Consider the following 68,712-nt stretch of genomic DNA (forward strand, 5'->3'; position numbering starts at 1 on the left):
CTGGTAAAATAAATCGTAAATTACATATTAAATATTTTATCTGCTTTTACACGTGCAGGTGCAGAAATATGTGCATTAGTCTTGTTGGTGATTGTGAAGTGAATAACCACTGATGAAAAGATACAAATTTAATTGTCTACCAGCTCATTTCTCCCCCTCCCATTATATTCCAAGTTCATATTCTCTGCTTGCTCTCAAGCCTGCATACCTTTTTGAAACTCTTCTGGCAAATATTGGTCTATATAACACTTAGGCTAACCCACACTCCCCAAAATGGTAATTGGAATGCTGTGGGCCTTTTTGCACGCCTTCAAAATAGCACAATGGTTGCTAATAGAAAACGCTACTGATTTGCAATAACGCACGACGTCGTTGACAATCTGCAACACTCCTGAAACCGACCCGCAAAAAGCGCTTCGTTGTAGCGCTTTTAGGGAAATCCCAAAAAGTGGATTCACCCTCCGGAAAGCGCTACACTCTTGCAACCAATCTGCAACACTAGCGATAAAGACCTGTGCGTTAACATTGTTGCGGTTTCTTCAAAGTCCCTCCTCCTGAGCCTGTCCTCCAAACTTCCGGCGAACTGTTTGCCATTTTTTTTTCTTGGACCGAGCACAGATCAACGAAGCAACGAGACAGCGCCTGGCTTTCCAGCACGATCACTTTCGGAAATTGTGCCCGAACAGCACAATACTATTTCAAAAGCACAGTAGCACACACTGTCATGGTCCCAAAATATGCCCAAAGCTTAAAACCCCGTCTACCATCGGCCAGACCTTGCGGAGTCAACGTACAGGGAGCATTTTAAAAAACTTTCCTCTGAGCGTGGCAACGAACGTTCGCGGACCGCAGTCTCCTGTTTAGCTTTGAGGGGTTCAATAGATATGATGCGATGTGATATCATGAGGGGCAGTTTATGTGTAGTGGGTCTTTGTGTGGTTCCGGGTGCGTGGTTGTGCTTGGGTGCGGACAACCCCTTCCATCGGCGGCTAGACCTCCGGCTAGCGAAGTCGCCGTCCCCCGTTCATTTTAAAAAACTTTCCTCTGAGCGTGGCAACGAACATTCGCCAGTAACATGTCATGTTTGGTTGATTTAAGCTTTGGCTGGCGAATATTATTGGGGAACTGTCGAGTACTGTTGAACTTGCTCTGGGTGGACACCGGCATGTGTTTGTGTAATGGCGGACATTTCAGTAAAATGGCTCCTGCTGCATGTCCATACTGCTCTTCTCGCGTGTAAACGAATCAGCGCATGCGAGAAGTCAAACAATAAGAGCGCCAATCTGGCCATTAGGGGCAGATCCTGTTCCCGCGCGAGGAGTTTTGAACGTGACATGTGACCTCGTGTGGCCAATGTACGTGTCCCCTACTGCCCACCACCAATCAGGAGCCGGCTAGTCCTTTTGTCTTTGTGTGCGGGAAGGTATATGATCCGTTGCACCCTGCACCTCGCACCTCCATTTTGCTTAGCCACTTGCGAAGGCAGTATGGACTCCGGTTCACAGTCGTCGTCCGTCCAGGCAACCGGCAGGGGGCCAACATGGAGGGACGCCGAGATACGGGACCTGATGGCGATTTTCGCCGAGGAGAAAATACAGGACGCCTTCCAATCCTCACATCGGAACCGGGAGGTGTTCGAACAGGTGGCGATTCGGATGCGTGCCCTGGGCCACCACAGGACCGGCCTTGAATGCCGGTCCAAAACAAAAACTATGCGGGCAGAATATATGCGGGCCGTGAACCACAATAAGGGTTCCGGCAACGCTAAAGTAACCTGCCCGTATTTCGAGGAGCAGCGGGCACTGTACGGCGAGGGGGACGGAGACGGCCGGCCAAAGCGCGTCGGGAGGAGCCTCAAGGTCATCCGTAGGCCGGCTGCTCCAGTGGAGGAACCACCCGCTGCGGAGGATCCCGGAGAGGGCACCTCGTCGACCGTCCAGCCTCCACCCCAGGTCCAGCAACACGGTGCGGACCTCATAACGCTGGACCTACTTGCCCTCGTTCCTGGGGAGCCAGAAGACATTTCGCAGCAGACGCCCCTTGCCTCCGGTAAGCACTTTTAATTTTGTACAAATGTGTGTTCTGACGTTTAGGAATCGTTTTCTCGTGTATTCGTTGCAACGCATAATGTGCTAGGCTGTTTGTAGACTGCTTGCTATGGTGGCTATTTGAAACGGTTATGTTTAACCAACAACCCCAAAAGATTTGCAGCATGCCTCAGCTATAGGCCATCTGCAGTACTTTGGTGCACTACTTTGGGATCATGCTGTGTGGTTCAGGTTGTATGCTTGCTCCTTTTTCACTATTGTCTGCTCTTGTCCACAGAGACACAGATGCCAGGGACGGAGCCCCTCGAGTCTCCAGCAGCAGTGGACGTGGATAGCGATTCGGGGGCATCAACAAACCTTGGTAAGTATTTGTGGCAATAATGGGGGGGGGGGTGCTGTGTAAACTGCTTTGTGCTTTTCTGTTTGTGCAGGGGACATTGTGAATTGCTGCTACACTTGTTTCTTTTAGCAGAAGTTTGATGTGCCTGAATTTTTCAACTTCTCCAGTTTTCTACACTGCAAAGAAATCCAATCTGATGAATTTGGCTTCCTCCATCTGATAATCACTGAACAAAACCTGTCCTTATATTTTGCTTCACTAAAATGTATTCACCCTTATCCTGTACAAAGCTGGAATGAAGTGAAAGTAACTTTGCTGTAGTTCATTTTGTTGGCCACTGAAATTGATAAAAAATCATGTCTTTTGTGTAAGCCTTGTTTAAATCCACTTTGCATTTTTCATTAGGAAACATTTCAACTGCTGCCGCCAACTGTATTATATTTTCCAAAGGGGGGAAATGTGAAAACTGAACCGAGAATTGTCAGTATTAGAACAGTCAAGCTAATCACGAATGTATTCCTTTTTGGTTAAATGGATATATTTATGATGTGGGAAATAACAAGTAATAGTAGAGTTTTCAGCTAAGTCAGCATGTACATCATTCTAACTTCACATGTGCAGATTTTAATTTCTTATCACCGGTCCAGAGACGAATGAACACAGTTCAAACATCAAAATAGTGGGAATATGTCACTAGTCATCTAACTTCACTGTCCCAAATCTGACACAAACTTTAAGAACAATAGTTTTAGAAAATACTGCATGCTTTAATTGTCTTGAATAAGGTGGATTATAAAGATCTGGGACTGTACAGGGGAAGGAGCTATCTGTTGCATATGACCATAATCTGGATAATTTAGTATGTACATTGTAATCTGTACCCTACCGCTTGGAATTGTAAGTAAGATGATCTGTCAAAAGTACGTATGTCTAAATAGCTTGCTTACTGTGACTTTACCACGTGCTGCTTACTGTAAGCTGCTCTATCTTCATTAAATATTCACATTTAGTACCTCTTGAAAAAAAAAGAACACACTAGTAGTCATAGAGTAAGCTAACCTGCAGCAAGAAACAGGGGACCTGCTGAAATGACATCACAAAGCACTCGCCTAAGTTGAACTGGGGAGAAGGGGATTCCTGCTATGGGCTGGGGCTATGTCAGAACAAACTTGTAGTCATAGAGTAAGCTGACCTGCAGCCATCAACTGTGGTCCTGCTGAAATGACATCACAAAGCGCTCGCCTACGTTGCCCCAGAGAGAAGGGGATGCCTGCTATTTACTGGGTGTATATCAGAACACACTAGTAGTCATAGAGTAAACTAACCTGCAGCAAGAAACAGGGGACCTGCTGAAATGACATCACAAAGCGCTCGCCTACGTTGCCCTGGAGAGAAGGGGATGCCTACAGAACCTGAGCACTTAACAGAACCTCTGGTAGCCTGTTTCCACCATAGTAATTCATACAGGTTTATGCCATGGAGTCATCTGTAGGCAAACAGGACCTGCTGTTCTTGAATCCTGCACAACAAAGAATCAAAGACACATTAATAGCTTTGAATTTTGAGTCTTATTAATAGTCTAAATTGATGTTCTGACCCTGTACTCAGACAATAATAGTACAACGCTTTCCACAGTCATATAACAAGGCATCTGTGAGGATTTCAAAGTCAAAGGAGACAGTATCAAGGTATCCCCTACTAGAAATTCAATGTGATGAGTGTAAGAGTATGATCTTAGAGATCCTGCTTCAAATCCCCATTCTGCCATGGAAATTTGCAGAGTGACTCTTTCTCAACTTATCCTACCTCACAGGGTCACTGTGAGGAGAAAGTGGAAGATCACTATATCAGAGCCCTCAGGAGAGTCAAGGGAATAGTGAGTTTCAACCGAAGGTGTTTCTTAAAGATTCTACTTTTTTTGTTTTTGTTTTTTCCCCTCACTCACCCCCCCCCCCAGGGGGTGGAAATCTGTTTTCCAGAGGGATAGCCTCAGTAGTCCTTTCAATGGAAAAACATTGTGGAATAGATCCAGAAATGCCACATTTCAATGGGGAATGAGCACAGATGATGCAGACCCACAACCTGGACAGCATGCTCAAGGCTCACTGAAGACTGGATTCAAAATACAAAAGGGAACCTGCCTGACCATCCAGTCACTGAAATAGGGATACACATAGCAACTATATAGCCTGATGTGAGCCACTATAGTTGCAATTTAAGTTGTGAATAACCAAGTTGCAGACACTAGACCAAAAAGCAACACATTATAAACATAATAAAAAGCATTATGTAGAAATGCAGGAATGGATGTAAGAAGCCAGTGCCCTTAAGAGTGATTATGGCAGACCATAAGCTTCTTGACAAATGAGGGAGACTCTTGCTCATGACATATGAACTCCTCAATCTCTCTGTACTTAGTATGTCACCCAATATACAGGATAGGTGTTTCACCTACACTCTTTAGGACTATTATATACATAAGGGTAAAGGTATCCCCTGTGCAAGCACTGAGTCATGTCTGACCCTTGGGGTGACGCCCTGCAGCGTTCTCCTGGCAGACAATACAGGGTGCTTTGCCATTCCCCTCCCAAGTCACCACTGTTTTACCGCACAGGAAGCTCGGTGCTCATTTTACCAACTTCGGAAGGATGGATACACACATAGATATATATCAGCATCTATATCTATTTACATTTACACAGATACACAGGTATACAGCAACACTGTCTCTAAGGATGGCTGCCACTTCATCGATCAGGAATGGTGGAGGCCAAACGGAGGCTACACCAAGTGCTCTGCATCATAAATATACAAATACAAAAACAAGATTATTATTATCATCACTGTTTCCCAAACATGGCAACAATAGGATAAGTTTCCAGAAAATATACAAAGGACCCCCAATGCTGGGGCTGCAGATTCCCTGGGGATTAAGTAGAATTTCCATTCGTAGCATCCCCTTACCCTCTATTTTGAGGGGTGCACAGCTGCCTTTGAGTGGGCGGGATTGGTTGGTAGATCTGATTAGGATAAAAGAAGATCCTGACTATGCGGAACCTGCATGCTTACCGTTGCCAATATTTTGGCTGTCAATATGAATTTCTTTATGTGCCCAAGCATCTCATATGTCTGAGCACTAAATGTTTACCATCAAAAGGAAACCCCCCCCCCCCCCCAGGTTTAGACCTGATTCAGGGAACCACGGGGAATGATTAGCCAAGAATGATGTTACATTACAATATATGTAGTCATAGAGTAAGCTAACCTGCAGCAAAAAACAGGGGACCTGTGAAATGACATCACAAAGCGCTCGCCTAAGTTGCCATGTAGAGAAGTCGATGCCTGCTATTGGCTGGGGGTATATCAGAACACAGTAGTATTCATGGAGTAAGCTAACTTCCACCTAGAAATTTGGAACCAGCTGAAATGATATCATAAAGCGCTCACCTACGTTGCCCTGGAGAGAAGGGGATGCCTGCTATGGGCTGGGGGGATATCAGAACAACCTAGTAGTCAGAGAATATGCTAACCTCCAGCTTGAAACTGGAGACCTATGAAATGACATCACAAAGCGCTCGCCTAAGTTGCCCCAGAGAGAAGGGGATGCCTGCTATTGGCTGGGGGATATCAGAACAACCTAGTAGTCAGAGAGTAAGCTAACTGCCAGCTATCAACTGTGGACCTGCTTAAATGGCATCAAAAAGCGCTTACCTACGTTGCCCTGGGGAGGAGCGGATGCCTGCTATTGGCTGGGGGGATATTAGAACACATTACTAGTCAGAAAGTAAGCTGACCTCCAGCTAACAATTGGAGACCTGCTGAAATGACATCACAAAGCGCTCGCCTAAGTTGCCCTGGAGAGAAGGGGATGCCTGCTATGGGCGGGGGGGATATCAGAACACACTAGTAGTCAGAGAATATGCTAATCTCCAGCTAGAAACTGGAGACCTATGGAATTACATCACAAAGCGCTTTCCTAAGTTGCCCTGGAGAGAAAGGGATGCCTGCTATTGGCTGGGGGGATATTTTTATATTTTTATTTTATTTAGATTCATATTGTATTTATATACCGCCCACCCCGAGGGTTCAGGGCGGTTTACATGAAACACCAAAATAGTACAGGTAACATCATTCATATCAAAACACACTAGTAGTCAGTGTAAGAAATACCCAAACAAGAAACTGGAGACCTATGAAATGGTATTAAAAAGCGCTCGCCTAAGTTGCCCCGGAGAGAAGGGGATGCCTGCTATGGGCTGGGGGTATGTCGGAACAAACTAGTTGTCATAGAGTAAGCTAACCTGCAACTATCAACTGTGGATCTGCTGAAATGACATCACAAAGTGCTCGTCTACGTTTCCCTGGAGAGAAGCAGATGCCTGCTATTGGCTGGGGGTATATCAGAACACACTAGTAGTCAGAGAATATGGTAACTTCCAGCTATTTGGCATTTGCCTTTTTTACCGCTGCATCACACTGCCTGCTCATGTTTAGTTTACAATCCACAAGTACCCCAATTTAAAATCACCTTTTCTTCCTCTCCCGATAACAGAGACCTATAAGAGAAGTGAGGCTGAGAGGTCTGAGAGAACTGGAATGACCCACAGTCCCCCAGCAGGCATCAGTTGTCTCTAACCAATTTAAATCGTATTTACTTCCTTTCCCCATAACAGAGATCCTATGAGAGAAGTGGGGCTGAGAGGTCTGAGAGAACTGGAATGCCCCACAAACTCCCAGCAGGCCTCAGTTGTCCATAATCAGTTTAAAAGAGCCTTTTCTCCCTCTCCCCATAACAGACACCCTATAAGAGAAGTGGGGCTGAGAGGTCTGAGAGAACTGGAATGCCCCACAGTCTCCCAGCAGGCTTCAAGGTATAAGCAGTTTAAAATCACCTTTTCTTCTTCTCCGCATAACAGACACGCTATAAGAGAAGTGGGGCTTCGCTCGACTACGTTGCCCTGGAGAGAAGGGAATGCCTGCTATTGGCTGGGCGGATATCAGAACACACTCGGAGTCAGTTTAAAACCACTGACATGCCGGGATATAATCCTGTAACCTCTTTGGTACAATGTCACTTTTGGAATTTGTAAATCAGAATAGAGAACAGCCCCGCTAAGTCTCTGCGGATTGACTTTCCTTCACTATTGAGTAGCCAGTATTCTGTGCTTAAAATATTATTATGTACTAGGGACCAAGCCCGTTGTACTTGTAAATACAACAGGCGCTAGGTGTGCTTTTGGGGCGGGGGGAAGGCTTCCTTCGCCCCCCTCCTCTGCCGGGCCCAGAAGCACACCCGCGGCCTCCTCGAAGGCTGGACTCTGAGGCATTGTATGATTTTGAAGTCCCACCTCCAAAACCTGAGGAATATTTCCAACCGAGGGTAGCCAACCTCCAGGTGGGGTCTAGAGAGTTCCTAGGATTACAGCTCACCTGCAGAGTATAAAGATCAGCCCCCCAGCAAGAAAGGGCTACTTTGGACAGGGGTGTGTTAGAGAAGAAACATTTAAGGCCTCCCACACAGGTTGTTGTTGAATTGAAAGACTTGAGGCCTACTGCGCAGAGTTGTTGTGCAGATGAAACAGGAGACAAAAGAACCTCTGCAACAGCATCCAGTTTCGTCTGCAGAATAACGCTGTGCAGTGGTCTCAAATCTACACAGAGTTGCAAAGAAGAAAGACACATGGCTTGGCTGTGTCTAACCCCCGGCCAGAGCAGTATTTTAAGTGAGAAGGGGCTTTTCTATGGCCTTCCTGTCAGCCTTTTGGCAAAAGGAGAAATTCCCCCCCCCCGTCAAAAGTAATGCCCATGCCCATGCCCTGAGGCTCCCCTGCATTGCTCTTGGAAACGCCTCCCTCCCCTCAGTCAGGGCCTGTCAGAGGCTCCTTTGCAGCAGGCCTGAAGGGAGGGGGAGGGGGAGGGGGACGGGGACGGGGAGCATTCAGCAGCCTCCTGCCAGCTCTGTCAGGGCTCTGAGGCAAAGTGACAGTTGGATATGACAGTTAGGATAGCCTTGGGGTGAAAAGGGCTGGCGCAGGCTGTGCAAGCCTCTGTTCTCATCCCCCTTGGCAGCCCTGCTGACCTCCTCTCTCTGCAGTGGTCAGGACCAGACTCGCAGCCATGTCCCCAGATGGCCCCTGGCTGGGCTGGGTGGGCGGTTCAGGAGGCGCAAAGCACCTCCCAACTGGATAGAACTCTGGTCTGTCCTGGTGAGGGGCCAATTGGAAGGCGCTTCGTGCCTTCCGATTGACCCCTCACCTGACTGGCTGGAATTCTTGTCAGTCTGGGGCCAAGGGTCCAATCGTTGGCCCCTGTTTCCTATTCTGGATTCAGCCCACCCCCCTTAGCCTCATGACTTTTTATACAGCTCCCTGAGTGGTTTACAGATATTCCATGTTTCGGCACTCTTCCAGATCCTTTAATATCTTATTGGCTGGGGGGATATCAGAACACACTAGTAGTCACAGTATAAGAAAACCTCCAGCTATAAACTGGGGAGCTGTTGAAATGACATCACGAAGCGCTCGCCTACGTTGTCCCGGAGAGAAGGGGATGTCTGCTATTGGCTGGGGGTATATCAGAACACACTAGAAGTCAGAGAATATGGTAACTTCCAGCTAGAAACTGGAGTCCTTTGAAATGACATCACAAAGAGAAAGTCATAGAGAAAGGTAACCTCCAGCTAGAAACTGTGGACCTGCTGAAATGACATCACAAAGCGCTCACCTACATTGCCCTGGAGAGGGGGGATGCCTGCTATTGGCTGGGGGGATATTAGAAAACACTAGTAGTCAGAGAGTAAGCTAACCGCCAGCTATCAACTGTGGACGTGTTGAAATGACATCACAAAGCACTCACCTAAGTTGCCCCGGAGAGAAGGGGATTCCTGCCATGGGCTGGGGATATATAAGAACAAACTACTAGTCATAGAGTAAGCCAACCTGCAGCTATCAACTGTGGACCTGCTGAAATGACATCACTAAATTCTCGTCTACGTTTCCCTGGAGAGAAGTGGATGCCAGCCATTGGCTGGGGAATATTAGAACACATTAGTAGTCAGAGAGTAAGCTAACCTCCGACTAGAATCTGGGAACATGATGACATCACAAAGCGCTCGCCTAAGTTGCCCCGGAGAGAAGGGGATGCCTGCTATGGGCAATGGGGCATATAAGAACACACTAGTAGACAGAGTGTAAGAAATCCTCCAGCTAGAAACTGGAAACCTATGAAATGACATCACAAAGCGCTCACCTACGTTGCCCTGGAGAGAAGGGGATGCCTGGTATTGGCTGGGGCGATATCAGAAAATACTAATAGTAAGAGAGTAATCTAACCGCCAGCTATCAACTGTGGACGTGCTGAAATGACATCACAAAGTGCTCGCCTACGTTGCCCTGGAGAGAAGCGGATGCCTGCTATTGGCTGGGGGGAAAGCAAATCACACTAGTACTCAGAGTGTAAGAAATCCTCCATCTAGAAATTGACCTGCTGAAATGACATCACAAAGCGCTTGCCTAAGTTGGAAAGATTTCAAAAACAGCATGGGAGTTGGTTTTTAAAAGACTGGCCCAGGGCAAAGTGTACCTGACGTTTAAATTGACTGAGTTCTATTGGATTGCAAATGCTGGGTTTACGGGGCCCTGGTGGAAACACGATACGGGGCCCGCATTACAGGGTGGGAGCCCATGGCCAAACCATTCTATGAATTTGGGATAATTTGGGGGTTGTATGTCGAAACTTTGAATGATTTATGTAGTTATAATAAAGGGTATCTTTTTATGATTTATAATTTGGAACTGAAAAACTAAGAAAAGAGGAATTAATGGAATCAACTTGACAATAAAAAGTTGAGAAGACACTTTCTGTTTGACTGCGGATTCCATGGAAGAGCAGGGTTAGTCAACCTTCGGTCTCTGAGGTCACAGTCTCACCTTCGACTATGCAGGCATACTGGGTTTTTTGGGGGGGGGGATGAAATGATGGGAAATACGGGGCAGCCCCTCGGTACTGTTCACAGCCATCTCTGGCTTAAAACTGGGAATGGGCCCAGGAGGTGTAACTGGGTCTCCATCCATACCCTGAGCCCACTGCACCTTTGCAAAATCCCCCACCCCCATTCCTTGGGTGCGCTGGCAAAGTGCTGTCCTTCTCCTGCGTACCTTCCCTTCCAAAGTACTGCAATGTGCTCTGTGTGGGGCTGCCGCTGAAGACTGTTCAGAAACTACCACTTGCTCACAATGCAGGAGCTATGCAGGTGGCTGGCACAAGCTCTTGGGGGTGTATCTGGCTGCGCCTGCCAGCTTTCATTGGCTGAGGGTTTGCTGACGACCTCAAACGAGCCGGGCATTCCAGTCGCCTTCTCCCCTCCAGTCCTTCCAGATCCTTGCGGTCCTTTTCCAAGGCCTCTGAGACCCTGGATGCTTCAGGAACCCACCAAAGGAAAGCAAAGAGCTCGGAATGTTCCGGGGGGGGGGGAAAGAGACGTAGCCCCCCACGAAGTGCTCAAAATATCTTGCTCTCCACACGGACGCCGGGGAGGCCTTTCTGCGGATGAGCCCAATGCTGGTGGTGGCGCAGGTGTCTTCAGTTCTGCTCTCCGGAAGTGCAGAAGGCGCCATCAGGAAGACCCCTGAGAGCTCATCGGGAGTGAATAATGCAACTCAATAGGAGTAATGCAAGGGGTGCCTGGGTTGGACCCCACATCTTCAACCAGCTGCCAGTGGCGAAGGGGGCTCCCTGTTGCGGGGGCGAGGGTGGGGAAGCACCCTGGACACCTGAGCCTGGTTAGCGAAGGGAGCCCTTGAAGGTGGGACGGCGCCAGTCTCTCATCTCCACATCGCTTACTTGAATGATGTTCCTGATATCCTCATCTTCCCACTCCCTCATGCAGCTTCCTTGCGTCCGACGGGGTCTCCCCTGGAACGTGCACAGAAAGAAAGCCTGAGCTCCTCCTGAACCCCGGTTGGGGTCGCTAGGACAGCTCAGTGGGGCTGGTGGAAGGGAAGGGAAATAACTTGGAAGGGGGTGATCTGCAAACTTCTGGAGGACCAGTGGTTGCCCTGGGGAAGTCAGCCCAGATTGGCCTCCAGCTGGGCCTTGCCAGACCAACATGGTTTCCTTCTTGGACCGAGTGATGGGCTTCTCAGATCGTGTTTTCTCCAGCCCTCTGCATCTGTAGGACAGCTATAGTATTTGGGGTGGGGTTGGGGGGAGTAACTTGAATGAGGGTTGCCAGGGACCAGGTTGCCAGTGCCCAACTCCAGACAGCAAAGATCTTCTCCCCTGGAGAAAGGGGCTGCTTTGGAGAGGGGTTCTCGATAGCTCTCCTGCCCTCCGTAAGCCCTTCTCCTAATAACGCTCTCTGCTGGTCTCCTGGGCTTTGTGAGCCTACACCTGGTGCTCTCTAAGTGTAGGGATCTCCCTTGACTCGTTTGCACATCCATCCGTCCTTTTCAAGGGAGCAAACAGGAGCTACAACAGCAACACAAGAGGGCTGCGCTGGCAGGATGTGACAAGTTGTTGGAAACTTCTTTCCATACTGGGGAAGGAGATTCAGGGCTGCAAGCACACCTGTCCCCAAGCATAGAAGGAGTTTCCCAGATCCTTGCCCTCGAGCCTAAGAAAAATGAGGGACACAAGTCTTCCCAGAAGGCTCTGGCGAGGAAACAGGATCTTGCTCAGCACCACAAGTCCCCCTTCCCGACAGCCCACTCAGGCATGTCCCACCCCACTGCCGGGACTGCATGGAGCCGCCTCGGGAACAAGACAGGTTCGGAAGAGCTCTCTGACCTTTACAACAGGCAGCGAAGGTGTAGAGATGTAGGAGGCCTTCTGCTGCGTGCTGGGCGACCAGCTCACTGCTGTCAAAGTGGCGCAGGAGGAAAGTGCCCACCAACTGGCCCAGCACTGGAAATTCGGATGTTTTCTAGAGGAAGTGATGAGAAGCCATGTCCTTTTTTCTTTTGCTGTGGAGGTTTATAAATATTAGCAATTAGAAATTTGCCCAAACCCCAACAAACCAGAATGGCCATGGCCAGATGTTGGAGGGAGGGAGGGGAAAGCCAGGCCATTAACTCTTCGTTTGGTGGATATCAAAATGCCCAGTCTATGCCCTCTCCACCCCCCCCCACCCTGGGGATGCCTCCAGTTCATATGAAAAATAACCATCCAGCCCCAAATCAGCTGCCATCCAAGCCTCTTGCAATGGAATGGTGCCAAAAGTCTGTTGTAAGAAGGGGGTCTCCTGTTATTGTCATTGTTATTGTTCCCCACCACTTCCGAATCGGCTCGTAGAGGGTTACAGAGTCTTCTGTTGGGATTTCCCAAGCTTAAAATTTCCACCACGAGTTCACGGGAGCCAGCCATGCTGCTGCCAGAGAAGGAGAGCAAGAGGAAAGCCAGGGAGGAAGGGGAGATGGGGAGGCCCAACCCTACAGCTGCTGCTCTGCAGGGGCTGCCAAGGAGATACACCACCATCTTACGGTGATGGGAAAATGTCATGAGGTCTCAGCCCTGATCAGACCCATAGAGCAGCAAATGCCAGCATGGCTCAGGTAGGTGGGGTTGAGAGAACTCTAGGAGAACTGTGATTGACCAACGCCACCCAGCTGGATGCATGGGGAAGGGGAGGGGGAGGGGGAAGGGAAGGGGGAGGGGGAGGGGGAGTGGGGAATCAACCCCGGCTCTCCAGACCAGAGGCTGTCAGGTTTGATTCGCCATTCCTCCTTCACACGTTCCTCTACGAAACAAAAGACATTGGATGGTAGATTAGTTCCCTTCAAGCCAAGCTGGATTATTGGAGACTTTGGGGGGAGGGGGGATCACTTGGGCTTGTAATTGGGCACTGTTTCTGGGCAGATAGTTGTGAGTCCCTTCATTTTGCAGAGGTTTGACTAGATGACCATGAAGGTCCCTTCTATTTCCATTCATTCATTCATTCATTCATTCATTCATTCATTCATTCATTCATTGGATTTATATACCGCCATTCCCACTGGGCTCATGGGAGTTTATAAAGAATAAATAAATAAATAAATAAATAAATAAATAAATAAATAAATAAATAAATGAATGAATGAATATAATACAATAAAACCCCATAATTCCCCTTAATACTAAATACTGTTAATACCAAGGAACTGTTTCAGACTTAGTCAGTCCAACTATACATGGTCTGGGAGCTCAGTCACTAACCATGAGATGCAGGACGTAACAGGGCCTCCTCTTGTGCAAAATGGGGGGGACTCTGATCACCCTCTGTGTCCCACTACGACAGAGGCACTAACAACAACACCACTTGGCGGAGCTGCCAGGACATGGTTCTACACTTCAGAGATGTCCTCCCACTCATCTAAAGGACTAGATTGTAGGATGTTACCCATGTTCTGCGTACTCATATATTGATATTGTATTTAGGTTTCAGAGTTCAGTGGAAACTTAAGGATGTTGTAATGTCTACAAATAGCCTCTAGGGGGCGAGTTACTGCTTGGCACAGGGGTAGTCAAACTGCGGCCCTCCAGATGTCCATGGACTACAATTCCCAGGAGAATGATAGATTGTGATGTTCTAATGAAAATTGTATAATGGTATAGATTGTTATAATGTTCCATGTAAATTTATGCATTATTCCATGTAAACCATGCAGAGCCGTAAAGAATGAAGGGTGTAAAAATCCAAGTAAATAAAAATGAAGGGATTGATGGATGAAACCATTGTGCCATGTTCCCAGTCCATGGTTAACTATACGCCACTTTTTTAAAAGATATAGCTACTGGATATATCTTACTTATATTATTGTTATTGCTAGATTTATAGACTGCCATTCCCCATTTAGGTCTCATGGCAGTTTACATCATAAAATAATTAAAATACAATAAAATCCCCAAATTACACATATATCACACATCATACAGCGGCAATAATCACAGTTCCAATCCCAATTTCCCTATGGTCAGGATGGTTGGAAAATAAAATTTAAGCATTTAGAGAAAGTGGGCACCAATCCAGTAGATCTAATATTACGATCTCGATGTTAGAGATCTCAGCATTGGAGGAGATCCTCAGATGGAATACGGGAAATATTGTCCTGGCCTCAACCATACGCCTGCCGGAAGAGCTCCGTCTTACAGTCCTTGTGGAAGCTGGTAACTCAAACAGGGCACTTAGCTCTTCCGGGAGCTCATTCCACGAGGTTGGGGTCAGGACCGAAAAGGCCCTGGTCCGGGTCGAGGCCACGTGAACGTCCTGTAGGCCCGGGACAACCAGCAAATTCATACCTGCAGAGCGGAGTGCTCTGCAGGGGGCATAAGCAATCAAGCGGTCCCACAGGTAGATGGGAACCATTACTGAGCGCAGCGAAGTCTATCACATGAAAAGAATATTGAATTAACTGATTTGCTAGCCTGGAAAAGTAGCAATAGACGTTCATCCCTGCATGCAGGCATCTCCCTCTCCCTTCCGTTTTTACAGCCCTTATGGCTGGCAAAGGGAAATCCACAGACACACCCTTTGAAAACTCACCATCCTCCTGCATTTCAAAATGCATCTCCCTCTTGTAGGCTATGTTGGTCTGAAGTGCTAGAGGAAGCTTTGGGTCTAGAGGCACCTTGATTCAAGGGATAAGCTTTCGTGAGCAAGCCCACATCTTCCTATTTGTAAAGGCTGTCTTCTCCGGGACCATTTCCGCACGAGGAATTCCCCCTGGCCCAACCAGGGTTGAAATCCTGCTTCCACGTGATGCAGGCACCAGCCCGTGGCTCTCCAGAGGGTGGTGCAAATCTTCCAGCCGTGGCCCCAAGATAAGGAAATCCATGTTCCCGACAGTCAGGATGAGCAGGGGAAGTGCGTTTCACATACTGGCAGGGAAAGGTGCTGTTTTTTTGTAGCCTCGACTAGCCACATGCATTGCTCCAGAGGGTCAGCCATTTTTTATAATTACAGGAATTCCCGTTCCCGGAAATACCGGAGGCAGGAGAGAGGGTGGGACTTTTCTAAGGTGAGTGTCATGCTAGTTCTCCTCCATATGTTTCTTTGGCTGTCTGAGAGCTGGTTGCTCACTATTAGCTAATGCTTTTTCCCAGGGGATTCCACTTTTTGTGATTCCCAAACGTTCGCTCTGTTTCAAGGGATGTAGTGAGAGTCTAGCTGGAAGGAGGTGGGATGTGGACGACGTCTGGTGAATTGTCGAAAATAGGGCATCTGCGATAGGGAAGCAACATGCTAGATTTAAGGCGTGTGGAATGGCGCCAGGGTTCAAAGCACAGGTCTTGGCATATATGTTCCTCTGGTTGTCCCCCCTTGGGGTGTCATTGTACCTGTAGTTTAAACCCATTACTGCACGTCCTTTCCTCTGCAGCCAACGGAAACAGCATCCTGCCCTCCTCCAAGTGACAACCTTTCAAATAATTAAAGAGGGCTATCATGTCCCCTCTCAACCTACTTTTCTCCAGGCTGAACATTCCCAAGTCCCTCAACCTGGACCTCCAGGTTGAGGGACCTCCAGGTTGAGGGACTACAATGGACCTCCAGGACACTCATCCCATCATCTGCAGTGAGTGTGACATGATTGCCTTCCTCCCAGAAGACGAGATGGACTACAGTTGTCCCAAGTGTAAGCTGGTAAGACTTTTGGAGGAAAAGATTAGGGGACTAGAAAACAGAATTATTACTCTGACCCAAAGTAAGAAAGGGGAGGAATTCATAGTCCAGAGCTCTGCAACTTGGAATAAAGACAATACAACCAGTCCTGAAGAGCATAAGGAGATTGACCACAATAGGGAGCCTCTGCAAGCAGTTCGGAAAAAGACTGAACGGCGAAGGGCGAGACAGTTCTCGGGGCCTTTGGAGCTCCAGAATAGATTTCAGGCCCTTGCAGAGGAGGTGCAAGGGTCAACATGGGAAGACGTCCCAAAACAAACTCTAAGACAAAGGGAAGAGGCCACGGGGACAGAAGGAAATGGAGATGAGAAGAAAAAAAAAAGGAGAGTACTGGTAATTGGAGACTCCCTGCTAAGAGGAATGGATCGCCATGTGGCTGGGCCCGACCCCCTAACCCGAGAGGGGTGTTGCTTGCCAGGGGCGAAAATTAAAGATGTTTCAGAAAGGCTGCCCAAACTCCTCAAATCTACGGATCGCTACCCATTTGTGATGGTCCATGTGGGAACGAATGACATGTCCCTGAATACCATCGCTCCTATTAAAAAAGACTATCAAGATCTGGGGAGGAAGCTCAAGCAAATGGGGGCACAAGTGGTATTCTCTTCAATCTTGCCTGTCAAGGGAAGAGGAATGCGTCGGGAGAGGAAGATAATGGAGGTGAATCACTGGCTGTGTCTAACCCCCGGCCAGAGCAGTATTTTAAGTGAGAAGGGACTTTTCTATGGCCTCCCTGTCAGCTGTTTTGCAGAAGGAGAAATGCCCCGCTCAAAAGGAATGCCCACCCCCATGCCCTGAGGCTCCCCTGCATTGCTCTTGGAAACGCCTCCCTCCCCTCAGTCAGGGCCTGTCAGAGGCTCCTTCGTAGCAGGCCTGAAGGGAGGGGGGAGGGAGGGGGAGCATTCAGCAGCCTCCTGCCAGCTCTGTCAGGGCTCTGAGGAAAGTGACAGTTGGACATGACAGTTAGGACAGCCTTGGGGCGAAAAGGGCTGGCGCAGGCTGTCCAAGCCTCTGTTCTCATCCCCCTTGGCAGCCCTGCTGACCTCCTCTCTCTGCAGTGGTCAGGACCAGACTCGCAGCCATGTTCCCAGATCGCCCCTGGCTGGGCTGGGTGGGCGGTTCAGGAGGCGCAAAGCGCCTCCCAACTGGATGGAACTCTGGTCAGTCCTGGTGAGGGGCCAATTGGAAAGCGCATCGTGCCTTCCGATTGACCCCTCACCTGACTGGCTGGAATTCTTGTCAGTCTGGGGCCAAGGGGCCAATCGTTGGCCCCTGTTTCCTATTCTGGATTCAGCCCACCCCCCTTAGCCTCATGACTTTTTATACAACTCCCTGAGTGGTTTACAGATATTCCATCTTTCAGTTGGCACTTCTGGATCCTTTAACATCTTGGCTGGGGGGATATCAGAACACACTAGTAGTCACAGTATAAGAAAACCTCCAGCTATAAACTGGGGAGCTGTTGAAATGACATCACGAAGCGCTCGCCTACGTTGCCCCAGAGAAAAGGGGATGTCTGCTATTGGCTGGGGGGATTTCAGAACACACTAGTAGTCAGAGTGTAAGAAAACCTCCAGCTAGAAACTGGGGACCTGCTGAAATGACATCACAAAGTGCTCACCTAAGTAGCCCTCGAGAGAAGGGGATACCTGCTATCAGAACACAATAGAAGTCAGAGAGTAAGAAAACCTCCAGCTAGAAACTGGAGAGCTATGAAATGACATCACAAAGCGACCGCCTTCGTTGCCATGGAGAGAAAGGGATGCCTGCTACACTCTGACTACTAGTGTGTTCTGATATCCCCCCAGCCAATAGCAGACATCCTCTTCTCTCCAGGGCAACATATGCGAGCGCTTTGTGATGTCATTTCAGCAGGTCTCCAGTTTCTAGCTGGAGATTTTCTTACACTCTGACTACTAGTGTGTTTTGATATGAATGATATTACCTGTACTATTTTGTTGTTTCTTGTAAACCACCCTGAGCCCTTGGGGAGGGCGGTATATAAATACAATATAAATATAAATAAAATAAAAAAATAGAAAAATATCCCCCCAGCCCACAGCAGGCATCCCCTTCTCTCCAGGGCAACTTAGGCGAGCGCTTTTTGATATCATTTCATAGGTCTCCAGTTTCTACCTGGAGGTTTTCTTATACTCTGACTACTATTGTGTTCTGATATCCCCCTAGCCAATAGCAGGTATCCCCTTCTCTCCGGGCAACATAGGCTAGCACTTCGTGATGTCATTTCAACAGGTCCCCAGTTTATAGCTGGAGGTTAGCTTACTCTCTGTCTACTAGTGTGTTGTGATATACACCCAGTCAATAGCAGGCATCCCCTTCTCTCCGGGGCAACTTAAGAAACCGCTTTGTGATGTCATTTCATAGGTCCCCAGTTTCTAGCTAGAGGTTTTCTTACACTCTGACTACTAATGTGTTCTTAAATTCCCCCCGGCATAGCAGGCATCCCCTTCTCTCTACGGCAACTTAGGGGAGCGTTTTGTGATGTCATTTCAGCAGGTCCCCAGTTTTTAGCTGGAGGTTAGCTTACTCTCTGACTACTAGTGTGTTCTGATATCCCCCCACCCAATAGCAGGCATCCCCTACTTCAAAATCATACAATGCCTCAGAGTCCAGCCTTTGAGGAGGCCGCGGGTGTGCTTCTAGGCCCGGCGGAGGAGGGGGGCAAAGGAAGCTTTCCCCCCGCCCCAAAAGCACACCTAGCGCCTGTTGTATTTACAAGTACAACAGCTTGGTCCCTAGTACATAATAATATTTTAAACACAGAACACTGGCTACTCAATAGTGAAGGAAAGTCAATCTGCAGTCTTAGTGGGGCTGTTCTCTATTTTGATTTACAAATTCCAAAAGTGACATTGTACCAAAGAGGTTACAGGATTATATCCTGGTATGTCGTCCTTTCAAGACACACAAGAAAGCCTTTCCATGATAAAAAGCCTAAGCTATTATTTCCTTTCTCACATCATCTGCCCAAGCTCATTACAGACCATTATGCCAATACCCGGAATTAAGAAATGGGAAGCTTTGGAGAAAGGCTGTTGAACCCACAGTTTTAGGGCATAATTTGAAGTCATGATTTATGTTTACCCCACTCTCATCTCACTTTTCCTCCTCCGCTATATCCTCACAACTCTGTGAGGGGAGGTTAGGTTGAGGGGCCGTGGATGGCCAGTCTCCTAGCAAGCTTTCATGACGGAGTGCAGGGATTCGAACTCCTGATCCTAGATCAATATTCTAATCACTACACCACGCTGCCTGGCTGTCACAGAAGCCAGGAGGGATGGGTCTGATTAATGCCTGTGTGGCAAAATGCATTCCCCTCTCACACAGTTTTCATCCTTAGCTTGTTCATGATTCAGTTTTCATCCTTAGCTTGTTCATGATTATAGGCAGATTACATGTGAAGTGAGCTGGTGCTACATGGGTGTTTGATTCACAGGAGTACCTTCTTTATGTGATTGTATATCAAGGGTCTCTCACAGAGGATAACAGCCCTATGAACTGATTTACAAAGGGGGATCACTCAGCAATCTCTCTTCCTTTTCAGGCCAAAATGTTCTAAGTATCACATCTGTTTGACAGTGATAAGAGCTGTACAACACAGCTCATTGTGGGTTTAACCTCTACTCTGGTATAGCATTTCATAGTTTTTAATGTATTTTCAGTTTGCATCTGAGATCTTTCTTAAACATCAGGTGGATAATTGTGTAAAAAAGCATAGGGTACCCTGTTTCCTCAAGCAGTGAGATATTCTGCAGGTTTACTCCAGAGGCTTTTTAGTACTAGGGACTACCCAGGAAACCTGTTCTGCCTAGAAGCTTACTGGATGACCTTTTGCCAGTTAGTTCCTCTCTCAGCCTAGCCTACCTCGTAGAGTTGTTGTGAGGCTGAATATAGTAAAGGGATGCCTGTATACCCAAAATGAATTCCTTGAAAGTGGTAGTAAAAAAATATGTACTAAATAGTTTCCTTAGGAGAAAACACTGGGAACTTGTGTCTTTGAAATGTTTTTACTTTTGCTTTATTTAACAACAAAAACACACATGTCAACAAATCCTCCGGGATAGCCTGTGCCCCCCTTTCTGTATGTCCTTCTGCTCCGTACCATTATGAATTTGAACATGTCACCTAAAAATTAGTTATGGCCTCTTTTGTGTTCACATCTGGAAAAAGTCAATTTTAGAAAAATGCAGGTGTTTGTTGTTGGAATCCATGGGTGACATGATAAAATCTTTTGGGTTTGTTGATAGCTGGCCAAAGGATTGCCATGAAGAATTTTTCTCACCTTTGTAGCTATCCTCAGACCTTTAAGGCCTTATGCGATCTGGGACCTATATATCTTAGAGACCACCTCTCTGAATACAGTCCCCCAGAGGACTGTCCATTCAGCTAGTGCCAACTTGCTGGTAATCCCTGGCCCTAGAGATCCATGTTGTTAGTCCTTTAAGGCAGTGGTCCCCAACCTTTTTATCACCGGGAATCACTCAATGCCGGGGACCACTCAACGCCTTTTACTGAGGCCCGGGGGGGGGGTAGTTTACTTCTCTACTCTCAACCACTGCCCTAACGCTCTCTGATCGCTATGGTAATGTTTAAACATCCCTTCAAAATAAGATACAGACACGCAACAACAATGAACATAAGGAACATTTTATTTTCATGGACATTTTAACTCGTGACAATGACAAATCAATGGGAACCCTGAGCTTGTTTCTCTGCAACGAGCTAGTCCCATCTGGGAGTGATGGGAGACAATGACACCCAAAGTGTGTTGTAAAGGGCTGGGGAGGATGAAGTAAAGGGCCGGGGGGGGAGAGAAGGCGTCCTTTGGGGCCCACCTCCAATTAGTCGAAGGACCACATGTGGTCCGCAGCTCACAGGTTGGGGATCGCTATTGTAAAGGGCCAGGGGGGATGAAGTAAAGTGCCGGGGGGCGGAGAAGGCGTCCTTCGGGGCCCACCTCCAATTAGTCGAAGGACCACATGTGGTCCGCGGCCCACAGGTTGGGGATCGCTACTTTAAGGCAGTGGTCCCCAACCCCCGGTCCAAGGACCGGTACAGGTCCATGGATCAGTTGGTACTGGGCCGCGGCTCCTCCTCGTCCTCCTCCCCAGCTGCTGCCTCGGGACTGCCCTGCCACTCTGCCGCCGTTTCACCTTTGGTGCTCTCTGGTGGCCACCATGGCTGGGGCTCCCCCTTAGCATGGCACTGCACAGCTGCTCCTGGCAGCGCCCCCCAGCAGGTGGCAGGAAGTCAGGGGCACTTGTGGGAAAGCAAGTGGAGCAGGGGCTCAGGTAGTGGTGACATCCTTTGGCAAAAGTCTACCCCCGGACCTCAGTAAAATTGTCAAGCGTTGACCGGTCCCCGGTGATAAGGTTTGGGGACCACTGCTTTAAGGCATCACTGGTCTTCTTTTTTGAACCTCTCAGACCCAGGTGATCCTCACCTGTAAAATGGTCACATTTATTTCCCTGACCAGTCTTTTTGCAGCTTTTGTAGGGTTTGAGACAGGAATTTGTATTGCAGATTGATTGCACATGTATCCATGGAGTGTGGCTTGTAACTGGGGGACCATTTTAATGTCGTCTCTGTGCGTTGGGCAAGTAGTAAATTCACAGCTGGTTCTAGCCGGGGGATCACACACATTAATTTGCTCCCATTGCAGAAATGATCAGAATGTCCCTGTCCATAGCAAAACAACAAGCTTCAGGTCAGCTGGGGAAACCGGGATAATTTTCCCCCCTGCTCTTCCTAGGAAGATTAACTTGGTGTTGGCAGTCTTAGCAGAGTGGCTCCAGGCTAAATATGTCCTCTTCTTATCTGTGTCAAACTACTTGAAAGCATGAGGGACATAATTTTACAGAGTACTGTTGTGCATTCAGAGGGGAAAGGCCAGGCAGCAGCGTGAATCACAAGCAAAAGAGCAGGTGGCCGTAAAGCTTTGCAGCTAATTTGTGGTGACGGATGCTTGGCCAGTTGCCAGAGGAACTGATTCACAGGGTGTAATAAACGGCGAGGGTAGGAAGATACAAGCCCATCTGGGCTAGGAAGGGGAGGAGGACAAACAAGTGGCTGCCAGCCTGTGTTAGCATCATTCAAAATAGCCGCCAAAATGCTTTGCTCGGGCTTGAGGTGTAGGGGAGAATGTAAAGAAAGCCTGCCCCATTGGGTTTGTTCTGGTCTCAATAGATCACATGTTCTTTGCATGCTTTTGTTGGTATTAGATGTGACTTCTAACAAAAATACCAAAGAAACCACTCAAGGTGAAACTTATTTCATTTGGTAAACGTTCTAAAGAAAGCCCCAGCACATGAAAAAATAATGGTTATGTGTAAAAACCACACGGCCGGTTGAGATGGGCAATAGGTGAGAACAGTTTTTCCAATACCTGACATCTTCTGACAGGAGAATACCAGGAATTGAGTGGCCCTTATACACGTTCCCCGATTCTCAGTTGTCAGAAAAATAAAGACTTTGTTCAGTTTGTGGAAAGCTTTGCATGCTCTGAAATGCATGTAGGAGGGGCTCTCAGTGCCCCAGGGGTGACCTTTCCCTGCCCCAGCAGAATGACTGGGACAGGATCCCCCCCCACCCCATGTGTCCCCCAGCCAGTGTTTGAAAGAGGCTAAGTAGCTGTGGTCCTGGTGGGAGAGGGGCTTTGCGGTGTGGCCAGTACCCACTGTGATGAGGAGGCCTTGATGTACCTCAGCCCCGGGATAGGGACCACTCCCTTTGGAAGGACTTTCTGATTCCAAGTGATCTCCTCACGACAGGCATAAGTTCCCCTGAAGAAAACAGCAGCTTTGAAAAGGGCATTCAATGGCATTTATCTATTGATTTCCAAAAGCCCACAGAGTCCTTGTTCTTGACAGATCTAATGATAGATGCCCAATTCTCATGGACTGCTGCTTTCTTTTTGTTCCTTAAAAGAGTTTTGTAGCCTCTCTTTTTTTCTATAACTTCAAATTTAGCAAGGTGAGATGGCTTAGCTTTGAAAGCAGCAAAGGATAAAAGAAGATCTTTCTTAGCATTTATACAATCCTGATCAAACCACTTTCTTGAGGGTACCTTTACAGCAGTGGAGGTTGAGCCAGGCCTAGATAGTAGTGGTTTCAGAGTCTGGGTGAGTTCGTTATATACCTTAAGGATGTCAAAACTGTTGTCTAATTTTCCTAAAAATTTTCCTGACTGTCAAAATGCTGTATTAATGTTTTGTGCCTTTGTTAACTCCCTGATGCCGAATGTCCTGTTAAAACGCTGTAATAATGTATGTCTGTAGATACTTTGATGCTGGTCAATGACCGTAATAGATAAATAATAATAATAATATCTATTGATTTCAATTTTATTTTATTTAACTTGTATGACAACCTACCCAGCCAGCTGACTGTGAGCGGTTAACATCATATCGACAAGATCAACAGTCATTCAAAGTTCATTAGACACATTTAAAATCTAAAATAGATATATTTAAAATTTTAGCATCTGGGGTTAAAAACAGCTGCAGCATCCCTCTAGATTTGTCTTCTGATCTTCCGGAGCTGGAGTGTGGTCTGGGGGCCTCCTTTGGACAGGGAAGGTCCTGTAGAGGCTGCTGCTTTACTGGCTTCAACCAAAAGCCTGGTGGAAGATCTCCGTCATGCAGACCCTGTGGAACTGTGCTATTTCCGGCAATATGTTCCTGGGGCTCCTTCGACCAGGTGGGGGCCAAGACATAGCTCAAAGGGGCCAGGGGCCACCAGCTGGTTGGTATTAGTACAGTGAAATGCTGCGGGAGGAATAGATAGAGGGGCGGCCTCTCAGATATGCAGGACCAGGACTGCAGATGGTCTTGTGCGTAAATACTAGAGCCTTAATCCTGATCTGGAGTTCAACTGGGAGTCAGTGCAATTGTCGGAGCACAGGTGGAATCTGTGCCCTTTGGGATGCCCTTCCCCTCTGTTTGCAGTTTAGGCCAGGCCTGTCAGGCTTTTCTTGGCCTGCAGGCATGCCTCAGAGTTGGCGGGAGCCGATGTGGAGGCATGGGCTGGCGGCCTCCATGTCAGGCGGGTAGGAGGGTGGCCTAGTGGCCGGTATGCCCCAGGGTCCATAAAAGGGGGAAGGTGGCAGTTGGGGGGGGGGTGGAGCAAGTGCTCCCCCTCAGAGAAGACACAGGCTGGCTTCCCTAAGCTCTGTAGATAGGAGCCATTGCCTCAGAAGGGTGATGCCAAAGGGCTCCCAGGCACCCCTGGCAGCTCACTCACTTCAGCAGAGGTGTCTGAGGGGCCAGAGACTGCGAAGAAGCAGCAAAATTGTGAAGAAGAAGAGTTGGTTCTTATATGCCGCTTTTCTCTACCCGAAGGACGATCAAAGCAGTTCACAGTTGCCTTCCCTTTCCTCTCCCCACAACAGACACCCTGTGAGGTGGGTGAGGCTGAGAGAGCGCTGATATCACTTCCCGGTCAGAACGGTTTTATCAGTGTGGCGAGCCCAAGGTCACCCAGCTGGCTGCATGTGGGGGAGTGCAGAATCAAACCTGGCATGCCAGATTAGAAGCCTGCACTCCTAACCGCTACACCAATTAGGGCGGGAGTCCTAATCTGATTGGGCAGCCCGTGGGTGGACAGCCAATCAGAGGCCTACAGACATCATGATGGACCTGACTGTCCCATAACCCTTAACATCAACTCCTCCCAGGACCGCTTACCCCTTTTATTTTGACGCTCTTTGTTGCGGATTGTAATCTCTCTCTCTGTTCAGTTCATTCCATTATAGGTTCCAGAGATCTCCTTGAAGCTCACCCAGAATTCCAGTAGAGACCTTGGGCTTCTGGAGTTTGTGCCAGTCAATGGCCTTGTTCGACCCACCATCATGGTCCCTCTGCATCTCTGGGGAAACCAGAAGCAACAGGCATCCCTGTTGTTGTTCTTTGAGGTAGAGTCAGAGTGCAGCCGCATCAGAGCCTGTTTGAGGCCTCTATTTGGCCTCACTGTGAAGCCTGGTTTAGAGATAAAGGGGGAGAAGAGCAAATTCATAGCCAGCCCAGAGCGCAGGTTTACAAAACATCGGAAATGATTTCCTGGGGTTTCTGTAGCTGTATCCAGGCGATTTCCTTTGACAGGGAAAAAACAGAAGATGCCACTCCAGGCTCCCTTTGGTGTAGAAGAACAAAGTGATAGTCAGTTCAAAGTGAAGGTATTGTTCCCATCAAGTAATGATACCTTCACACGCATGCATGCACTGGGCGAAGCAGTGAACTTTTTAGGTAACCCGGTACCTGGCTTTTGTTGAGTCCCATCTCAGAGCTTCTCATGCAAAAGAATCTACATCTGATCTGAAAGCAGTGCTGTCTGTCCTGCCACCTCACACACAGGAGAATTAAGAACCCGGCACATCAGAAAGGCAGAAATCCAGCTTTGCCTCACGCTGCAACACAATGTTTGGACTTCATTTCTGCAGTGACTTCTCATCCCTGCTGGTCTTCTCTTCCTGGAATAGCCTTAAAGCAGATTTTACAGTGCCATCCCCACATTGTTGCGAAAAGCACAGGAAGGTCATCCAGATAAAACCACACAGTCCAGTGTATGCCGTCCTCAGGTACACAGGAACCAAGCTGAAGTTGGACAGCTGTTTGGGGAAAAGGCAAAGTTAACAAACCACGGAAATAGCTTGACACTTTTGTATTTATCTAGCAAGTTTTTAACCCCACTTTCTATTCAGGGTAGCTTGCATGGTTCTCACATTCCTGTTTTATCCGCAGAACAGCCACTACTCTTAGCTTCTGTGTGAAATTTGCACTCGATGTATCTCTAGTATAACGTATGATTTAGACGTAAGTAATCCAAAGTTTGTGAACCTTTTTTTCAGACAGGGATATAAATATATCCCACTATTCTGCTTTTCCCCAAAACTCTACACACACAAGATTGACAAATTAGCAGGTGCTGGCTATTCGACATATCTTGGCACTCTCCTACTAGTCCTTTATTAAAATGAATCATGTGGTTTGTAATTTCTTTAGCCAGGGCAGAAGGAACACTAATTTGAAACTCACCTGCACAAAAGGCCAGTACATCAGCCCGGTCTGGAAGAAAGCAAACAGCAATAATTTTATGATTGTTGATGATCACCACGTAGAAAATAGAGGAAGAATACTTTGGACAACTATAAAACAGGGCCTACTTTAGACACAGTGCACAAAGTGAAGTTTTCCCCTCTGTTTCTTCTAACAATCAGTGTTCGGCAATGAATGAAAGAGAAATTGATTTCTTTTCGTGCAGTGAATAGTTTATTTAAATCCAGAGGGGGACAAGGTGATGGTGAAAAGGCAGGAAGATGATAGAAATCCTTGCAGGACTGCTCTTCTGCTCAAGGGAAATAGAACATGGGGATGTTCAGGGGCAACAGGCCTCTGAATAGTAGTTTTGCTTAGGGAATACAAAGTGGAAAGATTGTTATCTTTGTACCCCATTGATGGGTTCCCCAGAGACATTGTGTTGACAGAGAAACATCAGATCCTGGTCCTGAATCAATAAAACTCTTTTTAGCATCTCAGCTCTCTTTGAATATTTAAAATTCTTAATGAAAGGGAAGCATGCCCAGTAATCCAATTTTTAAAACAGGTGCACAATATCAGCATCAGGTGTTCAGAAAGGAGAGGTGTGGCAACCATAGAATCCCTCCTTAGGCACTGTACAGGTGATGGAAATTCAATCTCAACTATAGGGCAGTGCAGGCTGCCCCTTTAAGAACCAGTAAGTGATACTATGCTGTCTACTTTTAAATACAAGATCAGCACAGTAGGGCAGAAGGATTACATGACACTTGAGATGTTAGCACATTTCCCCAGGTGGGTGAGCAAACGCTTCAAGAAGGAATGATTTACTTGGCTATGGATGAGAAATTACTCTGAAGGAAGTCTTGATTCTACACCTGCAAGGGTTCTTCTGTTCCAAAAGACACTGTTCTCTCTGAGTGTTGCCTAAAGTTACCTGTGGTGGTGGGAGGTCAGTTGAAGGATGTGGAAATGCATTTGCAAACGTACAAAATACTTTTTTTTTTTTAAAAAGAAACTCTTCCCCTACATGGTTGCCTGACATGGATTCCCCTACATCATAACTATTTTATAAATTATTAGGTGTGTGTGTATATATATCCAACTTAACATTTTAACTGTAATCATTACTTTTGCTGTATATACCACAAGCCAGCACAGAAATTCATCAGATATATGTCACATTTTAAAGTCAGCTTGGTGCAGTGGTTAGCAGACTTCTAATCTGGAGAGCCAGTTTGATTCCCCGCTCCTTCCCCACATGCAGCCAGATGGGTGACCTTGGGCTTCTCACAGCACTGATGGAGCTGTTCCAAACGAGCAGGAATATCAGGGCTCTCTCAGCCTCACCCACCTCACAGGGTGTCTGTTGTGGGGAGAGGAAAGGGAAGGCGACTGTAAGTCACTTTGAGACTCCTTCTGGTAGAGAAAAGCGGCATATAAGAACCAACTCTTCTTCAATAATCTCAGGGCTCTCTCAGCCTAACCTACCTCACAGGGTGTCTGTTGTGGGGAGAGGAAAGGGAAGGCAAGTGTAAGCCACTTTGAGACTCCTTTGGGTAAAGAAAAGCGGCCTATAAGAACCAATTCTTCTTCTTCTAAAGAGAAGATGATAAAAAATAAAATTCTTTTTTTTTGCTTCAAATTCTTTATAAAATTTTATATTTAGGTGATTTCTCATTCTACATCTTTCATCATTGACTGGATTTCTTATTCAAGTGGATAGCAGTCTGAAGTAGCACAACAAATTTTCAGCCCAGGGGCACCTTTAAGACAATCAGTCTGAGGAAGTGGGCCTGCACACCTAAGCTCACGCCTTGAACAAATCTCTGCTAGTCTTAAAGGTGTCCCTGGACTCAAATTTTGTTGGACTTCTCATTCTTGCAGCTCCTCCTCCCCTATAGGCCCTGCCAGGGTTTCATATTGGTTAATGAGGCTCTCTTCATTAGGTTATCCTCCTCAGAGGAGCTCTGACACTGGAACTTTGGGGGGCATAAAATTTTTTCAGGGGACTAAAGATGCATTTCAATAAGGGTCTAATTTTCAGGTAATAAAACTGGTGATATATTTACTACTTTGATTCCTATTCTGATTCCTTCCTAGCTTTCATTTTTCTTTACTGCTGTTTACTTCATTTATACCCTGCCTCTGTCCTAAAACATGCCACATTCTTTTTATCCTCACAAAACCCCCGTGAAGTCACCCAGCAAGCTTCCACGGTCCCAGTCTGACACTCTTAACCTCTACGCCAAACTGGCACCTCTGTTTAGTTTAATCTAGTGTGAGCCAGTATGAGGTAGTGGTCACAATACTGTTCAAATCCTCACTTGCTGGGTGACCAAACCTCAACCAAACCTACATAACAGGGCTTTGTAAGTGGCATACAGGTAGATGGAAGAATCCCAAACTCTTTGGAGGATACAAATATGAGAAACAGATTCACACTACTGCAGGATGGAGGACAGACGGGAGAATCTTGGGCTTCCAGATGGTTGCATAATGAAATAATGAAAGTACATAATACACTTTTAGACTCACCTTATATGTATTCCAAAACTTCTGTCTGCAGTCTAAGAAAACGTCTTCTTTCCCTTGAAGTATACTCATCCCTAGTGACAATTTTTAGCACGGTCAGACTACTCAGGACAAATACCTGAAATTTCATTTTTCATTTTTAATACAGAGAGACATTGCTGCAAGGTCAGGCTGGGAGCATGTGACTGACCCAAGGGAGGCTGGGGATTCGAATGTGGCCCTCCAGATACTAGCATGACACACAATGCTAGCTATCTACCAAACTATACAAGCCAATTGGTACACAAGGGATGTTGTCAATTTCATATCTCCTTCCTTGCCTGTGGCTTTTGTAATTTCTCTGTTGCAGATACAAATGCAGATGAAGCACAGTTGCAATGAGGCATGGACAACTGTTACATTGGTATACTGATTTGACATTCTAGTGTCGATTTTATTAACCTCTCCCTGTGGCTGGGAGGGGAGGAAAAGGCTACCATGGGGTGAGGACAGGGTCAGGGAAAATGGCTGACATGTGAGTAGGAATAAAGCTTCCCCTCCCCAAAGCTGTGACAGTACAGGAGACTTTGTAGGAGAGATAGGTATTTTAGTGTATATCAGGTAAAAAGGTTTGGAGGTGGTACTTCCCCATAACAAGCACACACTCGGTTCCCATGGAAATAGGTAACTATATAATTTTGACTTAATTTCCTCAAATCTGCAGAAAGTTGCAAAGAAGAAAGACACATGGCTTGGCTGTGTCTAACCCCTGGCCAGAGCAGTATTTTAAGTGAGAAGGGGCTTTTCTGTGGCCTCCCTGTCAGGCAACTGTTTGGCAGAAGGGGAAAGTCCCCCCCCCACCGTTAAAAGGAATGCCCTGAGGCTCCCCTGCGTTGCTCTTGGAAAGGCCTCCTCCCCTCAGTCAGGGCCTGTCAGAGGCTCCTTCGCAGCAGGCCTGAAGGGAGGGTGGAGGGGGAGCATTCAGCAGCCTCCTGCCAGCTCTGTCAGGGTTCAGCCTCCTGCTAGCTCATGGCAGGACTGCCTTCATCCCCCTTGGCAGCCCTGCTGACCTCCTCTCCCTGCGGTGGTCAGGGGCAGACTGGCAGCCATGTCCCCAGATTGCCCCTGGCTGGGCTGGGTGGGTGGAATTTTGGATTGGATTTTGGTCTGTCCTGGTGAGGTGCCAATCGGAAGGCTTGTCAGTCCGGGGCTAAGGGGCCAATTGTTGCCCCCCCATCCTGGACTGAGCCCACCCCAAGCCCACTTACTGTTTTATTAAGAGGGAACAGATTAGATATTGGGGGGGGGGGAATCTCACAGTGTAGTTCAGCAGTGGAATAGGCTGCCTAAGGAGGTTTGCTGGCAGGGGCTCCTGGGAATTGTAGTCCATGGGCATCTGCAGGGCCGCAGTTTGACTACCCCTGCTTTAGGCTGATCCTGCATTGAGCGGGGCGGGGCATGAATGGGGGAGGGGACTGGATGGCCTGAATGGCCCCTTCCTACTCTTTGATTCTATGAAATTTGGAAAAAATTGACTGATGTGGGCCCTGGTCACACCAAGTGCAACTGGAAAGAGCTTAAGAATACATGACTGGCAATATGCAATGCCTCCCACTCACAGCCAGATATTAATGAAGAAAATCGATCAATGAATCCAGGAGGGGATCCATAATCAGCTCCCCTCTTGTACAGTCCAGTCTTCCTTCATTTATACCCCACCTATCTCTCCACTGGGGAAACAGTCCTGTATGTGTGACCCAGGACTGAAAGAAGGGTGCTCTGCGCATGCTCAAAAGCCACTTGTTCTTTAACACGGCTTCACTGGTTCGAGTCTTGAGCTCTGACATAGCAAAGAAGTTTCTGAATCTGAGCCCTATTTTGGTTGAGCTTCATCTACTGTAAACTCATTTAGAGGACAGCAAAACAAAATCAGAGCCCAGTGGCACCTTTAAGACCAACCAAGATTTATTCAAGGCGTGAGCTCTCCAGTGCAAGCACTCTTCCTCAGAAAGCTCACACCATGAATCAATCTCTGTTGGTCTTAAAGGTGCCAGTGGACTCTGATTTTGTTTGGTTGTGCTGCCTCAGACCAACACGGCTACCCGCTTGAATCTATCGCTTAGAGGAGTCCTGCTCAAATTATTATTAACTAAAATACAAACAAGATCTAGCCAAAAAGAACAGCATAATTTTGTTCCTGGGCTGCTCAGGAATCTAATACTATCCTGTATCTTGCCTGGGCTGGGATGAAGCTGGGGGCTGGTCTGACTTACTCTGTGAGCCAGGGAAAAGTACACAGCATGGAAAGTTTGTAACACTACTGTGTCCCACTCCTTGTGGCAAGAAGAGCAAGGCAGTAATCTCTCAGGGCAGATATGTTTGGCAAAACCTAATCCCCTCAGTACTCAATGGCCCTTGCTCCTAAGCAAGCAACCATAGTATTATGTGGTTTTAGCTTAACAAAACAGGTAGAAATTACAATGGAGAAGCCACTGCAGGAAAATCACAACAGGAGTTGTGAAGCACATTTAACAATTTGTTCCTGATCAGGAAATTGCAATTGGACCAAAATGCAACTTGCCTGGGTTTTCTCAGAGAATACCTGGGAGAGCCCATATCAGGCCTGTTCTGATGCAGGTGCACTGGCTCCTGGATGAATTCCAAATCAGGGTCAAGGTTCTGGTTTTAACCTTCAAGGCCATTTGTAGGCTGAGCCCCATGTAACTGAGGGACTGCCTGCCTGACTATACCCCCCCCCCCCAAAAAAAAAGGGCTTTTCCCTTTAAGGCTTTGGAGAAAGGAAACACCTGGTGCATTAACTGCTGCAATAAATTACACAGGCATGGTGTTAGTAATTGAGACCTTGTTACTGCTGACTTGGATCGCCATATGTGCTGAGCTGTTGGCTGCTTTCAGTTATAACTAAGAAGTTTGGTAATGTATGAAACTGTATGGGCTATTGATACTGGAGATTATATTTAAAAGGTTTTGGTTTGACTGTTGTTATTTCTGCTTATAGATTGCAAAAGAAGGAATTTGGTATTGACCCTACTTAGTAACACAGAAAGAGGTAAGGTTAGATTAATATAATTTTAAAATATAACCTGTATAACCTGTAATATGAACTATTAATTTTGATTGTTTAAGTATTCAGGACTGGCCACGGATGAAAAATGGAAAACAGAATTCCAAATCAGGGTCAAGGTTCTTGGTCTTAACCTTCAAGGCCATTTGCAGGCTGAGCCCCATGTAACTGAGGGACTGTCTGACTGACTGTATACGCAGGGCTTTGTGCTTGGAAAATTTGAACAGGCTGGTGATCCCTGGCCCCCAAGGGGTACATTTGGCTTCAACCAGGGCCCCCTGGTAGAACAAGCTCTCTAAAGAGCTGTGGGCCCTTTTGAGAGCCAGTGCAATTTCAGAGGGCCTGTGAGATAGACCACTTGCACCAGGCATTCGGTTGGGGCCAACAATCCAAGTTGGCCATTTCTACAAGGACTTCCCCCCTTGGGCATATGGATATACTTACAGACAAGGGCTTTGGACACAGGGATAGTAAAGGAAGTTTAGAAAGGGGTTTTAATAATTTTTAAAATTATTTTTAATCTAATGCTTTTTATTATTTTACATTTTGTGTTGCTAACAGCCCCAAGCCAGCTTGCCAGGAGGGGCAGCATAAAAATCCAAAGATACATAATTTTTTTTTATTTCAGCAGATGCTTTTGTGGACTAGAGCCAATTGATGGGTACATCTCTCCCCTCCCCTCATGGCTTCTGTTAGAATAAAAACATGGCTGTCCTTAAGGAAGGCGAGAAGGCCGCATAGCGTAGCCCAGCCTTCTCAGATCTCAGAAGATAAATAGTTAGTATTTGAGTCTATTAAGGCTGACTGAGGCCACAGCAAACCACCTCTGCTTCTGACAGGCCTTGTTGGGGTCGCCACAAGCTGGCTGCAACTTGAAACATTTTAGACACACAAATGCCTCATAAATCATGCAGCATCTTTTACTAGGGACCCCTGAAAAAACTGAGAAGGTTGGGTGTAAGTTTTAGGACTGGGGAGATATTGCTATGCAACCATGAAGCTCACTTTGTGAACGTGAGTCACTTATCTTCCCACAGTCTCTCTCACCACGTTGTTGTAGGGAGCTGCCTGGGAACTCTGGTTCAAATCCCTACTTAAGCATGGAGTTCATCAGCAGGCCCTGGATCTGTCATTCTCTCTCACTCTAGTCCAGGCTTTCTCAACCAGGGTTTCTTGATGGCCCTGGGTTTCCCAAATGGGTGGGAACAGGCTTCCTCGGGAGGTGGTCGGTTCTCCATCTTTGGAGATTTTTAAACAGAGGCTGGATAGCCATCTGACGGAGAGGCTGATTCTGTGGAGGTTCAAGGGGGTGGCAGCTGACAGTGGATGAGCGATAGGGATATGAGTGTCCTGCACAGTGCTGAGGGTTGGACTAGATGACCCAGGAGGTCCCTTCCCATTCTGTTATTCTATGATTCTAGGAGTTATTAAATATTTATCAGGTGATATAGCCATATGTGGACATGTCAACCTGCACCCCCCTCCCAAATGGACAGTGATGGGCTGGGGGGGGTACACAGCTATGCTTCCCACCCATATTATGCATGATCGCACCAGTTCTGGGGTTTCTCGAGCCTGAGGAATGTTTCAGGGGTTTCTCAGTGGTAAAAGGGTTGAGAAAGACTGCTCCCAGCCCCTACCTGGTGGAATAAGCTCCCAAAGGAGGCACCGGCCTTGTTGGAGCTTATCCAGTTCCACAGGGCTTGCAAAACTGAGTTCTTCCATCAGGTTGAGGCCAGCCAGTCAGTAACATCTAAGAACCCCCTCCCCTGCAACATCTGGATCTGGCAATCAACACGGGAGAGCAATTTGGGAGAGGCTTAGAAGCAAGGAATGCCTATGTTGTTTTAGATATTCCAGTAGATTGATTTAAACTCAGTTGATTTTATATTGCTGTACAGTGCCCGCCGGGGAAGGCTGGGTGGAGAGGGGCAGTCTTATAAATCCAATTATAAATAAGAGAAATAAATAAAAATGCGAGAAAGCCCCTAAAAGCCAAGCACAACCGTTCCTGCCCACCCACTCTCAAAACGCTTACCAGACTCGGAGATGGATCCTGGTGAGAAAAGAGTGGGCTCCCCTGCCATACAGCCCCTCCTCCGAAGCTCCCATTTTCGCCATAGAAGCTGATCTCCGCAGTCTGGAGATGGGGTCAATTCCGGTGATCCTCAGGTCCCACCTGGAGGCTGGCATCCCTAAGTGGAACTGCCTGTCTGAGATGGTTGCATTTCCTCCGTCCAGGCCACCTGACATGGTTAGGGCGGAGGGCAAAACACCCAGCCCCCCTACACCAGGGGTAGTCAACCTGTGGTCCTCCAGATGTCCATGGACTACAATTCCAATGAGCCCCTGTCAGCAAATACTGGCAGGGGCTCATGGGAATTGTAGTCCATTGACATCTGGAAGGCCACAGGTTGACTACCTGTACCCCTACCCTACACCAGGTGTAGTCAACCTGTGGTCCTCCAGATGTCCATGGACTACAATTCCCATGAGCCAGCGTTTGCTGGCAGGGGCTCATGGGAATTGTAGTCCATGGACATCTGGAGGACCACAGGTTGACTACCCCTGCCCAACACCACCCTCCTGGGCATGCAAGCGGCAAGCCTACCTGGGCAACTCGCTCTCCTGGGTCCGGCCGACCGCACCCGGGAACCAAAAAGGCCTCGCGCCCTTGCAAGTTGCAACGCCCGCCCCCCTTACTCACCGGTGTAGAAGGCCAGGACCGCCACGGGTGCGCCCAGCAGCTGGTCGCACAGCACCTTGGCCGCCACCGCCCGCGGCGCCCGGCCGGGCAGGAGCCGCTCGAGCGCGCGGAGCCAGACGTAGTTAAAGTTGCCGTGGAAGGTCAGCGCCACCAGCGCCACGTGCCGCGTCTGCCGCCAGTCGGCCGCCGAGCCCGGAGCGCGCCGGAGCCGCTGCTGAGCCGCGTCGCCCGCCGCGAAGAGACCCCCGTAGAGCAGCAGGTTGCACAGCCAGGGCGAGCGGCGCGCCCAGCGGCCCAGCAGCGCCATCGCCTTGCCGGGGCTGCAGGGCTGGCGTCTCCAGGGCGGCTCCTCCTGCTCCTCCACCCCCCCCCCCCCGCCTCTGCCTCCTCTTCACATTCTCCCCATTGTTCCTCCGTTGCTAGGCGAGGTTCAGCTTCCTGGTAATTTCCACGCACGTCAAAACAGCAATGCAACCGCCGGCCGCTGGTCCCTGCTGTCCAGCATCGTGTTTCAGAAAGGGGGCGGGGGAGGAGGAGGAAAAGTCGGATCTGCATAGACAAGAACTCCTCCAAATCCAGGATCAATTTCCAAGCAGGTGACTCTTTTTCACAGCAGGGAGGTAAAATATGTTCTCCCACAGTGGGGGCGGGAAGTCATCCAGAGTGGTTAGGTCACGCCTCTGCTTGGCCAGGTAGGGCAATTGGAGTGCAGATTTCTTGCAGCCACTTAGCCTGACCTTCCAGTTTTAGATTGCCCAACTGCCCAGGTAGGAGATCCCGAGCTCTGCTCCTGATCAATAGAATCCATTGGATTTACAAAATTAAACAGCTGCAAAAAGAACAAGAAGGAGAGTTGGTTCTTATATGCCGCTTTTCTCTACCTGAAGGAGTCTCAAAGCGGCTTACAATCCCCTTCCCTTTCCTCTCCCCACAAGAGACACCCTGTGAGGGAGGGGAGGCTGAGAGAGCCCTGAGATTACTGAAGAAGAACAGTTGGTTCTTATATGCCACTTTTTAACAAGCCGAAATTCTGCTCCTGTAGCCTGAAGAAGATGCCGTTTTTCTCTACCCGAAGGTGTGTTAAAGTGGCTTACAATCCCCTTCCCTTTCCTCTCCCCACAACAGACAGCCTGTGAGGTGGGTGACGCTGAGAGAGCCCTGAGATTACTGAAGAAGAGTTGGTTCTTATATGCTGCTTTTCTCTACCCAAAGGTGTCTCAAAGCGGCTTACAGTTGCCTTCCCTTTCCTCTCCCCACAACAGGCACCCTGTGAGAGAAGTGGGGCTGAGAGCCCTGATATCGCTGCTTGGTCAGAACAGTTTTATCAGTGCCATGGTAAGCCCAAGGTCACCCAGCTGGCTGCACGTGGGGGAGTGCAGAATCGAACCCAGCATGCCAGATTAGAAGTCCGCACTCCTAACCACTACACCAAACTGGCCTCCTAACCACTACACCAAGAGGATATTTTTCTGGCTTTGCCCCACTAGAGAAAAAAAGACTTCAGGTGAGTCTAATGTTTCAATTACCTCTTAATGGCTGCAGACCAAACAGCTGTCAAAGAGGTAGTTCAAGAGGGGCTACGCAGTTATGGGGTTGTGCGGTAGCTTTTTTCACACACCCTGCCCATAGCGCTGCAAAATGATTCATAATTTTTCTCTAACAGAGGCGGAAGAGAGCCCCACGAGTCAGTCATGGACACTTATCCCTTACAGGTTTACTGGAAGTGTGGTTAGGTTTGGGGCCAAATGTCCCCTCATCTCAGCTGTGAAGTTTATTGAGTGATCTTGGGTCAGTCCAATTACCAAGTAGTTGTGAGGACAAATGTGCTTCTCTGAGCTTCTTGTAAAGTGGGGGGGACCAAACGGTGATGATAGACCTCCATCAAATAACGGGGTGTGCCCCCCCCCACTAGAAAACGTGATTCAATGTTCAATTTGAAGATTATCAGAGACTTAAAACATTTAGAAAAGAGCTTTGGAGAGAGGTGTCTGTGGAATTGTCCTGGTCTGATGTCCTTCCTCTCCTCACACCCTATTGTCCATCCCTCAAAAGCCCAGGAGCTTCTCAACATGGAGTTGGCAACCTACCTTGCAGGGCTGTTGTGCAGATAGAAAGGAGATAATAACGTAAACAGCTTGTGTTATTATTATCTCCTTTCTGTCTGCACAACAGCCCTGCAAGGTAGGTTAGACTGAAACTACGTGACTGATCCAAAACCACCCAGTCAGATTGGGATCTGAACCTGGATCTCACACACAGATCTAAGTGTGCCACTCTGGCTTTCACAGGGTGGCTGCTGTTGAACAGTGGTGGGTAGCCAGGCCTAGCAGAATCATGCAAGTCGGGAGGTATCAAGATGCACAGTGGATGCTGCCAGCCTCAGGGCATTTCCACACATCAGAAAAAATGGGTGTTATGCCAGCTGAATGGCATAGCATTATCATGCCTCCAAGCCCCTCCTCACCTTTTTGCTGTGTCGATTTCGTCTGCTGCCTTTTCACGCGTCTCACCTTCCACAGGTGCTGCTGGAAATGGCGGAAGAGAGCAACACGCTTTATACCTGACATTCTTCTGCCTGTCAATCAAGCCAGCCAGCCCGCCCCCAGCACCGATTTTGGAAGGAGAGGTAAGTGAAGGCGTGGGAGTCCGCTCAGTGCTTCCCCTGCCTCCCTCTGCCTCTCGCCCCCCCCAAAAAAACAGTACCCCCGCTAGCTCCCGTTGCATGGAAGCCTGCAGTGGGCTTTTAGTAGTATAAGATAATGCAGGCACAAGGAAAGCATTGTGGTGTAGCAGCTCCATCAGTACAAAAGGGTACCACAAAGAAGACCTTCTGGATAATGGTTGCTTTTTCTTCTGTGCGATGGGGTTTATCTTTTTCTTTCACCAGCCTGGTTGGAGCCCACTCTACCTGAGAATTTGTTCTCAACCCTCTGTTGACGTGACTGATTATGAAATTCGTATTCAGAGTACTTGTGTTACTAAAACCAAGCAAGATCATCCCATGGATCAGAAACCAGACCTCCTGCTTGTGCTATTACATGAGCTACCTTCAGTAGCGAAACGCTGGCAAACAATTTTTGTGTGTGTGTGCTGCTGGACAAGAGTTCCCCAGGATAGATTTTGCCTCTGTGATACAGCCCACATGATTTCTTTATACCAAATGCTCCCAGATGAATTATACTGCCTGCTCTTCCTCCTTGCTGCAAAACCTTGACAAGTATACCCTTTGTCCAGTAGCAGTGCATTTAAAGTGTTGTCTTTGTGTACTATTAAGACTCAGATGCTTATTAAGATTTATTGTATGATTATTTTAATGTATTAATTATTTTGCAAATCATGGAAGGGACCTCCAGGGTCATCTAGTCCAACCCCCTGCCCAATGCAGGATCTCACAACTACCTGCCTACCCACAGTAACCTCAATTTCATGCCCAAGTTATCTCCCTACCAGAAAAGTCCAGCCTGGAGGAAATTCATTGACCACCCCAATTAGCAATTCCCTGAGTATGCAAGGAAGGGCCACGAGAGACAATGGCACGTCCCTTCCTGCCCACCCATTCATACTCGGTGCCTAATAGTCTGTTAGCTATGATTTGTAATAATATCAGACCGGTTCTAATAGTTTTGTCTTTGTGGCTGTTCAAATCCCCCAAAAACCAATGGTCTCTTTTAAAAAATGCAGTGATCTGATAGAACTAAAGAGACATAACCTTCCAAGTGTTTTGTCTCAAGTCGCTAGGATTCTTTTAACACCACGAGATGGGTAGCTGAGTTAGTTTGTCTGATGCAGTAGGAAAGAGAGAGCCCAGCAGCGCTTTCAAGACTAATGGAATTTGTGACAAGGTAGGATTATTCGTTAGTCACTGCTCACTTCTGGAGTCCATGCCTTACGAGGAGAGCTTGAAATAATTTGGTATGTGTAGCCAGGAGAGCCTCTTGTGGCGCAGAGTGGTAAGGCAGCTGACATGCAGTCTGAAAGCATTGCCCATGAGGCTGGGAGTTCAATCCCAGCAGCCGGCTCAAGGTGGACTCAGCCTTCCATCCTTCCGAGGTCGGTAAAATGAGTACCCAGCTTGCTGGGGGGTAAACGGTAATGACTGGGGAAGGCACTGGCAAGGCCACCCTGTATTTTTTAATTAATATATATTTTTTATTTTCATAAAGATATAAATATATAAAAGAGACAGTATAAGTCAGGGGTAGTCAAACTGCAGCCCTCCAGATGTCCATGGACTACAATTCCCAGAAGCCCCTGCCAGCGAATGCTGGCAGGGGCTTCTGGGAATTGTAGTCCATGGACATTTGGAGGGCCGCAGTTTGACTACCCCTGGTATAAGTTGTTAATACAAAGAATGGTAAAAGAAAGTCTTCATTGGTTACATTTACACCCCCTCCATTAGGTGCCTCCTTTTAGTTATGCTTTAAATTTAGATTGGGAGGCAAAGCCATACATTGCAACTGGGAATACCATAGCCTTGACTAGACACACTTTTGTTGTTGGCAGGGTGATTTGTCTGCTTTTTAGGATGCTGTCTAGATTTGCCATAGCTTTCCTCCCCAGGAGCAAGCGTCTTTTAATTTCTTTGCTGCAGTCCCCATCTGCAGTGATCTCGGAGCCCAGGAAAATAAAATCTGTCACTACCTCTATTTCTTCCCCATCTATTTGCCAGGAATTGAGAGGTCCGGATGCCATGATCTTAGCCGGATGCCAGCTTTTGCACTCTCCTCCTTCACCCGCATCAAGAGGCTCTTTAGTTCCTCTTCACTTTCTGCCATTAGAGTGGAATCATATGCATATTTGAGGCTATTGATCATTTATATACAACTAGCAATTAAGCCCACTGTAAAAGAAATACAGCGGGCGCTAGCTGTTCCCAACCGCCCTGGCAGCGCTGCCCGGGCGGGTGGGAAGGGCTGGCCCCCCCAAACTCCCCCCCTTCACCTATGCACCTCCTTGACTAATATATTACATACGGCATTATGTCTCCTAATCCTCATGTCCTGAAGTACCAGACACAGTCCCAAGACATGAGACAATGGCTCATATCTAGCCCCACATTTATGACAACTAATTGCTGATTTGTTCCCCTCTTCCAATAACTTCTCTAGTAGGTACGACGCTACTTCTTAATTTAAGGGACCTAATAAACTGTCTTTCAGACAGCATGTTTAGACCCAAAAGACAACCGTTACTAATCCATTCATCTTTGGAAACCTCTATACCACTTCCTTGACAGACCAATGAACACCCACCTTTCAAATTCCCTGTACCCTCTAGGTCCTATTGGTACAATCTCCATATCAAAGGTATCTGGTATTTCCTTTGCTGCTACTCCTAGTTCCAGCCACAATCCTCTATACCAGGGGTAGTCAAACTGCGGTCCTCCAGATGTCCATGGACTACAATTCCCAGGAGCCCCCTGCCAGCGTTCGCTGGCAGGGGGCTCCTGGGAATTGTAGTCCATGGACATCTGGAGGGCCACAGTTTGACTACCCCTGCTCTATACTTAGTTTGCACACATCCCCTACACGACAAGCCTCTCTAATCACAACAGTGTCAGATTGTGCCATTCTATGGTACCGACCCATTCTTATCTGGGGAACCAATTTTTCCAAGCATCCGATTCCTAAACTGCTATCTCTTAAATTACAATATAGCAAACTATTAGTTGTTGTCTCTGGCAGATGGAGCCAGGTTTTCACTTTGGACCTAATTAAATCATCGATGGTGCTTAATTTGACCTTTCCAGTTTCCATATGATCTAAGCCAAATAATAATCGGGGTATCATATAATCCTGCCGCACAATCTCGAGTCTCTGCGTCTGTTTTAAAAGTACCTTTGAGATTCTTTCCAGCCAAATCCTAACTTTTTAGATACAATCTTCCTGAACGATCCCTCTCCAAGGGTCAATCTATAAACCAAGACATCTTTCCATCCTGCCTGGGTCGATCCATGGGATTACCTCCTTGCCACTTTTCCATCCAATACAATCATTTACTGTGAAAGTCCTTTTTTCCGACTTTAATATAAAATCCACAACATTTCCTGGCTTGTGTTTTCAGACCTGAATTCTTACAAAATGCTTCAACCACCTTTAAATTCCACCTTTCCGTTGTCTCCCAATCTTCGGTCAAAATTGCCAAGTCGTCGGCAAAAGCCGACGCTGAGATATTTATATTTTTTAGCTTAAAGCCATTTCTTATTTTTTCCCAACTCATTTATTAGAGGATCCATGGCAATATTGACCAGGATAGGGACATAGAGCTCCCTATTTCACGCCAACTTCCAACTTTTTCTCTTATCCTCAACCTGAAACTTCGTGGTAGCATGCACGTCGCTGCCCCCCTATTATTGACCCTCCCAACACTATAGTTGCTTTGGCCCAACACTACTGGGATCTGCGTTCCAGGCTGCGTCTCCCTTCTCTCAGCCTCACTCCCTAGCATGATTGTCCTACCCCAAGAGCAGGTCTTATCAATATAACTGAACTACTCTAACTGCCTAAACTCACCGCCCCTTCCAACCCCAAAAAATCCCACCTGCAACCCTCCCAATCTAACCCAGCTAAAGTAGCAACCCAGGTGTTGTGTCAGGGATCTCACTGGACACCAGTGAATGTCTCTCACGCTCCACCCCTTCTTACTAACTAGAAAAATTTAAAAACTCCATTCCACCAAGCTCTGGAATAAAAGAAAGAAGAGGAAATTCTCTTTTTGGCCACAAGGGGGTGTAAGTTGGCCGTCTCCTCTCCTTGGCAAATTGCAGCCAGTCCAGCCACTCCTGGATCGGTCTCACGAAAAGGCACCCAGACACTTGTGGTCCATCCCAGCCAGCAGTCCTCTCTTCCACTCTGCCCCAGCTGGGGGAGTCTATTAGCTCCACACAGGTCACAATTTCCCACCAATTTTCCAACCAATACAGCCATTTACTATGAAGGTCTTATTTCTGGCTTTAATGTAGAATCCAAAACATTTCCTGGCTTGTGTTTTTAGACCTGAGACCTTGCAAAATGCTTCAACCACCTTTAGATTCCTTTCCATTCCCTCCCAATCTTCGCTCAGAATTGCCAAGTCGTCGGCAAAAGCCAGCGCTGAAATATTTTTACTATTTTTTAGCTTAAAGCCTTTTTTTTATTTTTTCCAATTCGTTTATTAAAGGATCCATGGCAATATTGAACAAGATAGGGGACATAGGATCTCCCTGTTTTACACCAACTTCCAACTTAATGGGGCCTGTTCTCCTATCTCCAACCTGGAATTCTGTAGTAGCATTCACAGAAGAACTACTTATAAGTCTATTTGCTTATCTAATCTCCAACTCCTTAAGGCCCGTTTGACATGGTCATGTGACACTGTGTCAAATGCCTTAGCTATATCGATAAACACAATCCCAAGACTAGCTCCACCTCTTTTACTTTCTTTAATCACCTTACGTAAGACCTCTAAGTTTTCGGAACAGCCTGGAGCTGAAATAAAACCTCTTTGTCTAGGGTTGATAATACAGGCAGCCTGCAACCTTGAGGTGATAATCCTCGAAAACAATTGCAGCATTACTGACCCAATTGTCAGCGGTCTCCAATTCCCGATTTCTTTTAACTCTTCCTCTTCTTCACACTTAGGAATCAAAATCGACCTACACTGCTTAACCACTGGGGGAATAAAACCTGTAACTAACCATACATTAAAGATCTCACTTAATCGACTTCCCCCAGGATCCATCCTCTTCAAATCACCCACACTAATACCATCCAAGCCAGCTGCACTTTTCTCTTTCATACCATCCCTATGTTTCTTCACCTCCTCCTCAGATATTAAATTTTCAAAATAACCTCCTCAGATATTAAATCTTCAAAATAACTATTATCTGCTGTTCCAAAATGAGAAAACTGTCCCAATCCTCTAAACACACCTTTACTCTCCCATTTCTTTCTATAAGCAAATGATTACGCCATCGCTGTTGCCATTACTGTAAATTATTGGTTTTTATTGTCATTTTATGGTTTTAGGGGACGGGGTTATGTAAGCCGCCTCGAGCCTTCGGGGGGAGGCGGGGTATAAATATAAATATAATAATAATAATAACAATCTTCAATTTCCTCCATACTGATTCTGCATTGACAACCCATGGTACCATCCAAAACAAATTTGACCGCCTTCATCTTATCCTTCTTAAACATCTCTTGCAATTTCTTATAACTAAATTTCTTTCGAGCTCTTCTTTTCATCCAACCTTTCTTCTTATTCCAAAATCTACCTTTTTTTCTTCCTTCTCCTATTATTCTTTACTCTACCAACTTTTGGATCTCCAAGAAATTGTATCATAAAGTCAAATGTTAAATCTTCAACTAGTCCTTCTATATTATCATCACTATCCAAGCGGGCCTGCAATACTTTTCTCACTTTCTCAGATAATTCATCAAAACACACCATGTTGTTAACCTTTGATCTATGTATCCTTTCCAGTACTCCAGTTTCCTCTAAACTCTCCGTATGCTGAACTACCAATGCTCCTTCATCATCTTTCACCATCTTGTTCGTCTTGGTTCCTAATTCCTTACTAATCAACATGTTGATACATCTCTCACCTTTAAACTTCCTTTCTAAATCGTTCAATTTTTCAACTTCCTCCTTAGTCCAACATACCTTATGAGCACCTCTTTCCTATCTTCTTACCTTCTTCAATTCTCTCTCTGTTTCTAACATCTGGATGTTTAAACCTTTTATGTTGCGATAATCCTATCTGAGTATCAAAAGCCGATTCACAACTTTCACACTTAAATTGCTTGACATTCTTATCTAGCTCTTTTGTACTTACCACAATGGACCAGTACCGACATTGCCTTATCTTTCTTGTACTCACATTTCTTACATTTGAACATCACCTTCGAATCTCCATGTACCGACCTAATATGTGACTCTATCTAGGCTTTCCAAAAACATCATTACATAACGGACATGCTGGACATTCTGCTGGAACTTCTATTGCTATATCTCCTATTTCTAAACCCAAAATTTATTCATCTACAACCTTCTCTTTCACTACTCCATCCATATCACTTCCACCAATAGGTCCTCCAAGCTCCCCTGGCGTAGACGAGTTCAAGAACTCAGTTGCCAGAAGCCTGAACACCACCTTCAGCCTCTACTACCCCTTCCATAACTTTCATCACTTCTATCCATCAATCATAGATTTCTCTTCCCTTTCATCCTTCTTAATCTCTTCTACCACACCCACACAAACTTCATCCTTCCTAGCCTTGTCAAATCCGGTTGTAATGGTCTCTTTCTCGTAAAGATCCGTCTTTTCCCATCCATCAACGGTTTCACTGAGCTCCCCTGGCATAGACTAGTTCAAGAACTTAGAGTAACTTAAAGGTCTGGGTACTAACCAATCTTTTAGGCATAACCAACTTGTGTAGGTATAGTTGTCATACATAATCATCTTTCCACCACTTGAGGGAAGATGTGGAGCCCCAAATATAATAATAGGGGCAACAGGGACCACACAAATTAAATGCTCCTCCACCATGATCTAAAGCGACATCTCCTGCCATATCATCTTCCAACAATATAAACAGTCACTAATCAATGGAACAAGCACAAATCTATGGGCACCTAGTCGAGTTTTTGGACGGAGATAGTAAGGATTGCGAGTCTCTTGTGGCGCAGAGTGGTAAGGCAGCAGAAATGTTGTCTGAAAGCTCTGCACATGAGGCTGGGAGTTCAGTCCCAGCAGCCAGCTCAAGGTCGACTCAGCCTTCCATCCTTCCGAGGTCGGTAAAATGAGTACCCAGTTTGCCAGTTCTAAGTCAGCTGCTAGGTGCTGGCCGAGGCAGAACTCCGGCCCGTCTCCGCAGTGGGGGAAGGCCGGGCGACACCCGCCACAGCTGTCACTGCAGCCCCCAGGCTGGGAGGGGGGGTGTAGGTGCCTCTTCCAGCCACGGTTCATGCACAGCTCTCATGTCTCTTCATCGTCCCATACTGGAGTCAAGCTCAACAGGGTCTTCATTTCCAGCTGATTCTGCCAAGCCCGTTCCCTTGGCTGTGGTTTCGCTAAATAGTAGATAGGGACAGCGGGAATCTTGTTCATCCATTCATGCATGTCACTAATTAGATGATGAGGCTTTTGGCTATTTTGACTCTTTCGAGTTAAGGGTGCTGGTCAGGCACCGATGGCCCAACCATCTTACGTCAAAGACCATTTGTCAAATCCAGAGTGATGACTGCATGACCATGATCTTTCGCATTTGATGGAATATGCGATATCCAGTAAGTAATCATTACAAAATACCCACTGGTTGGCTTGTCCGCATCAAAAATATTAGAACAATATGAAATAGTAAGGAAATTACCTTTAATAAAATATATGTAAATTTACTAAAAAAGAATATAATAAAGATGCTATATACAGCTATATACAGTTTAGACAAGTCGAATTTAAAATCCCAAAATGACGACTAGGTAACCGCAAGTATCTGCTACTCTGTACATGTCACCTGTCCCGGTTCCCACTCATAAAAGAGTGAACCATATATACTGAGCCAGTAAGCGTACAAATACTCATATTTCTAGCTACAGACATCATAATATTCTTAGGGATCTCCAAAGTTTTCAAAAGTTTATGATTAAAGGTTGGCCATTTACCCCTAGCACCTACAGGGCAGCCTTAGAATTCAACTAATTGTACTCCGGTCAAGTCTCTAATCTGTCTTTCCAGGCCTTTATAATAGTCTACTTTACTTTTGGCCGCCTCACTGAGACCATCTCTTTTATATTCATATCTAACCGTTACATCTACTACTACAGCTCTTCCCTGTTTAACAAACACTAGGTCCGACTTCCTCAGTTCACCTTTCATTGTCCTAAGGTGGGGCTCATGATGTACCACCCAATTCCTTTTGTGAGCTTCTTTAACCAATAAACAACAAACATCGTTATGTCTTTTTGATCCTCATGTCCTGTAAACTCGCACATTGGCCCAAAATATGAGACAGACTCATATTTGGCCCCACACTGTCGACAACTTCTGATTGCTATTCTACAACCTCTACCAATAAATTCCCTTGTTGGAATAACATTACATCTCAATTTTAATGCTGTTATGAATTGTCTCTCTGCTAACCTATTACGACTCAAAAGCCAACCGTTGCTAACCACGTCATTCCTAAAGAGGTTAATTCCACTTCCCTGACATACCAATGAACTCCATCTTTCAAATTCTATCTCCTTGTAACCTCTTGGTCTTACAGGTACAAGGTTTTTCATCAAACCTTCCTTACCACTTTTGTCCCTAATTTCTGATTGAGAAAAAATGTCAGGGATTTCATCTCTCAAACCACCTAATTCTAACCATAATCTTTCATGTTTCTCTTTGATGTTTCCTACCAAACAAGCCGCTCTGATCACCTCATCCTTAGCTTGAGCCATTCTATGGTATCTTCCAATTCCCATTGTCGGAACAAGTTTTTCTAAGCAACCTACACCCAGTCCACCATCTCTAATGCCACAATACAACAAACTATTTGTTGTAATTGCCGGCAGATGTAACCAACATTTGATCTTACTCCTAATTGTTTCATCCAAATCACTTAAGTCTAGTTTAGCCTACGTCCACATGCTCTAAACTATACAATAGCCGCGGTATCATGAAGTCCCGCACAATCTCAAGCCTCTGTCTTGGCTGCATTCTCAATCCTACTCAACCAATTATCTACGAGAGCCTCATAATCGTCCTGAACAATCATCTTCCATGGGTTAACTTTCATTCTCAGATAACTATCCACGTGTTCTGGATTAATCCAAGGGAGACCCTCGTCTCTAATATTCCAATTCGCACAATGATTAACCGTAAAGGTCCTATGACTAGCCTTAATATAAAAACCATGACACTTCTTAACTTGCACTCTTAACCCTGTAATCTCACAGAAAGCTTCTACAGTCCTCAGATTACCCTCTATAATCTTCCAGTCACTACTCAAAATTGCCAAGTCATCGGCAAATGCCAATGCAGAAACATTTTTATCTTTTATTTTATAACCTCCATTAAACTTCTCCAATTCATTTATGAAAGGATCCATGGCAATATTGAATAACATTGTGGACATGGGATCTCCTTGTTTAACTTCAACTCTCAACTTAATGGGCTTGGTTGTACTATCATCAAGAGCCTCTTGTGGCGCAGAGTGGTAAGGCAGCTGTCTGAAAGCTTTGCCCATGAGGCTGGGAGTTCAATCCCAGCAGCCGGCTCAAGGTTGACTCAGCCTTCCATCCTTCCGAGGTCGGTAAAATGAGTACCCAGCTTGCTGGGGGGTAAACAGTAAAGACTGGGGAAGGCACTGGCAAACCACCCCGTATTGAGTCTGCCATGAAAACGCTAGAGGGCGTCACCCCAAGGGTCAGACATGACTCGGTGCTTGCACAGGGGAAACCTTTACCTTTACCTGTACTATCATCACACTGAAAAATCATAGTTGCCCCCTCCAGGGAATTACTCACCAGTTTAACAATTGATTCTACTCTCATCCTCCTTAAGGCATGAATGACATGGTCATGCGACACTGTGTCAAACGCCTTAGCGATATCAACAAATACAACACCAAGATTGCCACCATTCTTCTTCACTTCACTTAAGGCTGTACACAGAACCTCTAGATTCTCAGAACAACCTGGTGATGGAATAAAACCCCGTTGACTTGGGTTAATAGGATAGGCAGCCTGTAATCTGGAGGTGACTATCCTAGAGAAGAACCTAAGCAATACAGACCCGATCGTCAATGGTCTCCAGTTTCTAATATCTTCTAAATCCTTAAGATCTTCACATTTTGGAATTAAAACCGACTTACATTGCTTCACCACCGGGGGAATAAAAAACACAAATTTAAAATTTCACACATTCTCCTTCCCCCGGGATCCATCTTTTTCGAGTCATCTACACTAATAGCATCCAAACCCGCTGCACTTCTATCCTTCATACCTTCCAAATGTTTCCACACCTCATCCTCTAAGATAAGATCTCTAAAAAAGTTTTATTCACGATACCAAACGGTCTGAACTGTCCCAATCCAACACATTCTCTTATCTTTTCCCATTTCTCCCTGAAGCAATCCTCAATCTTATCTACACTAATATCACATCTATGACCCTTAGTCCCATCCAAAACATACTTTTACAGCTTTAGCTCTCTTTCTTAAAGCATGATTGCAGGCTCTTGTACCCAAATCTTTTCTTCGCTCTTTTTCTCATGCATTCTAATTTCTTTCTCTGATGTCTATTTTTACTCTTTTTCTTCTGATATCTCTTACCTCCTTCTAGCGCAGGATCCTTAAGAAACTGAATAATAAAGTCAATGGTCTAATCCTCCACTAATTTTTCTACACCTTCTACTTTATTAAGCCAAGCCTTCCACACTTTAACTTTATCAGCCGTGATTTCGCTCAACATAAGTTCCTCTACTTTCTAAATACCTTCTCTAATTCACTACTCATTTCAACCTTTTCCTCATCCTGTTTCATCAACTCCACACTTGTCATATTCTCCACTTCTTTTCCACTTCTTTTATCACTCACCTGCTTGTTGGTCTTAGAGCCAAGTTCTTTACTAATGAGCACATTTATATTTCTCTCCCCTTTATACTTCCTCTCTAATTCTTTCAATTTCACAATTTCCTCCTCAATCCAACATATCTTATGTGCTCCCCTCAATGAAACATCCTTCTTCTTACCAACCATAATCCTTTCAACATTCCTCACTTCAGGGGGTTTAAACCTCTTATGCTGAGATAACCCACTCTGGGAATCAAAACCTAATTCACAACAATCACAATTGAACGACTTGACTTTATCTATAGTCTCTTTCCCCTTACATTTGCTATAGTGAATCAGAACCGACATCTTACATTAAAGACCATTGTCATATGGTGCCGACTGCATGACCGTGATATTTCGCATTTGATGGAATATGCGATATCCGGTAGGTAATCATTACGAGACTCCACACTGGTGGGCTTGTCCGCATCCAGTAGTTTAGAATTAATGATAAAAGTTAAACAAAGGAAATACCTTTAATAATGGCACTTCTTAACTTGTAAACTCAATCTGGATACCTTGCAAAACGCATCTACCACATTTAAACTCTTTGCCAATGCTTCCCAATCCCTGCTCAATATCGTCAGGACATCGGCAAAGGCCAATGCGGATACATTTTTATTTTCAATTTTATATCCACAATTTAGTTTTTCCAGTTCATTAATTAGAGGATCCATGGCAATATTGAACAGAAATGGGGACATGGGATCACCCTGCTTCGCCCCTGATCTTAAATTAATGGGCGCAGTCATCTTTTCTTCTAACTGAAAAGTCGTTGTTACATCCTCCAAAGAGTTACTATAACCAACCTAATCATGTAGTTCATCAACTTCCCTTCTCCTTAAGGCCCAGATGACATGGCCATGAGCCACAGTATCAAATGCCTTAGCTATATCAATAAAGACAACCCCTAGGTTGCCTCCTTTCCTCTTAACTTCCTTTAAAGCTAACCTTCGAACCTCTAAATTTTCAGAGCATCCCGCTGATGGAATGAAACCTCTTTGTCTCGGGTTAATGAGGCAGGCAGCCTGTAATCTAGAGGTGACTATCCTAGAAGACAATCTAAGCAAAACAGACCCTGTGGTCAATGGTCTACAATTTCCTAAATCCCTTTTCAACAATATCCTCACATTTCAGGATCAGAACCGACCTACACTGCTTTACCACCGGGGGAATAAAACCAGTAATAAACCACATATTAAAAATCTCACATAATCTCCTTCCCCCGGGATCCAACCTTTTCAAGTCACCTACACTAATACCATCAATTCCAGCTGCACTTTGCTCTTTCATTTCTAAGATATTCTTCCAAAACTCTTCCTTTGAAATAAGCTCTCTAAAACACCGATTATCAGCTATACTATATGGAGAAAACTGTCCCAGACCAAAGAACTCACTATCCTTATTCCACTTCTCCCTATATCACTCTTCAATCTTATCAACATCAATTTCGCACTTATGACCCTTGGTTCCATCTAACACCAATTTGACTGCTTTTAGTCTATCTCTTTTATACAAGGCTTGTAAACTCTTATATCCATATCTCCTCTCTGCCCTTCATTTCATCCACTTCAATTCCTTTTTCTGATATTCTTTTCTATCCTTCCTTTTCTGATGTTTCACCTTTCTACCTAGCTTCGACTCCTTCAGAGTCTGTATCATAAAACCAACTGTTGACTGTTCTACCATCTTTGCAACATTCCCTTCTCCATTTAACCAAGCTTGCCACACCTCTTTATCTTCCGCAGATGTCTTACCACAATGAACCATCCACTCGACTTCAGATCGAAAAATACCCTTAAGTTCATTAACTTTATCTATCATAGCATGATTCTGAACCATCAATTCCTCACAATTATCAACAACCTCCGGCACATCATTACTTCCCTATAATAATCTCCTTTTATTAGATATCTGCTTATTGGTCTTAGACCCTAATTAATTACTTATAAGCAGATTAATACATCTCTGTCCTGGGCTCTTTGTTCCGGTCGAGTGGGAGCCATTGGAGTGGCGGGCGCTTGGAGCCAGAAGCAAGAGACCCTCGGGGCTTGCCCCCCCGCCTCACTGGGTAAGTGAAAAAATGATAAGAGTAGTGGTATTTCACCGGTGGCCCCGGCGGGCCTCCCACTTATTCGACACCTCTCATGTCTCTTCACAGTGCCAGACTAGAGTCAAGCTCAACAGGGTCTTCTTTCCCCGCTGATTCTGCCAAGCCCGTTCCTTTGGCTGTGGTTTCGCTAGATAGTAGGTAGGGACAGTGGGATATCCGGTTGGTAATCATTACGAGAGACCCATCTCTGGGCTTGTCCGCATCAATTAAATAATAATTAGAATAATATAAAAACAGTAAAGGATAAATACCTTTAATTAAAACTAAATGGATAAATCTAAAAAATTATTAAACATGCAAAATTTTATATACAATTTGGACAAGTCCAATTTTAAAATCCCAAATTCTCGACTAGGTGACCACAAGTAATTGCTACTCTGTACTTGTCACCTAGCTACCTCCCACTCATAAAAGAGTGTATCATATTTACTGAGTCGCTCAAGGTTCTAACACTTATTCTTTTGGCAACTATTTTCTGCCTTGCGCCTGGTATTTCCAATGCCTTCAACAAGATATTATTCCAGTCAGGCCATTTCCCCCTCGCACCTATAGGGCAACCAAAGAATTCCACTATTCTAGCTCCTGTTAAGTTCTTGACTTCATCCTCTAAATCTCTATAATAGTCAACTTCTCCTCTGGCTGCCTCGCGAAGACCTTCTTTTTTATATTCAAATCTAACTGTAACATCCACAACTATGGCCTTCTCCTGCCGAACAAACACAAGATCTGGCTTCCTTAGTTCACCCCTCCGGTTCCTAAGGTGTGGCTCATGATGAATATTCCACTCCAGCCTACGTGCTTCTTCTCCTAATATCTTACATATCGCATTGTGTCTCTTAATCCTCATATCTTGCAATACCGGGCATTGCCCCAAAATATGAGACAACGACTCATATTTGGAACCACATCTCTGACAACTTCTATTTGCAGATTTTATGCCTCGTCCTATAAATTCTCTAGTAGGAATAACATTACACCTCATTTTAAGGGCCGTAATAAATTGTCTTTCAGACAACATACTATGCCCCAAAAGCCAACCGTTGCTAATCAAATCATTTTTAAACAATTCTATTCCGCTACCTTGACAAATCAACGAACACCATCTTTCAAATTCCTCTTCCTTATAGTTTCTGAGATTTACTACCACAACTCCAGATTCTTCCTCGTCTTCCAATTCTATACCTTCTTTCTCCTTTCCTCTAGCAAAAATATCCGGTAACTCTTCTATCAGCCCTCCAAGCTCTATCCCTAGTTCTCTATGTTTAGAACCCACATCTCCCGTCAAACAAGCCTCCCTAATCACTAGGTCTTCTGATTGTGCCAGCCTATGATACCGTCCCATTCTTATTTGGGGAATTAGTTTCTCTAAACGTCCTATTCCTAAGCCACCATCTCGTATCCTATAATATAATAAACTGTTTGTTGTTGTTTCTGGCAAATGAAGCCAGATTTTAACTTTATTCCTAATTATGTCATCGATGGTGCTTAATTTAGATTTTCCAATTTCCATATGATCTAATCCAAATAACAATCGGGGTATCATATAGTCTCTTGTCATTTCTATTCTCTGTCTAGGTTTCAAAGGTGCTTTAGAGATTTTCTCTAACCAATCTCTAACTTTCTCTAAAAAGTCGCCTTGTACAATACCTCTCCAGGGATCAACATGCATACCTAAATATTTCTCCATCATACCTGTCAAACGTGAAGAGAACTCACAACAGGCTTCTTAATTAAAGAAAGCTTTATTGGAAAGTACTACACGCAAAGGACTGAGAAGTCAAATCTGACTAGAGTACAGATTTGCTTCTGCTTATCAATACAATTCTCCCGCTCAAAACTTGACAGTTCCCAAGGGAGGGGAGCCAGAGAAAAGACACATGTGTAAGAAAAACAGAAATACATTCTCATAGCCTTGAGGAGGTGACAACAAACCCAGGCTCAGGCGAGAGGCCACAACATGTGATAAGGTTACCAAAACAAATTATTCACTTTTATGGCTAGCAAGAATACAGGACCTGGAGCAACCAGGCGCCAAGCAATATAAAACAATATAACTGACATGGAGGAACTCAAGCTAATTTATGACAGAGATTCTACAATACTGACATCCCTCCGCACTAAAAAGACCCCCCCCCCCGCCCTAGCCCGCATCCACAGGGCGGGGGCAATCAGGGAATGCTCGGAGGAGGCGAGGTGCTTTCACGTTCTCTGCCTCCACCCACTCCCTCTCCCCCGAAGGAAAATCCTTCCAATCTACCAAGTATTGGAGGCGACCCTTGAGCACACGAGAGTCCAATATTTGGTTGACTTCATAGTGAGTGTCTTTATCGATGTAGACCGGCACAGGTGTAGATAATAGGGGGTGCCACACATCCGGCACAGGGGCTCGTCGCAGCAGGCTGGAATGAAAAACCGGATGTACATTCCTGTAAGTTTTAGGCAAAGACAATTCTACAGTCACAGCATTGATCAGTTTCACGATTGGAAAAGGCCCCACATATTTCGGACCCAATTTTTTGGACTTTTGCTGACAGCGCAGATTCTTTGTGGACAAATAGACAAGGTCCCCCACTTCCCACGCGGGGGCTGGTGCCCGTTTTTTGTCAGCCTGGGTTTTGTAAGCCTGTTTAGCCTCCTTGAGGCTTGAGACAATGTCAGGCCAACCAGCACTGATAGTTGCAGCCCATTTGGTGACTTCAGGAGCTTCGGTCGAACTTAGCTCCCAGGTGGGTGCTGCCACTAAGTCCGTCCCGTACACCACTTTGAAAGGCGACACACCCGTGGAGGCTTGCGCCCCATTATTATAGGCAAATTCAGCCAACGGCAAAAGAGCTACCCAATCATTTTGTTGGTGGTTGATAAAACAGCGCAGATACTGTTCAAGAATTTGGTTCACCCTTTCGGTCTGGCCGTTGGATTCAGGGTGGTAGCCTGATGTCAAGGCTTGCTCCACTCCTAACAATCTCAGAAGCTCCCGCCAGAACTTGGCAACGAACTGGGGGCCCCGATCCATGAGCAGGCATCTCGGGATCCCGTGTAGGCGTATTATGTGGGTCACGAACATCGAGGCCAGTTTGACCGCTGAGGGCAGGCCAGCACAAGGGATAAAATGGGCTTGCTTGGAAAATGCATCTACCACAACCCAGATCACTGATTTGCCCTGACTGGGCGGCAAGTCCGTGATAAAATCCATGGTGACATCGGACCACGGGCGGGAGGGAGTGGGCAGGGGCTGCAGCAACCCCCGTTTCTTCCCTCCAGCAGGTTTGGAAACAAGGCATGTGGGACACCCCTGCACGTACTTCTCCACATTGGTCCGCAATGTTGGCCACCAGTAATGTCTCCTGACCAGGTGCAGAGTTTTCACAAAACCAAAATGTCCTGCGGTTTTTGCATTGTGACAAAGTTTCAAAACGTCCCCGCGCGCCGCCGCCGCCGGGACGTAGAGACGCTCCCCTTTAAAAAACAGGCCCCCCTTCTCGGTTAAGTCAGGGCGGAGGGAATCAAACTCAGAGTCCTGTGACACCTCCTTCTGAACCCACCCTCCCGGGATCGAATTTCCCTTCTTGGTTTGACTGCGCGTCACTGCGGCCATTCCCAGTTGGGCGGGAGTAAAAACTGTGTCCACCAATAGGTCGCGCTTGCTGTTGTACTGGGGCAAGCGGGATAGAGCGTCCGCCAAAAAGTTGATTTTGCCTGGCAGATGCTTGAGAGTGAAGTTGAATCGAGAGAAAAACTCCGCCCACCGCATTTGCTTGGCAGAAAGCGAGCGGGGCTGCTTGAGTGCCTGAAGATTTTTATGGTCTGTCCAAACTACAAAGGGGATGGCGGACACTTCCAACCAATGTCTCCAGGTGGCTAGGGCCAATTTTACTGCAGCTGCCTCTTTTTCCCAAATCGCCCAGTTCCTCTCTGCCCCGGAAAACTTCTTAGACAAATAGGCTAATGGGTGTAACTTCCCATCCTGCCCCTCTTGTAGGATCACGGCCCCCATTGCCACATCCGAGTAATCTACTTGCACGGTGAATTGCTTAGTTGGGTCGGCATGGGCCAGCACGGGCTCAGAGGTAAACAGGAGCTTCAGATTCTCAAAAGCTTCCTGACACTGGGGAGTCCACTGGAGTGGGGCACCTGGGCGGCTCGCCGCTTTTCCCCCTTCCTTAGTTTTTAACAAGTCAGTGAGCGGCAATGCCACCTTGGCAAAACTGGGGATGAATGTCCTGTAAAAATTTGCAAATCCTAAGAAACTCTGCAGTTGCCTCCGCGTGCGGGGTGGTTCCCAAGACAGCAAGTCACGCACCTTGCCTGGGTCCATTTCAATCCCCGCTTGGGAGACCCGGAAACCCAGAAATTCCACCGCATCCCGGTGAAATTCACACTTTGAAAGTTTTGCAAACAACTGGTGCTTCCGCAAGCGGCGGAGCACTTCACGGACCAATTTGGCATGCTTGCCCACATCTTCAGAATACACCAAAATATCAATGTACACCAACACCCCCTGATACAATAAATCATGCATAATTTCATTTATCATGTTCATGAACACGCCCGGAGAGCCGGCGAGGCCAAACGGCATGACGGTGTACTCAAATTTGCCCGAGGGGGTGTTAAAAGCGTTCAAATATTTATGCCCCTTCTTTATTCGGACCCGGTAATAGGCTTCCCTCAAATCCAGTTTTGTAAAAATCCGAGCCTTCCCCAAATGGCCCAGCAAGTCCTTAATCAACGGCAGCGGGTAGGCATTACAAGTAGAAACAGCGTTCATCCCTCTGTAGTCCGAGCAGAGGCGCAAAGACCCGTCATTCTTTTTCACGAAAAGGACCGGGGCCACCAGGGGCGAAGTCGCAGGTCTGATGAATCCCCGGGCTAGGTTTTTGTCCAAGAACTCCCTGAGTTCTTTCATTTCCCTCGGGCTCATTGAATAAAGTTTGGCTTATACGGGGGTCGAGGTCTTCGCTCCTGCCTTCCCTGCAATCCCTTGGTACTCGGCCGCCCTTTCCAGGCGACTCTCCATCTCTCCTGCCAGTTGGACCCAACCCGCCACCGTGAGGGGGTCTTCTAGAAGGAGGCACTTGCTGGACAAGTCCCCAGAGAGGCCCCCCACGAACGCGTGCACACGTTGGGGCTCGGTCCAGTCCGGCACCGCTGAGGACAGCTCCTTGAATTCCCTGGCATATTCGGCCACGGTCAGTTTCCCTTGCTTCAGGGATTTGAGTTTCTTCTCCGCCGTCTCCTTCTCGAACGGCTCCACGTACATCTGACGCATGGTTCTCAGGAAGTGATTGTAATTACGGATGGCTCTTGGGTTGTAACGGTACAAGTCCATGAACCATTTTGCTGCCTTCCCTTCCAGGGATTCTCCCACAAAACGCACGCGCTCGGCGTCATCATTGAAGGTAAACCCCATGTCCATCATGTAGGCTTGGAGATGCACCAGGAACGAAGGGAAGGTCGATGGGTCCCCCGAGAATTTAGCTTTGAATTTGTAGGTGCTTTGCATTTCCACTCCCCGGAGATGGGGAGGCAGTCGTCCATGACCCCAATCCACCGGGGCCCTCGCTCCACGGCCCAAGCCTCGACCTACTCCTGCCGCTGCTCGTGCCGCCGCCGCTGCTCGTGCCGCCGCCGCTGCTTGCGCCGCCGCTGCTTGTGCCGCCGCCGCTGCCGCCGCCTCTGCTCCGTCCATGTCCGCCGCTGCACCCGCTCCGTCCGCCGCCCCGGCACCTTCAGCGGCTCCACCGCCGCCACCAGCCCCAGCGCCATCGAGGCCAGCTTCTTCTTCCTCCCTTCGCGCTCTCGCCAAGGCGGCGGCCTCGGCCTCGGCCTCGGCTGCTGCCTGCATCGCCGCCTCCTCGCGTTCCCGCAGGGTGGGAAGATCCCCCAGCCTCCGACCGCTGGGTTCACGGGAGCCTCCGTGTACCTCCCGTAGCAGGCGCCGCGTCTCACGCTGCTCCTCTGGGTCCAGCCGACCCGAGAGGTCCTGTAGCCAATTGGTCACCTTGTCCAATTTGTGCTGCAAATCACGCATCTCACTGACGGGATCCGACCCGTAGCTGGGCATCCCCAGTTGATCCGGCCACTGCTCATCCCCCGTCAGGTGGTCGTATTTCGACAAATGCCTGCGTTCGGTGATGTGCTTTTCCAAGAACTCGGCATGACCCGGAGTCGCTCCTTCCAAGGCTCTGATCATGCCTGAGCTGTACAGACCCACACCGGCTCCGTCGCTCTGGGAGAGGTCCCAATCCAGGCCCTCTCCCTGCTTAGCATAGGTATTTCCTTCGTCCTGCATGTTGGCAGGTGAAAGGGGTTGTGAGATTTGACTTAATGTCAAACGTGAAGAGAACTCACAACAGGCTTCTTAATTAAAGAAAGCTTTATTGGAAAGTACTACACGGAAAGGACTGAGAAGTCAAATCTGACTAGAGTACAGATTTGCTTCTGCTTATCAATACAATTCTCCCGCTCAAAACTTGACAGTTCCCAAGGGAGGGGAGCCAGAGAAAAGACACATGTGTAAGAAAAACAGAAATACATTCTCATAGCCTTGAGGAGGTGACAACAAACCCAGGCTCAGGCGAGAGGCCACAACATGTGATAAGGTTACCAAAACAAATTATTCACTTTTATGGCTAGCAAGAATACAGGACCTGGAGCAACCAGGCGCCAAGCAATATAAAACAATATAACTGACATGGCGGAACTCAAGCTAATTTATGACAGAGATTCTACAATCCTGACAATACGTGGGTCAATCCATGGGACAGTTTCTCCTCCTAATTTCCAATCCTGACAGTCATTAACTACGAAAGTCCTATTCGCGGCCTTAACAAAAAATCCATAGCACTTCCGGGTTTGTGCTCTAAGACCCGAGACCTTACAGAATGCTTCTACTACTTTCAAATTCTTTTCCATCCCTTCCCAATCCCTACTCAAAATTGCCACATCATCGGCAAAGGCCAATGCTGATACAGTTTTGTTTTGTAGTGAAAAGCCATTTTTTAGTTTTTCTAATTGATTTAATAAGGGATCCATGGCAATATTGAAAAGGATTGGGGACATAGGATCGCTCTGCTTAACACCTACTTTCATTCTAATCGAGGCGGTTCTCTTCTCTCCTACCTGAAATTCAGTAGTAGCCTCCTCAAATGAGCTATTTATAAGTCTCACTATTGAATCATCTAACTTCCGTTCCCTTGGCTGTGGTTTCGCTAGATAGTAGGTAGGGACAGTGGGAATCTCGTTCATCCATTCATGCGCGTCACTAATTGGATGACGAGGCATTTGGCTATTTTATATACTAGGACACAATTGTGTCCACTCTTTCGAGTTAGAGGTGTTGGTCAGACACCGATGGCCCGTCCATCTTACTTTAAAGACCATGTCTCAATCTTACTGTGACGTCTGCACGACCGTGATGTTTCGCATAGATGGATAATGCGATATCCGGCTGGTAATCATTACGAGAAACCCACTTCTGGGCTTGTCCGCATCGGTTAAATAATAGATTAGAATAATATAAAAACAGTAAAGGATAAATACCTTTAATTAAAAATAAATGAATATAACTAAAAAATTATTAAACATGCAAATTTTATATACAATTTGGACAAGTCCAATTTTAAAATCCCAAATTCTCGACTAGGTGACCGCAAGTAATTGCTACTCTGTACTTGTCATCTAGCTACCTCCCACTCATAAAAGAGTGTATCATATTTACTGAGTCGCTCAAAGTTCTAACACTTATTCTTTTGGCAACTATTTTCTGCCTTGCGCCTGGTATTTCCAATGCCTTCAACAAGATATTATTCTAGTCAGGCCATTTCCCCCTCGCACCTATAGGACAACCATAGAATTCCACTATTCTAGCTCCTGTTAAGTTCTCAACTTCTTCTTCTAGACCTCTATAATAGTCGACTTTTCCCCTGGCTGCCTCGCGAAGACCCTCCTTTTTATATTCGAATCTAACTGTAACATCCATAACTATGGCCTTCTCCTGATGAACAAACACAAGATCTGGCTTCCTTAGTTCTCCCTTCCGGTTCCTAAGGTGTGGCTCATGATGAATATTCCACTCCAGCCTACGTGCTTCTTCTCCTAATATCTTACATATCGCATTGTGTCTCTTAATCCTCATATCTTGCAATATCGGGCATTGCCCCAAAATATGAGACATCGACTCATATTTGGAACCACATCTCCGACAACTTCTACTTGCAGATTTTACGCCTCGTCCTATAAATTCTCTAGTAGGAATAACATTACACCTCATTTTAAGGGCCATAATAAATTGTCTTTCAGACAACATACTATGCCCCAAAAGCCAACCATTGCTAATCAGATCGTTTTTAAACAATTCTATTCCGCTACCTTGACAAATCAACGAACACAATCTTTCAAATTCTTCCTCCTTATAGTTTCTGGGATTTACTACCACAACTCCAGATCCTTCCTCATCTTCCAATTCTATACCTTCATTCTCATTTCCTCTAGCAAAAATATCCGGTAACTCTTCTATCAGCCCTCCAAGCTCTATCCATAGTTCTCTATGTTTAGAGCGCACATCTCCCGTCAAACAAGCCTCCCTAATCACTAGGTCTTCTGATTGTGCCAGCCTATGATACCGTCCCATTCTTATTTGGGGAATTAGTTTCTCTAAACGTCCTATTCCTAAGCCACCATCTCGTATCCTACAGTATAATAAACTGTTTGTTGTTGTTTCTGGCAAATGAAGCCAGATTTTTTTATTCCTAATTAAGTCATCGATGGTGCTTAATTTAGATTTTCCAATTTCCATATGATCTAATCCAAATAACAATCGGGGTATCATATAATCTCTTGTCATTTCTATTCTCTGTCTAGGTTTCAAAGGTGCTTTAGAGATTTTCTCTAACCAATCTCTAACTTTCTCTAAAAAGTCGCCTTGTACAATACCTCTCCAGGGGTCAACATGCATACCTAAATATTTCTCCATCATACCTGGGTCAATCCATGGGACAATTTCTCCTCCTAATTTCCAATCCTGACAGTCATTAACTACGAAAGTCCTATTCGCGGCCTTAACAAAAAATCCATAGCACTTCTGGGTTTGTGCTCTAAGACCCGAGACCTTACAGAATGCTTCTACTACTTTCAAATTCTTTTCCATCCCTTCCCAATCCCTACTCAAAATTGCCACATCATCGGCAAAGGCCAATGCTGATACAGTTTCGTTTTGTAGCGAAAAGCCATTTTTTAGTTTTTCTAATTGATTTAATAACGGATCCATGGCAATATTGAAAAGGATTGGGGACATAGGATCTCCCTGCTTAACTTTCATTCTAATCGGGGCGGTTCTCTTCTCTCCTATCTGAAATTCAGTAGTAGCCTCCTCAAATGAGCTATTTATAAGTCTCATTATTGAATCATCTAACTTCCATCTCCTTAAGGCCCATATGACATGGTCATGAGACACACTGTCAAAAGCCTTAGCAATATTTAAGAACACAACTCCAAGGGAACCTCCTTTCCCTTTTACCTCCTTTAAGACCGTACGGAGGACCTCTAAATTTTCGGAACAACCAGCTGATGAGATGAACCCTCTTTGTCTAGGGTTAATATTACATGCAGATTGCAACCTTTTGGTAATTATTCGAGAAAACAATCTCAACAGTACTGACCCAATTGTCAGTGGTCTCCAACTACCAATATCCTTTAATTCCTCAAAGTTTTCACTTTTTGGAATCAAAATCGACCTACACTGTTTTACTACTGGGGGAATAAAACTAGTCACTAGCCAAACATTAAACAATTTACATATTCGCCTTCCCCCAGGATCCATCCTCTTTAAATCACCTACAGATATTCCATCCATTCCTGCTGCGCTTTTTTCCTTCATCTCATCTCTATGCTTTCTTACCTCCTCTTCTGAAATAAGACTTTCGAAATAACTATTATCAGCCATTCCAAAGGGCAAAAACTGTCCCAATCCTTCAAACATAACATCCTTCTCCCATTTCTTCCTAAAATAATCTTCTATGATGTTAACATTGATTTCACATTTTGGACCCGTATTTCCATCTAATACATATTTGACCGCCTTCAATCTATCTTTCCTATACAATTCTTGCAATTTCTTATAACTAAATCTCTTCTCTGCTCTTTTCTTCATCCAATGTTTTTTCATACCCTTATATCTAACCTTCCTCGTCTTACGACGTTTTCCTTTATTTCCCTTCTTTGGTTCTCCTAGAAATTGCACCATCCAATCAATTATTAGATCTTCTACTAGCTTTTCTAACCTTCCATCTCCTTCTAACCAAGCTTTCCATACTATTCTTTCCTCCTTTGAGATGTCCTTACCATCTATTAATTTCTCGATCTTTCCTCTATAGTTCTTTTCCAAATTCCTTACTTTGTCAATACTCTCCTTTCTTTGTATATCCAAATCCTCACAAGTCTCCATCAAGCTCTTCTCCCTTCCTTTTTCCTGTAACACTCTCCTCTTATCTGCTACCTGTTTCACAAGTACCCCAAGGTCTCGTTCACACACAGTGTTAACCAGAAGCGTATCCCCTATCCAGTAGGCATGGTTTTCATTTTTCTGACCCAGATGCAGAACTTTACACTTATCTTTATTAAATTGCATCTTGTTCTCATTTGCCCATTTTCCCATTGTGTTCAGATCTCGTTGAACTCTGTCTCTGTCTTCCGGAGTATTTGCCAGTCCTCCCAATTTGGCGTCATCTGCAAACCTGATGAGTAGTCCCTCCACCCCCTCATCTAGATCATTAATAAATATGTTAAAAAGTACCGGGCCGAGCACCGAGCCACGTGTCTCCAGCCGTTGACTTGTGCCCCGTTTACCGTTGTATTTAGACCGTCCGGGGCCCGATCCGGCGCAGAGGCGGAGGGGACCCCAGGTCCACCGAGCCCCTTCGCGCGGGGGGGGGGGGGAGACAGAATGGCAAAGTGCCGCCCAGAGGCCAGGTCAACCCGGCGGGTTGCGGGCCGGCGCTCCCCAGAGCCCAGGTCTACCCACGGCGGCCCCGCCCGGTTCGCAAAGTCCCCTCGGGGCTCCAGGTCCACCCGCCCCGCCCCCCGCGCGCCTTCCCCCCGGGGGGGGGCCAGGTCCACCGCGCTCTGCGCAGGGCCCCGCGACGGGCCCGGGGCTCCCCCTCGCGCGAGGAGCGCCTCCTGACCCGCCCGGGAGGGGGGGCGCCCACCGCGCCGGCGCGGGGACGCTTGGCCGACCCCTCGCTCGACACAGGGGAGAGAAGACAAAAGCTTGTGTCGAGGGCTGACTTTCAATAGATCGCAGCGAGGGAGCTGCTCTGCTACGTATGAAACCCCGACCCAGAATCAGGTCGTCTACGAATGATTTAGCACCGGGTTCCCCACGAACGTGCGGTGCGCTACGGGCGAGAGGCGGCCCCCTTCCGGCTGCGCTCCGCTCCCGAGGCCCACTTATTCTACACCTCTCATGTCTCTTCACAGTGCCAGACTAGAGTCAAGCTCAACAGGGTCTTCTTTCCCCGCTGATTCTGCCAAGCCCGTTCCCTTGGCTGTGGTTTCGCTAGATAGTAGGTAGGGACAGTGGGAATCTCGTTCATCCATTCATGCGCGTCACTAATTAGATGACGAGGCATTTGGCTACTTATATACTAGGACACGTTTGTGTCCACTTTTTCGAGTTAAATGTGTTGGTCAGACACCAATGGCCCGTCCATCTTATTTTAAAGACCATTGCCATATCCAGAGTGACGACAGCATGACCGTGATCTTTCGCATTAGGTGTAATATGCGATATCCGGTAGGTAATCATTACGAGACTCCCACTGGTGGGCTTGTCCGCATCCAAATTAGAATATTATAAAATACTTGAAATTTCCTTTAATAAAAAAAAATATATTTTAGTATCTAAAACCAGATTAAATTGTTAATGATGCTATATACAAATTGACAAGTCCGATCAGAGATCCAATTTAAAATCTCAAAATTACGACTAGGTAACCGCAAGTAATCTGCTACTCTGTACATGTTACCTGTCCCGACTTCCGCTCATAAAAGAGTGGACCATATTTATAGAGCCAGCGAGCGTACAAATACTAATATTCCTGGCCACCAACGTCAAGTTATTCTTAGGCATTTCCAAGGATTTTAAAAGTTTATAGTTAAAGTTAGGCCATTTACCCCTAGCACCTACGGGGCAGCCGTAGAATTCTACCACCTGTGCTCCAGTTAAATCTCTAACTTGTCTTTCTAGGCACTTATAATAGTCAACTTTACTTTCAGCTGCCTTGACAAGGCCTTCTTTCTTATACTCGTATCTAACTGTCACATCCACTACCACCGCTTTTCCCTGTTTCACAAATACTAGGTCAGGCTTTCTCAACTCACCCTTTGCTGTCCTAAGGTGAGGCTCATGATGAACTAGCCAATTCCTTTTATGAGCTTCTTTAACCAATAAACCACAGACATCATTATGTCTTTTAATCCTCATCTCCTGTAAACATGGACATTGGCCCAAAATATGAGACAAAGATTCATATTTGGCCCCACACTTACGACAACTCCTAATTGCTAATCTACATCCTCTACCAATAAATTCTCTTGTTGAGGCTACATTGCATCTTAATTTTAGCGCTGTAATAAATTGCCTCTCTGACAGTCTATTACGTTCCTGAATCCAACCATTGCTAACCGTATCATTCCTAAAGAGGTTAATTCCACTTCCTTGACAAATCAACGAGTTCCATCTTTCAAACTCTATCTCCCTATAACTTCTGGGTTTGACCAAGATAGAGTTACTCTTCAAACCTTCCATACCATCCTCTTCATTAGTTCCTAACTGAGCAAAAATATCAGGAGTTTCATCCGCCAAACCTCCTAATTCTATCCATAATTTTTCATATTTCTCCTTAATATTTCCAACCAAACAAGCCGCTCTAATCACCTCATCCCTAGCTTGAGCCATTCTAAAATATCTTCCTAACCTCATAGCCGGAATGAGTTTCTCTAAACAACCTATGCCAAGACCACCATCTCTAGTACCACAGTATAACAAACTATTCGTTGTAACAGCAGGCAAATGTAGCCATCCTTTAACCTTATTTCTAATCATTTCATCAAGGCTACAAAGTCTAGTTTTACCTACATCCGCGTATTCTAAGCTGTATACCAACCGCGGAATCATAAAATCCCGCACTACCTCAAGTCTTTGCCTAGGTTTCAGAGCAGCCTCCTGAATTTTATTCAACCAATTAGCAACTAGAATCTCATAATCATCTTGAACAATCGCCTTCCATGGGTCAACTTTCATACCCAAATAGCTCTCAACATGACCTGGATCAATCCACGGGAGAATTTCATCTCTTATCTTCCAATTCTGACAATCATTGACCGTAAAAGTTCTTTGACTAGCTTTAATATAAAAACCATGGCACTTCTTGATTTGCATTCTTAACCCTGAAAGTTCACAGAAAGCTTCTACAATTTTCAAGTTGCCCTCCATAGTCACCCAATCATAGCTCAAAATTGCCAAGTCATCGGCAAATGCCAATGCTGAAGCGTTTTTATCATTAAATTTGTATCCTCCGTTATATTTTTCCAATTCATTAATTAAAGGATCCATGGCAATATTGAATAGTATTGGAGACATGGGATCTCCCTGCTTAACACCTACATTTAAATTAATGGGTTTGGTCTCACTACCCTCACATTGAAAATTTGTAGTTGCCCCATTCAGGGAACTATTAACCGATTTAACAATTGATTCATCCACCCTTCTACTCCTTAAGGCATGAATAACATGATCATGAGAGACAGTGTCAAATGCCTTAGCTATGTCAACGAACACCACACCAAGATTACCACCTTTTCTCTTTACCTCCTTTAAAGCTATCCGTAGCACCTCTAAATTCTCAGAGCAACCTGGTGTTGAAATAAAACCCCTTTGTCTCGGGTTAATAGGATAGGCAGCTTGTAATCTAGAGGTAACTATTCTAGAAAACAATCTAAGCAACACTGACCCAATAGTCAGAGGTCTCCAATTGCCTATATCTTCTAACTCCTCAAAGTTTTCACTTTTAGGAATCAGAACTGACTTGCACTGCTTTACTACCGGGGGAATAAAACCTATAACATACCACAAATTAAAAATTTCACACGTTCTCCTTCCCCCGGGATCCATCCTTTTCAAGTCACCTACACAAATACCATCTAATCCAGCTGCACTTTTATCCTTCATACCCTCCAAATTTCTCCACACCTCATCCTCTGAGATAAGATCACTAAAACAGTTATTATCTGCCATACCAAACGGTCTAAATTGTCCCAAATCACTACATATTCTTTCCTTCTCCCATTTCTCCCTAAAACAATCTTCAATCTTATTAGTGTTAATTTTACAACTGTAACCCTTAACACCATCCAGGACATATTTAACAGCTTTAGCTCTATCTTTTTAAAACAACGATTGCAACTTCTTATAGCCAAACCTTTTTTTGGCTCTCTTCCTCATCCATTCCAACTTCCTTTTCTGATGTCTTTTCCTATTCTTATTCCTTTGCCGTTTCTTTTCCTTTTCTAAAGCCGGATCCTTAAGAAACTGGATAATAAACTCAATAGTCAAATCTTCAACTATTTTTTCTATATCTCCTGAATCATCCAGCCAAGCCTTCCAAACTTTGCTAACATCTTCAGACAACTTTTCATACAACATAAGTTCCTCTATTTTCAACCTAAATACCTTCTTTAATTCATCCGTCTTACCCAATACTTCCTCCTCTTTCTTCATTAGCTCCACACCAATATCAGGTGGCGACTTCTCCACTTCTTTTCCCACTAACAATCTCCTCTTATCACTCACCTGTTTATTAGTCTTGGAGCCAAGTTCTTTACTAATGAGCACATTAATATTCCTTCTACCCTTATATTTTTCTTCTAGCTGTTTTAATCTGACTATTTCTTCCTCAGACCAACAAACCTTATGTGCTCCCCTCAAAGAAACCACTTTCTTTTTCACATTCATGATCCTTTCAACATTCCTCACTTCTGGATGTTTAAACCTCTTATGTTGAGAAAGCCCTATCTGAGAGTCAAGACCTGATTCACAACAATCACAACTAAATAACTTAACTTTATCTACAGTTTCTTTCCCCTTACACTTACTATAGTGAATAAGTACCGACATCACCTTCTCTTTTCTATATTCGCACTTCCTACAGTTAAACCATACCTTTAATCCACCATGTACCGCTCTTATGTGAGATTCTAGTGCCTTTGGTTTACCAAAGAAATCTCTGCATACCGGACATGCCGGACACTCGTCAGGAACTACAACAACAAATTCCTTCATATCACCCTCTGGACTTACTACAAGCCTTTCCACTGGCGTAAACCGGGGAAGAGGCTCCATTCCAACATTATCTACCCTCAGTTTCTCTTTATCCTTATCCTTTTTCCCATTAGTTTCACTATCAACCTCATCCACCTCACTATCGTCGATTCTACCTTCATTCATACAATTAACCTCACTAACAACAATGTCACATCCGGTTGTAATTGTCTCTTTCTCATAAAGATCAACTTTCTCCTGGTACTCAACAGTTACTCCAGACTCATCTGGCGTAGACCAGCTATAGAGACCGGCATCACCGGACGCCTGGATACCAATTGATCTTTTTGTCGTAGTCAACTTATGTAGATATAGTTGTCGTAAACAATCACCTTTCCCCCATTCAAGGGAAGATGTGGAGCCCCAAATATAATAATAGGGACAGCAGGGACCACACAGATTACGCGCCTTTCCACCATGATCTATAATACTAGTCACTGCCATGTTGTCCATAAAAAACAGCAACTATCAATGGAACAGACAATAATCTAAGGGAACCTAGTCGTAATTTAGAGAGGTGATAGCAAGGATTGCACTTGGCCAGGGTATTAACCCTGTTGCCCAGCGGGGCCACGAGGAGGCGGCAATCCCAAACTATTGTGCTATCACAGTAATTAAGAGAGTCATAGTTACTCCTGCCGTTTACCCGCGCTTCATTGAATTTCTTCACTTTGACATTCAGAGCACTGGGCAGAAATCACATCGCGTCAACACCCACCGATGTCAGGATTGTAGAATCTCTGTCATAAATTAGCCTGAGTTCCTCCATGTCAGTTATATTGCTTGGCGCCTGGTTGCCCCAGGTCCTGTATTCTTGCTAACCATAAAAGTGAATAATTTGTTTTTGTAACCTTATCACATGTTGTGGCCTCTCGGCTGAGCCTGGGTTTGTTATCACCTAGTCAAGGCTATGAGAATGTATTCCTGTTTTAATTACACATGTGTCTTTTCTCTTGCTCCCCTCCCTTGGGAACTGTCAAGTTTTGAGCGGGAGAATTGTATTGATAAGCTGAAGCAAATCTGTACTGTAGTCAGATTTGACTTCTCAGTCCTTAGCGTGTAGTACTTTCAATAAAGCTTTCTTTAATTAAGAAGCCTGCTGTGAGTTCTCTTCACGTTTGACATTAAGTCAAATCTCACTCCCCTTTCGCCTGCCAACATGCAGGACGAAGGAAATATCTATACTGAGCAGGGAGAGGGCCTGGATTGGGACCACTCCCAGAGCGACGGAGCCGGGGTGGGTCCGTACAGCTCGGGCATGAGCAGATCCTTGGGAGCGGCAACTCCGGGTCATGCTGAGTTCCTGGAAAAGCACATCACCGAACGCAGGCGCTTGTCAAAATACGACCACCTGACGGGGGATGAGCAGTGGCCGGACCAACTGGGGGTGCCCAGCTACGGGTCGGAACCTGCCAGCGAGATGCGCGATTTGCAGCACAAATTGGACAAGGTGACCAATTGGCTACAAGAGCTCTCGGGTCGGTTGGATCCGGACGAGCAGCGAGAGACGCGGCGCCTGCTGCGCGAGCTGCACGGAGGCTACCGCGAATCCAGCAGTCGGAGGCTGGGGGACCTTCCAACCCTGCGGGAACACGAGGAGGCGGCGATGCAGGTGGCAGCCGAGGCTGAAGCTGCCGCCTTGGCCGCGGCGAGAGCGCGGCAGGAGGAAGAAGAAGCCGGCCTCGATGGAGCCGGGGCTGGTGGCGGCGGTGGAGCCGCCGAAGGGGCCAGGGCGGCGGACGGAGCGGCGGCGGTGGCGGCGGCGGCGGCGGCGGCGGCGGCGCGAGCAGCGGCGGCGGCCCGATTGCACTTGGCCAGGGTATTAACCCTGTTGCCCGGCGGGGCCACGAGGAGGCGGCAATCCCAAACTATTGTGCTATCACAGTAATTAAGAGAGTCATAGTTACTCCCGCCGTTTACCCGCACTTCATTGAATTTCTTCACTTTGACATTCAGAGCACTGGGCAGAAATCACGTCGCGTCAACACCCACCGATGTCAGGATTGTAGAATCTCTGTCATAAATTAGCCTGAGTTCCTCCATGTCAGTTATATTGCTTGGCGCCTGGTTGCCCCAGGTCCTGTATTCTTGCTAACCATAAAAGTGAATAATTTGTTTTTGTAACCTTATCACATGTTGTGTTCTCTCGGCTGAGCCTGGGTTTGTTATCACCTAGTCAAGGCTATGAGAATGTATTCCTGTTTTAATTACACATGTGTCTTTTCTCTTGCTCCCCTCCCTTGGGAACTGTCAAGTTTTGAGCGGGAGAATTGTATTGATAAGCTGAAGCAAATCTGTACTCTAGTCAGATTTGACTTCTCAGTCCTTAGCGTGTAGTACTTTCAATAAAGCTTTCTTTAATTAAGAAGCCTGCTGTGAGTTCTCTTCACGTTTGACATTAAGTCAAATCTCACTCCCCTTTCGCCTGCCAACATGCAGGACGAAGGAAATATCTATACTGAGCAGGGAGAGGGCCTGGATTGGGACCACTCCCAGAGCGACGGAGCCGGGGTGGGTCCGTACAGCTCGGGCATGAGCAGATCCTTGGGAGAGGCAACTCCGGGTCATGCTGAGTTCCTGGAAAAGCACATCACCGAACGCAGGCGCTTGTCGAAATACGACCACCTGACGGGGGATGAGCAGTGGCCGGACCAACTGGGGGTGCCCAGCTACGGGTCGGAACCTGCCGGCGAGATGCGCGATTTGCAGCACAAATTGGACAAGGTGACCAATTGGCTACCAGAGCTCTCGGGTCGGTTGGATCCGGACGAGCAACGAGAGACGCGCCGCCTGCTGCGCGAGCTGCACGGAGGCTACCGCGAATCCAGCGGTCGGAGGCTGGGGGACCTTCCAACCCTGCGGGAACGCGAGGAGGCGGCGATGCAGGTGGCAGCCGAGGCTGAAGCTGCCGCCTTGGCCGCGGCGAGAGCGCGGCAGGAGGAAGAAGAAGCCGGCTTCGATGGAGCCGGGGCTGGTGGCGGCGGTGGAGCCGCTGAAGGGGCCGGGGCGGCGGACGGAGCGGCGGCGGACGTGGACGGAGCGGCGGCGGCGGTGGCGGCGGCAGCGGCGCGATTGCACTTGGCCAGGGTATTAACCCTGTTGCCCGGCGGGGCCACGAGGAGGCGGCAATCCCAAACTATTGTGCTATCACAGTAATTAAGAGAGTCATAGTTACTCCCGCCGTTTACCCGCGCTTCGTTGAATTTCTTCACTTTGACATTCAGAGCACTGGGCAGAAATCACATCG

General features: G+C 46.4%; 1 protein-coding gene and 1 long non-coding RNA gene across 6 annotated transcripts; one reads left to right on the forward strand and one right to left on the reverse strand.

Annotated features, from left to right (window-relative positions):
- Window positions 1-23,390: 23,390 nt before the first annotated feature.
- MPV17L (MPV17 mitochondrial inner membrane protein like) lies at window positions 23,391-34,978 on the reverse strand. Of its 4 annotated transcripts, XM_077317722.1 has the most exons (5): window positions 34,397-34,974; window positions 33,728-33,884; window positions 28,629-28,699; window positions 26,091-26,120; window positions 23,391-25,663 (listed from the first exon to the last, which is right to left on the reverse strand). In XM_077317722.1, the coding sequence occupies exons 1-3, from the start codon at window positions 34,701-34,703 to the stop codon at window positions 28,630-28,632; spliced, it is 534 nt and encodes a 177-aa protein (XP_077173837.1). In that variant the 5' UTR covers window positions 34,704-34,974; the 3' UTR covers window positions 23,391-25,663; window positions 26,091-26,120; window position 28,629. The 4 variants fall into 4 exon arrangements, with proteins under 4 accessions (XP_077173837.1, XP_077173835.1, XP_077173836.1 ...); XM_077317720.1 differs by lacking the exon at window positions 33,728-33,884 and having other exon boundaries at window positions 34,397-34,780; XM_077317723.1 differs by lacking the exon at window positions 26,091-26,120 and having other exon boundaries at window positions 25,524-25,663; window positions 34,397-34,978.
- Window positions 31,500-37,630, forward strand: LOC143827808 (uncharacterized). 2 transcript variants are annotated; one of them, XR_013227410.1, is made up of 5 exons: window positions 31,500-31,538; window positions 31,624-31,674; window positions 35,659-35,900; window positions 36,916-37,022; window positions 37,284-37,630. It is a non-coding gene; the product is annotated as an uncharacterized LOC143827808 (long non-coding RNA). The 2 variants fall into 2 exon arrangements; XR_013227411.1 differs by lacking the exon at window positions 35,659-35,900 and having other exon boundaries at window positions 31,515-31,538.
- Window positions 37,631-68,712: the final 31,082 nt, after the last annotated feature.

This window comes from Paroedura picta, chromosome 18, assembly GCF_049243985.1.
Source record: "Paroedura picta isolate Pp20150507F chromosome 18, Ppicta_v3.0, whole genome shotgun sequence".
NCBI classification, from domain to species: Eukaryota; Metazoa; Chordata; class Lepidosauria; order Squamata; family Gekkonidae; genus Paroedura; species Paroedura picta.

Coding starts and splice junctions, on each gene's coding strand:
- MPV17L (XM_077317720.1), bottom strand. CDS start 34,703: ATGGCGCTGCTGGGCCGCTGGGCGCGCCGCTCGCCCTGGCTGTGCAAC. Junction 26,121..28,628: donor AGTTTTGGAATACATATAAG/GTGAGTCTAAAA, acceptor GCTTTCTTCCAG/ACCGGGCTGATGTACTGGCC. Junction 25,664..26,090: donor TGTACTGGCCTTTTGTGCAG/GTGAGTTTCAAA, acceptor TTCCCCAAACAG/CTGTCCAACTTCAGCTTGGT.